The sequence below is a fragment of the Caretta caretta genome, chromosome 6 (assembly GCF_965140235.1).
Source record: "Caretta caretta isolate rCarCar2 chromosome 6, rCarCar1.hap1, whole genome shotgun sequence".
NCBI classification, from domain to species: domain Eukaryota; kingdom Metazoa; phylum Chordata; order Testudines; family Cheloniidae; genus Caretta; species Caretta caretta.
The window spans coordinates 130,879,601-130,951,689 of NC_134211.1; positions in this window are offsets into that span (position 1 = coordinate 130,879,601).

Genomic DNA, 72,089 nt, shown 5'->3' on the forward strand with positions numbered 1-72,089 from the left:
CAATCCATTTGCAGCACATAAGGTTTCCAAGCATGCAGGAGATTTATTAGTTGGCTCCTAATTTGTGTTCTCCCCAGCTCTGCTCCTTTGGCTGGGGTGTGGGACCTGTTCGATAAGGGAGAAAGTCTCCTGTGGTGCAGAAGCCATTCTTCCCAAAGAAGCCCTCAGACTACTCCGGCATGAAGCTCGACCAGGGATGGATCAGTGAGGGGGGCACAGTAGTTGTTTGCCAACTGCCTGGCATAGGAAGGTGGGTGGAGGGTTACACATAACCCAGGCTCATTGGCCCTGGGGAGTATTTCTGCCTCCCCAAGCCCTCTGCATAGCACCAGTTCAGATCCCAATTACTGATGCAGGTGGTATGGGAGGGAACCTGACTTCACTTAACACATCGGCGACTCCTGGAACATGCCTAACCCCACAGATCCTTGTTTTAACAAGGGCAGAAGCCAAGGTGACCAATCGTGCTCAGGATATACCATGTGTACACTGCTAGACTGCTGTCCTTTACAATAAAAGGGACAGAAAAGAGAACACAGATGAGATGTGTATATGTTACATAATATATTTTTGCTGGGATGGGAGGAGGGATTAGTGTGAGGAAGATCATAACTACCTTCTGTCTGTTTGGCTGATATGTGGGATGCTGATGTTGGGGATACATCAAAATTATCTCACTCTTCCAGTTTCAGTGTTAAATAGACAAACAATCATTGGTAGTTATTAAGAAAAGGGAGAGAGGTTCTGGAATGGGACCCAGGAATTCTGGTCTCAATTTCTGGCTCGGCCACGGACTCCCTCTGTGATCTTAAGCAAATGGTTTCACCTCTCTGTGCCTTTGTTCCCCATCTGTAAAATAAGGACAGCAGTGCTATGAAATAGGGGTGTTGATTCTGCTTCCCTCTCTAATGGGGATATTGTGAGCCTGAATTAATAAATAATGGTTTGGAGACCAATCTCTGCATAAGGACAAACAAACCAGCTGCCCTGTTACCCAGCATTGCTTAGTGAGGTGAGCTTCTCCTTTTCCCTTTAGGTTGTGCAACCCTTCTTCAAGCTGGATACTATCGGGTCAGAGTGCCATCGACGTGAATAGAAAAGGAGGACTTGTGGCACCTTAGAGACTAACCAATTTATTTCAGCATAAGCTTTCGTGAGCTACAGCTCACTTCATCGGATGCATACTGTGGAAAGTGTAGAAGATCTTTTTATATACACACAAAGCATGAACAAATACTTCCTCCCACCTCACTCTCCTGCTGGTAATAGCTTATCTAAAGTGACCACTCTCCTTACAATGTGTATGATAATCAAGTTGGGCCATTTCCAGCACAAATCCAGGGTTTAACAAGAACGTCGGGGGGGGGGGGGGGGGGGTAGGAAAAAACAAGGGGAAATAGGTTATCTTGCATAATGACTTAGCCACTCCCAGTCTCTATTCAAGCCTAAATTAAATGTATCCAATTTGCAAATGAATTCCAATTCAACTTTTGTTGAGTGGCTAAGTCATTATGCAAGGTAACCTATTTCCCCTTGTTTTTTCCTATCCCCTCGCCCCCAGACGTTCTTGTTAAACCCTGGATTTGTGCTGGAAATGGCCCACCTTGATTATCATACACATTGTAAGGAGAGTGATCACTTTAGATAAGCTATTACCAGCAGGAATGTGGGGTGGGAGGAGGTATTTTTTCATGCTTTGTGTGTATATAAAAAGATCTTCTACACTTTCCACAGTATGCATCCGATGAAGTGAGCTGTAGCTCACGAAAGCTTATGCTCAAATAAATTGGTTAGTCTCTAAGGTGCTACAAGTCCTCCTTTTCTTTTTGCGAATACAGACTAACACAGCTGTTACTCTGAAACCTATTGAGGTGAATAGGAATACTTGCCTGGGTGATATTCCCGCAATTCAACTCCTGCTGATCTGGACACACAGGTGAATGACAGACACAGAGACAGAGGTAAGCAACTGGCCACAACTTTATTAGCTTAACGCTGGGGAGGAATGCCATGTGCCCACCCCCCTCAGACACCAGCCATTTAACTGGGCCCAGTGTGGGGTCACAGGCCTTCCACCATATAACCAATACCTCCGGCTAGACCCTCCTCAGACTGACCCCAGCTCACTTCTGACTCCTTTCACCCTGTCCTGACAGGCACCCAGGGGGCCTCAGTCTGCCAAGGTCCAAGTCTCCCCTTCCCCTTATGGCAAAGTCCCCCCCAGCCATATCCCAGGCCCCACTCCCCTCTGGGAGCTGGCCCTGGAAGCCTCTATGCGCACGGGACACCAGCCACAAGTGGTGATGAACTCAACGTTCCCTTGTTATTCTTAACGGTCGCGTTCCTATTCGTACCCCTCCGGACCGGAGCTGGGCCTCCACCATACTGCCAGGAAGGTGAAAACTCTCCAGTCCCCGCCAGTTTATCCCAGCAGAAAAAATCCCTTCCTGATCCCCAAACAGGCACTGGGTCAGCTGCCCTGAATCCTGCAAACACAGCTCGGTATTCCCCAGCCACGGGGCGGGTGCGGGGGCAGCAACATGGCAAGATGGCCCCCAGACACCTGGGGAGGCTTTACACTGAGAGGGGGACCAATCAGTTCCCCTCATTCCCCTGGCTGGCCAGTTGGAAGCAAAGATGACCCTCCTCCAGGCACACTCCCTCGTGCACTTCGAGGCACAAGGAGGGATTGGCTATGGCGTGTCTGGCCTGTGTCTGAGACCCGTGCTCAGTTCCCACCGTGCTCTCATCGTTACTGTTTCACTAGCTAGACTCTGAGGACGCGTGTCCCAGTCAGATGGGCAAAGCTGTGAGTGAATCCCGCGTGCAATTCCATTCAGAAATATAAGTAGCTGGAGATTCCTTTTCCACACTTTTCAAAGGTTTCAGAGTAGAGCCGTGTTAGTCTGTATCGCAAAAAGAAAAGAAGGACTTGTGGCACCTTAGAGACTAACAAATTCATTTAAGTGTAAGCTTTCGTGAGCTACTGCTCACTTCAGCTTATGCTGAAATAAATTGGTTGGTCTCTAAGGTGCCACAAGTCCTCCTTTTCTTTTCGATTTTCAAAGAGATTTCTCTCCCATTAATGTCCCCAGAAATCATAATACTTGGCAAAATACAGACGTTGTCTGAGGTTGACAATTAATATCTAAATTTCTAATGATTTTTGGTAGTAGCCCAAGTTTGAAGAAACTGAAATTTCCTATCAAAGTTTTACTGAAGATGTCTGCTTCACCCAGGACCATTGTTTTACTATTGTCCAATCTCTGTTAGCATTTCCAAATAATAAATTGGAAATGCAACTCCTCTGACTCCTTGTGAGCTTTATAGGATGTTCCAGTCTAGATTTTAATAAGGCCATATTACAGAGGCTGCCTTGAATGGCATTGCTAATGTTCTTATTAATTTTTATAGAGGTTCTTTGACTTAGACCTGTTACATATTTCATCAACCTTGGACGTCGTTGCATGGGCAGTATAGTTTCACTGGAATGTTTAAGGACAGAGGTTGGCCTGTCCTCAGGTGACTGTACTCACTGTTCTCTTTAGGATCACACTCTCCCATCTCGAAAGTTCAGTTTTTGTTTTGCTTTGTGTTTTGGCACATAGAGCAAGGTCGATTTTTCTTCGGTTGGCTAAAATGACATTTGGTATCCCTTAGATTTCTGGTCTGGTGCTTTTAGCTGTATAAGCCTATTAGTTGCTATCATTAGGAGTATTATTCCATTTGAATAATAAGTGTATTGGTGGTAGATGAGGTTTTGGTGTGGCAGTCTTTTTCATCTAATTACCTAATTGAAGATTTGGTCTTAGAAGTCAAGAAATGCAAAGGTTAAGCTTTACAAAATAAATACCCATCAATATTGACATTATGGGCCCGATCCAAAGCTTACTGGACTAAGTGTGAGTCTTTCCTTTGCCTTCATTGTGGTTTGGATCGGGGGGGAAATAGAAAATACTACATATGAGCAATGCAGCTAAGTTAATGTTGTTTTTGGAGCTTTGTCTTTTATTTTATTTTATTTATTTAGGTTTCTGACCACAACAATATATTAGTCAGTACAGCAACACTGTCCTCTATGCACTTCGTTGTTGTTGTTCAAAGTGACAATCTGATCCTGGCATGCTTCAGAAACTCAGCCGTCTAATATTGCTGGTTGGGCTGTTAAAAAAGAGGGAGAATATCTGTAATATTTTGGGCATTAAAAAGAAAATTTGGAAGTTTGACTGTCAATTATTATATGAGAATCAAAGAGGGGAAGAAAACAACCTTGATAAAATGAGAGCCCTAGATGTGACATTTCCACTCCACAGGCTTTTCGCTCTGTGCGGAAAATAAAAATACATTTAGATTTATAGAGAAGGGAACTCGAGAGCAAATTAGAACAAGAGCTAGAAAAGGCAAAAGAGCAAAGGTCAGCAATGTTGTGAAAAATGGAAGATCAAGCTGTACGCAGAAAAGGCAGATGGATTCCATTATATAAATTCCCAATCAGAGTCACTGGGAGGAACAAAATATCTTCTGGGATAACTAGGTGCAGGTTTGTTTTTTGGCAACAGAAAGGGTTTCTTTTTTTAGCTTGTTAGAGAAAAAGCTGAAATATCCCAGTAACTGGAGAATGCAGTGGAGGTAATTGTATGTTAAAGACGTGAAAAGATGATGTGACCAGTAAATGAAAAGAAGAATGCAAATAGCAAAATGGGCAGCCAAGCGAGGAGATAATGGTACCCTTTAAATAAGGGAGAGTAAGAAAAGTTCAAACAAGTAGTAAAAGGGTTCGTTTTAGACTATCCTCGTCCTCCAATTGCTTGAAGGAGACAAGATGGTCCAGTGAGGGGTAGCAGCATCATAGAAATTCTTTGGGAGATCTGGGTTTTATTCCTAGATCTGCTTATGGCTTGCTCTGTGACCTTGGGTAAATTGTTTAACCTCTTTGTGGCTCTTTCCCCCATCTGCAAAATGGAGTTAATTACCAACCTTTTTAAAGCACTTTGAGAGCTATAACTGTATTTTATTAGCCAGTGATAGGGATTATCAAACTCATGAATTTGTTAAATTCGGATTCTCTGTGTGTCATATAACCTGTATCCTGGGAGAAAGTGAACTGAGTCAGGAAACTATAAAATCAAGGCTCACCTCTGACGACGGTTAATATTTCCATGCACTTCACGACCCTTATTCCTGAGCGAGGCCTTGTCTCCCAACCCTAAAAGGCAGTCAATGATTAGCCTGCCCCATTTTACAAATTCATTAATAGAGACTGCACAAGATCATTTTGTGCAGAGCTGGGAATAGAACCCACTTTTAATGTGGCAAACACAAGTTTCGCCACACAGCCTTTCTTACTGACTGACTACTTTGTGTGCGTTGGTTGGCCTAGCAGTGATTGTGGCCCCACACTCCCATGCTACAGCCAGGAATAATACCCAAGGTTCCCGGTAGCCAGAATTCTCCTGCTGTCTAGCTAGCAGAATTACAAAAATCTCTCTCAAAGAATGTGTCAAATCCCGCTCTCAGGGCTGGTCCGTGTAGAGGACATCAGTTACTTTGGTAGTGTTCTGAGCTGATCTGTATGTCCAGGGATCCATCCCTGCTGAAGACCCATGTGGTGGGGAGAGTGTGTGGCTGCATGTGATGAAATTTCCTTTTCAGTATTTTTAATTATTTTAGTTAATTCACACAGTGAGATTTATGTTTTAAAACCATGAATTGTAAATTAAGGTATGACATGCAACAAAACACAGCTATGCTACATCTTGATTGGCCATGTGTGACAGTAGTAAACTTGAAGGTTGAGGTCTGGTTAAGAGAAGTAGGGAAAACATTTATGTGGAGCAGTTGGCAAATCCTACTTCCCGTTGTCGATAGGCACCTCTCAGCACTTTTTACAAAAGTACTCAAAATAATAGTGTGGTGACAGTTACAGAAGGAATAAATGAAATGCAAAGAACTAAGGGCTGGATGCACAAAGGGACTTAGGCTTGCTATATTCAGCATTGCTACACTCAACTTTTATGTGCCTGCTGGAATCCCCAGGCCCGAGTTAGGCACCAGGCTCCCTATACAACCCAATGGGAAGACTTGGACATCTAAGATTGGATTCACACACACCAGTGGTCTGAGTGGGGAGCTGCCACTGGGCTAGAGAGAGAGTGAGAATGACCTGGTGGTCTGGGCGCTCAGTTGGGACACTGGGGTTCCAGTCCCTGCTCCAATGAATACTTAAATATCTTGTACAAAGTGGAATAGCTTCAACAGGAGCGACTTGAGAGATACCCATCCCACAGCCCCCTAGAGCTCAGTGCTAAGGCAGGGGGAGACCCAAGTTTATGGTCCTGCACCAAACCAAGCAGTGTTGGGGTTTGAACATGGGTCTCCCCATCACAGGTGAATGCACTAGACAGTAGGCTATTGGTGAGACATGGCCACCCCCCTCACTTTCCACTGCTCGGCTGTCTTCAGTGTGGCTAGGCATGCTCTGAGACCTCCTACCAGCTCAGAACCTGCAGGCAAGAGAGATAGAGAACCCGTACTTTGAGAATCCTGCTGATGCTTAGGTGTGAACTAGGGGCTGAGCAGTTTGGTGGCGTTGGGATTTAATTACCTGCAGAGATTTAGGTACTGAGTGGACTTCAGGTCCTTGCAGGGTGAGGAGGAGGCTGAGTGTGGGGAGGGGCATTTGGGATCTCAGTGGCACCTAAATGTTGGCCTCAGCCAATGTTGGCCTGTCACGTTAGACACCTAAATCCCTTTGTGAATCTAGCCCTAAGGACACTAAGAAATTGGGAACTGTGACAGCCCACAATCTTAATTTTCCCACTGGACATTTGCATTATGCTATCTCACTAATTCAGTAATTGGAGGCTTGCTCAGATAGCACAAAACACTTATTTTCTGTAGCATTAGATGTAAGTGTGTATCTGAGAACTGCACATGAATGGAGGCTGCATTGCACGGCCCCAGGGAAGAAGTAGGACCTTGACAAAGGGGCGGTCAGACATCAGAATGGAGTAGAAAAGGGCAATAAGGATGTTGACCTACCTAGCAGACTTAAAAGTACAGTTGTGAAGGAGCAAAGGGGTTGCTGGGAGAGGTTTAGTTTGGGGATTAACCTCAGTGAATGAATCCTGCAGGTTTCCATGTGACTAATGAGAACAAACCTGGTCTGGATTTGTGGACCCTGTACACTTGAGAGGCCAATGACTTCACCACAAACAAGCGAAGCCTGGGGGAGCTGCATGTTAATGCTCTGGGTAACTGGGAATACTTAAATCTGACATTGAGGGTCTTGTGTCACCTCTGTGCTGGCGTAACTCCCCTCAGTTCCAGATTCACGCTCAGAACTGGGTCCTACCACACCATAGTGTGGTGCATACCATGGCATTGAGCATGGCTCATGCTCAAATAAATTGGTTAGTCTCTAAGGTGCCACAAGTTCTCCTTTTCTTTTTGCCAATACAGACTAACACGGCTGTTACTCTGAAACAGGGCATTGACTACACCCCGGAGAGCTGCCCAGCATGTACTGGGCTCATTTTAAATGCAATGCTGCATTCTGTGGTAAATTGCCTGATTACCTGTGTCATGGGTTGTCAGAGTGAGGAGGAGCCTTGCATTATATGGTCAGAGTTACGGCTGGGAATTTGACCTTAATTTTCTCCCTTTCTGACTCCTTTGTGCTTCACTGGTCTAATTTAACAATTCATTGAATGTAAATTATTTTTTGCATTTAGTAAGTAGATTGTGTGCAGAACACAAGAAAGCTCCTCTGAACACTCTGTGGAGTCACGCATACTTTGTGTGAACTGTCAACATGCAGCTTCTTGGTCAAAATTATGACTACAGTAAACCAGTTGTTTATCCTTGCAGAACTGTGTAGAAGGAACTTATTATCTCTGTAGCAGACAGTGCGTGGAATAGGGTATAGAACACTTAAACAATTTCACCTCTATGTTAGACATCTGAGGGATGTGGAGGGTCTAGTGTTGTGGGGGAATCATAATTGTATATCTGAGATGATCGACTGGGAATTACAGCTGGTGTGAAGGATGTGCTGAGGGCCAAAGTCAGACTCCCAAGTAGAAAGATCAATCTAACAGAGGCTCATTCACTGTACCCAGAACTCTTTCTTCACATCACCACAGATAAACAAACAAAGATGTTCAAAGTATCTCCCTCTCAGCCCTGCCTGGTGATGAGATCTTAGAACATATGTATTATTACCTTTTGATTAGTGTATTATACAAAGTGTAATCAATATTGAATGCCATATCTCAGTGCACCCAGGATTGCTCAGAAATCTGCTTTTATAACCCGGGCTAGACCAGTCATGAATACTTACGCAAAACTCCAGCAAGACCAGTCAGAGACTTATCTGAGAGAGATGCTGGATTTGGCTTTATCACTGAAGAGACACTCTTCCTGGCCATGGTTTGTTGCATATGCTGTATGCTTCCATGGCATTTTGTTGCTCTGATTGCAAAAACTATCCCAAAATACCATGACTTCAAATTCCCCATGCCCCTCATATAGTTGCTATAATTTCTTTTAATTTAATTAACATCTTAAAGAATGAATAACTTAATAGAGCTCTCTGAAAGCAACACTCTGGAATATGACTGATCTCTCTTTGCAAAGATGCATACACACTGAAATCAGAAGGCTGAACGTATTAGAGAGTTGGTGTTTCTCAATTAAGCAGTTCGGGGGGAGGGGGGGGGGAACTAAGCTGCCTTCTGAATGAGATGTGGAGAGACCAGTGCTTCTGCAGTGGCTTCTCTGATCTTACTAACATTTGCATGCTCGTTATTGCATGTTTGATGTTCTTCTCAGGATTTACTGTTCCAGTTTCATTTACAGGGGAAAGTTTTCAGTGAGGTGGGCAATAAAGCCCAGAACCACAAAAGGATTTAGGCACAATTACAATCCGCAAAACTCTGTAGGCACCTAAACTCACTCGGCACCAAAAATTTTGCTGTAAAGTTCCCACGCTCCTTCGTCTGTCTCTGTTCTTATGCACAGGGTGCCTCACACTGGGTATAGAAATACCTGGCTCATGCCAAAGCCCCAGGGTGACCATCATGCTGGGATGAGAGAGGTGTTTTTGAGTGAGAATGACCCCATAGAGAGGTGATTAGGGGACTCCTCATGCAAGGATACCTTGGTGTCATCTGCCTGACTCCAGGAGAGGGGTTCTTGGCCATGGATCACAAGTAGATCTAGATGCCTCCTGAGAGAGGCAGGACTTAGGACAAGCTTCTGTCCTTGGCTACCATACATGGCTCCTCAGCTACTGTGCTAGCTTTTGTGGATCCCATTCTTAGGAGCCTACCTCTCCTCATGAATTGTATAGGGAGCCTAGCTGCTTAACTCAGGATTTGGCGATCCAGCAATTTTCAAGGCATTTAAAAGTTAGGTGTTGCAACACATCAAGTCCTTTTAAGGATCCAAGCTAAGTTCTACGCACCATTTTTATTATTATTAATTATTATTACTTTCAAGGGTTAGTACGTGCAAGGCATTCAGATCACCAGTTGGGATCTGAAAAGCGAATCTGTAATATTAAAGCAAGCTATTGTTTAAAAGTCATAGTGCCTTACAAAATAACAATGGATGGCCTAGTCCAGCTATTATGGTCCATATTCATGTAAATATAAAGAGCACTTCCAGCTCCTCTGGAGGAGGTTCATGAAATGTTGGCTCTGCAGCATTGGATTAGTTCGCAAGCTGAGGGGAGAAGAGGCAGACACTCCTGATTTAGCTACTTACCATCCTTAGCTCTTCTAAGCCTTAGTAAAGTGGAAGTGGGTGGTGGAGATGGCTGAAGGAAACTGGTTTGGACTTAAGAGAAGGACAAGATGACACAGAAGTTGTTTTGTCTCTGAAGGCCTTTTTTATTTTGATCAAACCTACTGTCTTGCAATGTATGAAAACACACACATAACTGTTTTCAGAGTAGCAGCCATGTTAATCTGTATTTGCAAAAAGAAAAGGAGTACTTGTGGCACCTTAGAGACTAACCAATTTATTTGAGCATAAGCTTTTGTGAGCTTCAGCTCACTTCATCGGATGCATCCGATGAAGTGAGCTGTAGCTTACGAAAGCTTGTGCTCAAATAAATTGGTTAGTCTCTAAGGTGCCACAAGTACTCCTTTTCTTTTTACACACATAACTGTTTGGCATGCCTTTAACAGGCAAGGTGGGCTTGATCCCATGTCCAGTAATGGTATGGGAGCGTTTTCATTTATGTCAATGGGCTTTACATCACAAATTGTATATATTTCTTAGGGTAGTGAAAGCACTCAGTTTTGCTTTATGTCAAATATACCCGATATATGAGTCTGTTGCTAGCAAATGCAAGTCCTTGGTTAGTCTCTTTTGCATATGTATGTTCCATAACAGTTGCACTTCATTTGGGTGAAGGTTTCACAACTAAAAGCTACTTTCTGGAGGAAAAATACTCAAAAATATTCTATACAAATTGTATTAAGAGTTAACTGTTTTTAGATGGACTTCAAACATATCAGATCTCACTGGCAAAATTGCTCTGTGAGTAGGTTGCCCGTATAAACATGTACCTACCACTTTAATGTTGGAAACAATGCTTTGAGTGCTTTAGTTTTGTGTGTCCAAACCATTACCATAGTAATCCCAGAGAATTCTTTGACAGGAAGACTATCTGCAAGGTTCCATGTAGCTGACAGTACAACCGGTTCCAGGGAGTTTATCAGAAGTTGGATGTGCTGGTGCCTCTTTCTATCTGCCCAGCGATAGATACCAAAGAATGCTCCATAACTGTCAGGTCCCATTGCTGTCTCTCCCCATCATATCCTGAATAGGTAGGTTGGACGGCGTGATTGGTGGGAAAGCTAAGTTGACTTGGTGGATTGTGCAGTTGTCTTGAAGGCTCTGGCAAGAGTCATGCTACGCTGAACTCATTCAGGAGTGGTTTCCATGGCTATGAGTTCGGCATCTGGGAAGCTGACAGTTCTTGGCTGTTGGCTGTGTCTTAGGTAGGAGGCCACGATCCACAAGAGAGGTGTCCTTTTAGGAGCAGTCACACAGAGGGATGCCTGTCTGAATCAATGGAAAGGGATATTAATCTCTGTTTTGGAACAGATATGATTTAAATTTACGAGGAAACTTTATCTCCCCTCCCCCACAAATCCTAGGCACAGCTAAATTTTAAAGAGGCCTAGGACATATTGCATCCATCTTCTTATGGTCTATTTTATCTATCTTCCAAAAATCATTTCCTATGATGATTCCTATGTCTGGCAGTCATATTATGCTGCAGTGTCTGGGCATTGAAGAACAAAGGGGGTGGGAGAGGTAGCTCTGTATGTTTCAGGTGATGTGCTGGTGTTTTGGGTTAGCAGTGAACATTATACACTGACACAGTGGTTTTAATTTTTATACATTTGAGTGAAACGTAGTCTGGCTCTGAGTAGAGAGCAAAAACTGCCTGTGTTGGTACACGGTGGAACTTTTAGAAACAATGACAGGACCAGCTGTTTTGTAAGTGGGACAACACTCCATGGTATCATAATCTAAATCTGAACAGGTTCTGCTTCATCATTTTTGCTTGAGATGAAAGCATTGGGCCAAGGCAGCCTAAATTAAAAATAAAGACTTCAAAACACTGAATCTGTGAATACCTAAGTGAAAGCACATCTGAAAAACAAGCTGAGCAGCTGATCCATCAGCTCCAAGGACATAGGGAGAGATAAGTTAACATAGCCTTTTAACAATGAGTTGATATTTATATATCATGTTTTTGTTAAAATCTCAGTTTGCTTAAGACCTTGGAGACAGGAATAAATTACGGTAATATTTTCAGTCTCCTGTAGACTCAATATAATCTGTCTTACATGGCTAGGAGTAGAAGGCTAACATTTTAAAACTGCAAAGCTATTTTTCTCTCCCTGCCCCATTCTGACTATACAATCTGCTTCTTCACTAGTTCATCCTTTATAATCACCCTCCTTGGTTTATATTCCTAATAGCAACATTGTTCGTATAGTATTTTGAATTTAAAAGTCTCCTTCCAGTGCAAAGTGTATAAGAACTTGAACTTCATGGTTTTTTTGAGAACTCTGAGGTTTCAGTGCTCCTATGTTCTTTTTTTTTTTTTTTAGGACCTTTCCCACTTTCTCAATCACTGTGAATAACTCCAACCTTACTGTCGTCACGGACATTCAAGCCCTTTATCTGGGCATCAACCCCAATTTGACCATTTCTTTAGATCCATGTATCTGGGCCAGGTTCAGTTCTTGCCTCTTACACCTACATAATCTGTCTAAGATTTGGCCTTTGCTGTCTGACCATGCTGCCAAGACTCTTGTTCAGGTCTCATCTCAAGATTCACTACCATAATTTCCTCCTCTCAGGTCTTGATGTCAGCCATATTGCCCCACTCAGGTCCATTCTAACCACTACTGATCGAATCATCTTCCTGGCTCATTGCTCTGACCACATCACTCCCCTCTTCAGCCCTCCATTGTCTCCCCTCCTCCATCACCCTGGCACAAGAACCTTGTCTTGATGCCTGCAAACCACTCCAGCTAGTACTGGTGAGGCTAGCACCAAATAATAATAATTAGTATTGTTGTTATTGTATTTATAGTGCCGTTCATATACTAGAGCTCCCTCAAACTATCTGATAAAAATAATTCTATACAAAATAATTGGACTGTTCCTGTGACAGCCAAGGTGTCACCAGAAGGGTTCCCCCTCACTTCCCCAAGGCTATCAATAACCATCTCTAGGAGTACTAATGGCACCTTAGAGACTAACAAATTTATTTGAGCATAAGCTTTCATGAGCTACAGCTCACTTCATTGGATGCATACAGTGGAAAATACAGTAGGAAGATATACATATATACACAGAGAACATGAAAAAATGGGTGTTGCCATACACACTATAATGAGAGTGATCAATTAAGGCGAGCTATTATCAGAAGGAGAAAAAAACCTTTTGTAGTGATAATCAGGATGGCCCATTTCCAACAGTTGACAAGAAGGTGAGAGTAACAGTAGCGGGGGAAAATAAGCACAGGGAAATTGTTTTTACTTTGTGTAATGACCCATCCACTCCCAGTCTTTATTCAAGCCTAATTTAATGGTGTCCAGTTTGCAAATTAATTCCAATTCAGCAGTCTTTTGTTGGAGTCTGTTTTTGAAGGTTTTTTGTTGTAATATTGCGACTTTTAGGTCTGTAATCAAGTGACCAGGGAGATTGAAGTGTTCTCCGACTGGTTTTGCATGTTATAATTCTTGATGTCTGATTTGTGTCCCTTTATTCTTTTATGTAGAGATTGTTCAGTTTGGCCAATGTACATGGCAGAGGGGCATTGCTGGCACATGATGGCATGTATCACATTGGTAGATGTGCAGGTGAACGAGCCTCTGATAGTGTGACTGATGTGATTAGGCCCTGTGATGGTGTCCCCTGAATAGATATGTGACACAGTTGGCAACGGGCTTTGTTGCAAGGATAGGTTCCTGGGATATTGCTTTTGTTGTGTGGTGTGTGGTTGCTGGAGAGTATTTGCTTCAGGTTGGGGAGCTGTCTGTAAGCAAGGACTGGCCTGTCTCCCAAGATATGTGAGAGTGAGGGATCATCCTTCAAGATAGTTTGTAGATCCTTGATGATGCACTGGAGAGGTTTTAGTTGCGGTTTGAAGGTGATGGCCAGTGGCGTTCTGTTACTTTCTTTGTTGGGCCTGTCCTGTAGTAGGTAAGTTCTGGGTACTCTTCTGGCTCTGTCAGTCAGTTTCTTCACTTCAGCAGGTGGGTATTGTAGTTGTAAGAACGCTTAATAGAGATCTTGTAGTTGTTTGTCTCTGTCTGAGGGGTTGGGGCAAATGCAGTTGTATCGCAGAGCTTGGCTGTAGACAATGGTATCGTGTGGTGTGGTCTGGATGAAAGCTGGAGGCATGTAGGTAGGCATAGCGGTCCGTAGGTTTCCGGTATAGGGTGGTGTTTATGTGACCATCGCTTATTAGCACTGTAGTGTCCAGGAAGTGGATCTCTTGTGTGGACTGGTCCAGGCTGAGGTTGATGGTGATCCATCAGTGATCTTCCAGAACATCATCCTGGCCACTATGGATGTAGAAGCCCTCTACACCAACATTCCACACAAAGATGGACTACAAGCCGTCAGGAACAGTATCCCCGATAATGCCACAGAAAAGCTGGTGGCTGAACTTTGTGACTTTGTCCTCACCCACAACTTTTTCACATTTGGGGACAATGTATACCTTCAAGTCAGCAGCACTGCTATGGGTACCCACAGGGCCCCACAGTATGCCTACATTTTTATGGCTGACTTAGACCAACGCTCCCTCAGCTCTCGTCCCCTAATGCCCCTACTCTACTTGCCCTACATTGATGACATCTTTATCATCTGGACCCATGGAAAAGAAGCCCTTGAGGAATTCCACCATGATTTCAATAATTTCCATCCCACCATCAACCTCAGCCTGGACTAGTCCACACAAGAGATCCACTTCCTTGACATTACAGTGCTAATAAGAGACCTATGTAAAGCATTCGTCATTGACATTACCGTCCCTCTGCTTCAGGAACAGTTCATCTGGCAAGGCAATTATAACTGCCATTCGCAAGTTGAAATGAAGTTTTGCTGTATTATTACTTTCTAATGCAGTTTTCTCCAGGGCATTTATTGTTGATTATGATGCTCTCAAATGGCATTTGGACTTGAAGGTAGAGCGACAAGAAGGCACTGACAGATGACTTCACAAAGTTTTTAATAAAGCATTGCTTTTGGCAGCTGGAAGCTGAGCAGCTGAAAGAATGGCATTTGGCAGCTGAGCTGGAACGCTTGGCAATAGCAGGGGCTTTTAAAGCTCACTCATCTGATTTGCTGGGTAGATGGTTTATCGCTTTCACAGACTACCAGGCCCCATAATGGGGAGTAACTTGTGCTTGGGAGAGAAGCTACAAAAATGGCAGCGTTAACTTGTTGACTTCTAATTCAACATCTGTCAGAGAGAGACTGCGACAAGTGGAGCTGTCAGTGGAACGAGAACTCTCAGGGCATGTCTTCACTACCCGCCGGATCGGCGGGCAGCGATCGATCCAGCGGGGATCGATTTATCGCGTCTAGTCTAGATGTGATAAATCGACAGCGCCACGAGAGGTGCAGGAGGAGTCAACGGGGGAGCAGCAGCAGTCGACTCACCTCGGTGACGACACCACGGTAAGTCGATCTAAGTACGTCAACTTCAGCTACGTTATTCATGTGGCTGAAGTTGTGTAATTTAGATCGATCCCACCCCCCCGCCCAGTGTAGACCAGGGCTCAGTTCCAAGCCTCATGGTGTGTAGGTCAGGAAGTTCGAGCAGAGGGAAAACTTCAAATCATTTGTCTCCTCAGACGTCACCGAAGCCCAAGTAATACAAATACTTAGTCAATGGCTGACTGGAGCAGACGTCCAGATCGTTTGCTAGTTATGGAAAGTTATTAATAAGTTAATGAAAATGATGCCATGGAAAATGACCTAAGAAGCAATCAGCAATGTAACAGGCATTTGCTGAGTGCTTAAAAAGAGTCACAGCTGGGAAAGCATTATTTGTATTAGAGTAGCAGCTAGAGGTGAAGATCAGGGCCTCTTTCTGTCAGCGGCTGTCTTCCCTGCTATGAAGACCTTGCAGTCAAAGCAAACAAAGCTCAGAACAGCGAGAGTATGGTTTATTCTCATTTACAGATAGGGAAATGAGGCAGACAGGGATCAAGTGATTGGCCCAGAGATGTTTGTGGCAAAGATAGGAAGTGGACAGAGATTGCCTGAGACCCCAGGCTAATGCCTTCCCGGCTCTGTGTAGGACTCGTTCGTCTATGGGAAAGGCTTTTGAAATTTGAGGCATAAAGCTTTGGCAAGTCACTTATTTTAAACCCTCTCCCTTCCTACCATCAAGCTGGGCACAACCTTTCCTCTTCTGTAGTTGGTTATTCTCCAAAACCACATTATTCTGATTGATTTAGCAGAAAGAGGGCTCAGGCAGCCATTTAAACTGTTCCATATCAATTGTTTGTGGGAGGAAAGTGTCCACTGGTATCAATGTGTGGAAATCAGGGCACAAAGGGATGGAGTTAAAGTTCATTGGAGTCACAAAGAGCAGTCATGCTATACAAGCAGAATTTTTTTAAAAAGGGCTGTTAACCTAGTTAATGGCAGAGTGTATGAGTAAATAGGTCTCCTGGTCCTTTCTTATAATAATATATTCCTAAAGATCCAAAAGATTGGGCTCTCAAAACACCATACATTGAAATTATAATTGAATCAGACAAAATATTCCCAGCTTTTCATATTATGAAGCAGTGTTTTACTTTCCAAATACTGATCCCTATGTTGCCAACTACTTAACTTGTGGTCCAAAAATGCAGTACTTTTGTCAGTCAGTGTTTCAGACCACTTCATGTACTTATAATGAGAGTTTTCAAGAAGGTGAATAAATCAGTATATCCAGTTATGTACTAAGTAGATTTTTTGTTTATTGCTGTGCGTCAGGAGTCAGACTCCAGCTGGAGAAAGAATTGTTCCCTCTGTATGGCAAATGAGTGGCTTTTGCAGACTAGTGCAGGCAAAAATATATAGACCCTAACAACAACTTATCTGGAGAACAGGATGGTAGAAATGGATGAAACTCAAGATGGTGATGGAACACAGAGTAACTCAGGGACAAGATTAGCAGAACTTTGTGGCCTAACTGTCCTACTCTGATTAGGAGAGGCATATTTTGAAGTGGCTATGTTCAAAGTACTTTAAGTTGGAAAAGAGATAAGCAAAATAAGTAAACATACTCTCATTATCAGAGGGGTAGCCATGTTAGTCTGGATCTGTAAAAGCGGCAAAGAGTCCTGTGGCACCTTAAAGACTAACAGACATATTGGAGCATAAGCTTTTGTGTGTGAATACCCACTTCATTGGAGGCAACCCACGAAATACCCACTTCGTCATATTCACCCACGAAAGCTCATGCTTCAATACGTTTGTTAGTCTATAAGGTGCCACGGGACTCTTTGCGGCTTATACTTTCATGAGTCACTGAGAATGCAGTTCTGAGTCAATGTCAAAAGGCCATTATCAGCAATGAATTGTAATAACTTGAACATGGACTTGTTAACAAAAGGAGACAATTGCAGAAATACACATACAGAGCTAGCCTCTCTCTCCAAATACACCTGGATTCATCCACCCATAAGTAATTTGTGACATGGCCCATGCGCCAGTTCCTGCACTCAGGTGCGTGAACAGGAGAGTGGTGAGGAGCAGTGAGGGAGGTTTTCACCTGCGTACACTGGAATGCAGTGTCCAGTTCTGGTATCTACATTTCAGGAAGGATGTTGAAATACCGGAGAGGATGCAGAGAACAGGCATACAAATTATTTGAAGGCTGGAGAAAATTTCCGCACAGTGAGGGACTTAAAGAGCTCAATCTGCTTAGCTTATCAAAAAGGAAGATTGATAGGTGACTTCATAACAGTAAATAAATTCCTTCCTAGTGGAAAATACTGGGTATGAAAGGGCTCTTCAATCCAGTGGAGACAGGCAGAACAAGAACCTGTTGCTGGATGTTAAACCCAGACAAATTCAAATGAGAAATTAGGCACACATTTTTAACAGTGAGGGTGATTAGCCATTGGAACAAACTTCCCAGGAAAGCAGGGGATTCACCATCTCTTGTCTTCAGATCAAGACTGGAAGATGATGAATGGTCCCTTCTGGTCTTCCTCCTTTGCATTCATACAGTACCTAGTACATTCTCGGTACTACCAGAGACAACTAGGTGGGGATATATATAACATCCAAGCAGTCCTGAAAAATGGCATCTTTCAGCTCAGTTGGAGAAGCTACCTGTAAGTCTTTTGCTGAAGCCTAGGTACCTCTGGGAAATGAGGAGGATAGTGCCATATTGGCCTCCGTGGGTGGGCACAGGGGCATCAGTATCCTAATACTAGTAGTGGGCTATTCTTAAACTGTTTGTTTGCCGATTTGGTGCAGACTAGCCCCAACAATGCACATACTTGGATATATACATTCAAACACAGAGCAAACCTCTCGGGCCTCTCACTAACTTAGGGATCATAAACACTGAGCAATGATTTAACTTCATAAGAAGAAAATACCTGCACTTGCTCTGATGGACACGCACTCTGTAAGAGAAGGAAAGAGAGTTCCTTTCCTCAACACTGAGACCTGAATACTATTTGTAAGGCAGATGCTGTCATGTTGATTGTTGCCAAATTAATACCTTTCTCAACAGATCCAACCAAGGCACTGAAACCAATATGTGTGGGCATAGTTACTGTGACTGCATGCAGAATCTGGGTTAATGTTCACAGAAATTACTGCTTGGTAGAATTGGGCAAAAACTGAATTTACCTTTTTAGTGAAAAAAACAAGTTTTGATGCTTTTTTTTTTTGAGGTGTTTTTCTTTCGCTTCCCTCCTTCCTGTGCCTGACTAATCTAATTGCCTTCTATGATGAGATAAATGGCTCTGTGGATGAGGGGAAAGCAGTAGACGTGCTATTCCTTGACTTTAGCAAAGCTTTTGACACGGTCTCCCACAGTATATTCTTGCCAGCAAGTTAAAGAAGTATGGGCTGGATGAATGGACTGTAAGGTGGAGAGAAAGCTGGCTAGATCGTCGGGCTCAATGGGTAGTGATCAATGGCTCCATGTCTAGTTGGTATCCAGTATCAAGCTGAGTGCCCCAAGAGTCGGTCCTGGGGCTGGTTTTGTTCAATATCTTAATTAACGATCTAGAGGATGGCATGGGTTAAATCTCAGCAAGTTTGCAGATGACACTAAACTGGGAGGAGTGGTAAATACACTGGAGGGTAGGGATAGGATACAGAGAAACCTAGACAAATTAGAGGATTGGGCCAAAAGAAATCTGATGAGGTTCAACAAGGACAAGTGCAGAGTCCTGCACTTAGGACGGAAGAATCCCATGTACCGCTACAGACTAGGGACCGAATGGCTAAGCAGCAGTTCTGCAGAAAAGGACCTAGGGGTTACAGTGGATGAGAAGTTGGATATAAGTCAACAGTGTGCCCTTGTTGCCAAGAAGGCTAGTGGCATTTTGGGCTGTATAAGTAGGGGCATTGCCAGCAGATTGAGGGACATGATCGTTCTCCTCTATTCGACATTGGTGAGGCCTCATCTGGAGTCCTGTGTCCAGTTTTGGGCCCCACACTACAAGAAGGATGTTGAAAAATTGGAAAGCGTCCAGCGGAGGGCAACAAAAATGATTAGGGGACTGGAACATATGACTTATGAGGAGAGGCTGAGGGAACTGGGATTATTTATCTGCAGAATAGAAGAATGAGGGGGGATTTGATAGCTGCTTTCAACTACCTGAAAGGGGGTTCCAAAGAGGATGGATCTAAACTATTCTCAGTGGTAACAGATGACAGAATGAGGATAATGGTCTCAAGTTGCAGTGGGGGCGGTTTACGTTAGATATTAGAAAAAAACTTTTTCACTAGGAAGGTGGTGAAGCACTGGAATGGGTTATCTCGGGAGGTGGTGGAATCTCCTTCCTTTGAGGTTTTTAAGGTCAGGCTTGACAAAGCCCTGGCTGGGATGATTTGGTTGGGGATTGGTCCTGCTTTGAGCAGGGGGTTGGACTAGATGACCTCCTGAGGTCCCTTCCAACCCTTATGATTCTGTGATTCCCATGGGGAGGGGGAACTAAAAAGGTAGGAGTCGGGGAAAAATCAAAAACCTTAGACACAATTTTTCACACTTGTTTTTATTTCTAAAATAAAGATTTGGCCAAACAAAAATATGGCAAACACAAGTTTGTCACAATTTTTCATTTCTAGTCAAAGCCTTTTTTGACCAGCTCAACTACTAGTGCACCTAACTCACCATTTTGTATACACATTTGTCTGGTTTGCACATGTTGTTTGGCCATGGCAAATGTTGCTGCACCATGGTTCTTCAAACCCATCTCATTCCACTTTCATGCAGTGTGCCCTGCCTCGCCTGCCGAGTACACATGACTTCACCCCTCCCACTAGCAAAATGTAGTGTTGGGCACATTCTCCTAGCACTGGTGTTGGCAACAAGGCAGTGGCGGGGAGGCAGCAGAGAGAAAAAAACAGCAATCTACTGAGGCAGAAAACAATGGGGTCTGCCCTGCTGGTTTCTTGAACCAGGATGTCCTACACAGCCAGTGAAGATGTGAACAAATGATATTTTTATAAGCTATCCAAACCATTAAAAGGGGTGAGATTTGAGAGGGGTGATTAATCATGGTTCTAATCTTATCATAGAATCATAAAATAATAGAAGAGTAGGGTTGGAAGGGACCTCAGGAGGTCATCTAGTCCAACCCCCTGCTCAAAGTAGGAACAACACCAACTAAATCATCCCAGCCAGGGCTTTGTCAAGCCTGACCTTAAAAACTTCTTAGGAAGGAGATTCCACCACCTCCCTAGGTAACGCATTCCAGTGCTTCACCACCCTCCTAGTTGTTAGGACATAGGTATACAGGCTTGTCTGTAAAGGCCTATACTCAAAGAATTTAGGGGTATTCTTATCATTTGGCTAGTCATAGAGGTATAAAAGAAAGATCAAGGTCACTGTCTGCCGGGGTAAGAACCTTCTCTCACTGTGACAGTCTGAGGCCCTGTTCTTAGGCTAAGGCCTTTGGCTAAGCAACAGAGGCAGCCATAAGATGGGAAGTGACTGGTCACCTCCTCACATTCCAAACTAGTCACACTGAAATCAGGTGCTATTGGGCTGCTGGAATACAATCCTGTCCTGATAATGCCTATCGCCTCCAGAGAAAGGGAAGTGCCTAGAAAATATAAAAGGAAACTTAGTTTGATAGCATCCTGTCTGGCAAGAACTCACTCATCAATAGCTGGGATGTGTTGTTTTGTCATTATAGTTTCCACTTTGCTAGTGTTTGTCTGTATAATCTCTGTCTGGTTCTGCGATTGATCCTGTCTGCTGTATAATTAATTTTGCTGGGTGTAAACTAATTAAGGTGGTGGGATATAATTGGTTACATAATCATGTTACAATATGTTAGAATTGGTTAGTTAAATTTCAGGAAAATGATTGGTTAAGGTGTAGCTAAGCAGAACTCAAGTTTTACTATACAGTCCACAGTCAATCAGGAAGTGTGTGTGTGGGGGGGGGGTGGGAACAGGGAATGGGGGTGGGAAATTGGAATCAAGTTTTGCTGAAGGGGGAAATGGGAACAGGGAATGGGGGTGGGGAAATTGGAATCATGTTTGGCTAAGGGCAGGAATGGGAACAGGGCCACAGGTGTAAGGCTCTGTGGTGTCAGAGCTGGGAAGGAGGATACTAAGGAAGGAAACTGGAATCATGCTTGCTGGAAGTTCACCCCAATAAACATCAAATTGTTTGCACCTTTGGACTTTGGGTATTGTTGCTCTCTGTTCATGTGAGAAGGACCAGGGAAGTAAGTGGGTGAAGGAATAAGCCCCCTAACACTAGTGAAAAAGTTTTTCCTGTATCCAACCTAAACCTCCCCCACTGCAACTTGAGACAATTACTCCTCATTCTGTCATCTGCTACCACTGAGAACAGTCTAGATCTATCCTCTTTGGAACCCCCATTCAGGTAGCTGAAAGCAACTCTCAAATCCCCCCTCATTCTTCTCTTCTGCAGACTAAACAATCCCAGTTCCCTCAGCCTCTCCTCATAAGTCATGTGTTCCAGACCCCTAATCATTTTTGTTGCCCTCCGCTGGACTCTTTCCAATTTTTCCACATCCTTCTTGTAGTGTGGAGCCCAAAACTGGACACAGTACTCCAGATGAGGCCTCACCAGTGTCGAATAGAGGGGAACAATCACGTCCCTCGATCTGCTGGCAATGCCCCTACTTATACATCCCAAAATGCCATTGGCCTTCTTGGCAACAAGGGCACACTGTTGACTCATATCCAGCTTCTCGTCCACTGTCACCCCTAGGTCCTTTTCTGCAGAACTGCTGCCGAGCCATTCGGTCCCTAGTCTGTAGCGGTGCATTGGGTTCTTCCGTCCTAAGTGCAGGACTCTGCACTTGTCCTTGTTGAACCTCATCAGATTTCTTTTGGCCCAATCCTCTAATTTGTCTAGGTCCCTCTGTATCCTATCCCTACCCTCCAGCGTATTTACCACTCCTCCCAGTTTAGTGTCATCTGCAAACTTGCTGAGGGTGCAATCCACACCATCCTCTAGATCATTAATGAAGATATTGAACAAAACCGGTCCCAGGACTGACCCTTGGGGCACTCCACTTGATATCGGCTGTCAACTAGACATGGAGCCACTGATCACTACCTGTTGAGCCTGACAATCTAGCCAACTTTCTTTCCACCTTATAGTACATTCATCTAGCCCATACTTCTTTAACTGGCTGGCAAGAATATACTGTGGGAGACCATGTCAAAAGCTTTGCTAAAGTCAAGGAATAACATGGCCACTGCTTTCCCCTCATCCACAGAGCCAGTTATCTCATCATAGAAGGCAATTAGATTAGTCAGGCATGACTTGCCCTTGGTGAATCCATGCTGACTGTTCCTGATCACTTTCCTCTCCTCTAAGTGCTTCAGAATTGATTCCTTGAGGACCAGCTCCATGATTTTTCCAGGGACTGAGGTGAGGCTGACTGGCCTGTAGTTCCCAGGATCCTCCTTCTTCCCTTTTTTAAAGATGGGCACTACATTAGCTTTTTTTCCAGTCATCCGGGACCTCCCCCGATCGCCATGAGTTTTCAAAGATAATGGCCAATGGCTCTGCAATCACAGCCGCAAACTCCTTTAGCACTCTTGGATGCAACGCATACGGCCCCATGGACTTGTGCTCGTTCAGCTTTTCTAAATTGTCCCAAACCACTTCTTTCTCCAGAGGGCTGGTCACCTCCTCCCCATGCTGTGCTGCCAGACCCATCTGGAATAACCAGACCCATCTGGCTATTTTAGCACTATCCAGCTAGCCCTTCACTACAGTTACTAGCTACAATTTCTGAAGTAGATGTCTTTTTTGTTTGTTTTGTTTTTAAGAAAAAGAAATAAGAAGCTGTACCTGTCTGAGAGTTCATTGCACTGTTACAGGCAAAATATGAGGTCACTGGGAAGGTGTGTAAACCAAGATCATTTTCTGCTTTTTATGTATTAAATTAGAGCAAAGCTTCCTGAGGTGAAGAGAATCTCTATCTATTACCACATTCTTGGCTGTAAAATGTGTAGGTTACATTTCATTATCAGTCAAGAAATTAAAAGCTCAAGGTCATAAATAACAAAGTATCTAGTGTGACCCTCTGCAGAATTGGCTTATTAAGTCAGTTAAGTGTATTTGTAATTTTCTGTCATTTTTGATGACCTTCATATATGAAGGTCATCATAATAATGTATATCAACAGAGCACATTTCTTCAAGGGGCTGAGCCTTGGCATCATAAGGGAATAAAATATTTAGAGGCATTTCACATCGCTAATGATTCTGCAAGCTCTGAAAATGTCACTGCAAGTCTGACCCTAGGCCCTCATGGGTGTGGTGGTTTCTGAGGGAGAGTGGAGCTGAGGGACAGCTGCACAGGGCTGGAGCTGGGTCTAAGGCTGCAGTGTGGGAGGAGTGCACATCTTGCATGGCATGGAGCACAGGTGATAGGTGGAGGAAGCTGGGCAGAGTGCCCCCCATCTGAAGAAGTGGGGTTTTTACCCACAAAAGCTTATGCTCAAATAAATCTGTTAGTCTTTAAGGTGCCACCGAACTCCTTGTTGTTTTTGTGGATACAGACTAACATGGCTCCCCCTGATACTTATCATTATCTTAGCATCATTTCCAAAAGAGAGTTGTTATCTCCTCTGTCCTCCAGAGGACACGCAGAGTCACAGGGAGGGCACTGACCCCTCATCTCACCAGTGTACACTGGGGTCAGATTCTCTTCCGCTGAAGCTGTTCCACTGTGTATAAACCCTTGTGCATTGGAGCGGGTGAGTGCCCTGATCCCTGGGCTACAGAGTCAGTCTTGCTCTCTGGCTCAGTGAATGCTGGAAGTATTTAAACATGGTGGAACAGCTTCAACAGAAGCGACTGAGAGCCCCTGACTCCAGAACACCCTATACTCCATGCTTAGGGCACTCACTGGGATCCATGAGGACTGCTCTGAATTAGCCCATATGGGATTGGAACCCTGGTCTCCCACCGTCAGGGCGCGTGTGCTAACTACGGCATGACTGGGTATAAAGGGACCACCACAGCTGCCTGTGTGGGCCCTGATCTGCTAGGCATGCTCTTAGCTCGCTTCTGTGCACCCCCACCAGCTCGGGTCCCCCAGGTGAGATAGGCAGGGGAAAGCCTAGTCTGTGAATCGCATCGGGGCTTCGGTGTGAGTTAGGCACTGAGTGGCTTGGCAGTATCCGAATTTAGATGCTGCATTCCCCGCAGCAGAAATGTAAGGGGCTAGTGGACTTTACCAGGGTAAGTTAGGTGCCTAGAAACTTTACCAGGTGTATACGAGGCCCTGCAGCAGCTGAGTTGGGGTTTTGTGAATGCCAGCAATGCCTCAGTGTTGGACTTAGTTGCCTAGAGTGGCAGTTAGGTACCTAAGTCCCTTTTGTAAATCTAGTTCCTTAGTGACCCGATTTTCAGAGCTGCTGAGAGCTCTTGAAGCCTCCAGCGATTTAGGGGGAGCTGGTGAGTGCTAAAAAGTCAGTTAACTGATCTAGAAGCCTAATTAGATACCTGGGTTAAGGGTTAAAATGAATATATAGAGGTCTGGGATGCCGTGAGTTCAAGATGATGCTATTGTTTATATTTTGCAATTGATTACTTTGCTTACTTCCATTGCGTTTTAAAAGTTTTGAGTAAGTGAATCTGAGCTATTCCGTGTGGACAAATGACATTCAGAGTTAGAGACAAGGCAGATAAGGTAATAGCTTTTACTAGACCAGCTTCTGTTGGTGAAAGAGACAGGCTTTCGAGCCATGCAGAGCTCTTCTTCAGGTCTGGCTTGAAAGCTTGTCTCTCTCACCAACAGAAGTTGGTCCAATAAAGGATATGACCTCCCCCACCCTGTCTGTGATATCCTGGGACTGACATGGCTACAGCTATGCTGCATATTCACACTTGTCAGCTTTGGTTTGTTTTTTTCCTCCTGCCTGGAACTCTGTGGGTCGATGCACATTCAGCTTTGTGACCAGTAGCTACCTAAGAAGTAAGATGTTTGTACTGCAACGAAAGCCTCCACATTCCTTTTTGGTGCTAAATATTTTTTGTTTCTTTACATATTTTATCTTTTTAGTGCCTGTGGTACACTAGCACATGGTTTGGAGGGCGACATTGCTTAAATGCTATAAATAATTTAACAACAAGTAGGTGACTTTCCAATGTTCGTACCTTGGCAGTGGTACAATCCGTTTGAGCCACATTATAACGAAGGAGTGCTTTAGAGCAGAATGGGGAATGCCTGGGATGATCTGAAGACTCTTTCATACTTTGCAACTGCAATTCACCTGTTTGCTGCAGGCTTAGTGAGTGATACGTATTGTATGAAGGATGATGTAAGGCTTAATGAATTATATCCATATGTTTGTGATAACCTTCTTGCCAGGGCCTCGTTCAGTCGCCTTAACAGTGGCAGAATTGGGCCCTTCAATATTATGATGATTTATTCAGGGATTGTAAATGTTACCTCTAAAATTTGCATAAAGTGTCTATGGCCCAGTGAAAAATCAATGTGTTTGTACAGTCCTGGTCCATAACTAGTGCTCCTCGGCTCTACAATAATACAAAAAATAAACACTAATAATAATGGGACTTCTTGGAAAAGTTGCTTTTGAAGATTTTACCTCATGTCTCCTTTTATACTTAAGAAAACACATGTACCATCAAATGTCCTTTATAAACTATTCAAGTAGAGAATTTGCATGTCTTGCACTGCAGGCTAATGTTCTACAAATCCCATTTTTATGACAATTAGCCTTATATTTCTTAACTGATTTTGAACATTTTAATTTTCAAATAGGTTCACCGCAAGGTTATTTCTGAAAGAATTTGTAACAATTGGGAAAGTTCAAAGTCCTTGTTGGTTTGCATATCTTTGCCTTTATGAGCTGGTGGCATTAAGTCAGTACCCATGGCTGTAATAGATAAAGCATGCACCTCCAGATGTAACTCAGAGCCTGCCACTTGGTGGTGCTGTGATCCTGCTGTTTGTTAGCTCTGTCTGCTCCAAAGTTCAATAAACTTTTTTGTTTCAGAGTAACAGCCGTGTTAGTCTGTCTTTGCAAAAAGAAAAGGAGTACTTGTGGCACCTTAGAGACTAACCAATTTATTTGAGCATGAGCTTTCGTGAGCTAAAGCTCACTTCATCGGATGCATACCGTGGAAACTGCAGTAGACATTATATACACACAGAGACCATGAAACAATACCCCCTCCCACCCCACTGTCCTGCTGGTAATAGCTTATCTAAAGTGAGCATCAAGTTGGGCCATTTCCAGCACAAATCCAGGTTTTCTCACCCTCCCCCCCCCACACACACAAACTCACTCTCAGGCTGGTAATAGCCCATCCAAAGTGACCACTCTCTTCACAATGTGTATGATAATCAAGGTGGGTCATTTCCAGCACAAATCCAGGTTTTCTCACCCCCCCACCCCCATACACACACAAACTCACTCTCCTGCTGATAATAGCTTATCTAAAGTGATCATTAAGTTGGGCCATTTCCAGCACAAATCTAGGTTTGGCCCACCTTGATTATCATACACAGTGTGAAGAGAGTGGTCACTTTGGATGGGCTATTACCAGCCTGAGAGTGAGTTTGTGTGTGTGTGGGGGGGAGGGTGAGAAAACCTGGATTTGTGCTGGAAATGGCCCAACTTGATGATCACTTTAGATAAGCTATTACCAGCAGGACAGTGGGGCGGGAGGAGGTATTGTTTCATGGTCTCTGTGTGTATATAATGTCTACTGCAGTTTCCACGGTATGCATCCGATGAAGTGAGCTGTAGCTCACGAAAGCTCATGCTCAAATAAATTGGTTAGTCTCTAAGGTGCCACAAGTAAACTTTTTTGTGTGTGTCGTTGTGTAGGTTTTGACAATCAAATCAGTTTGGGAATAAGAAGATAAAGTGAATCTGAATAGATTCTTTATATCTTTTTTCAGCTTTATCTGTGAGTAAATACACATTATTTTTGTAAATATCAAAGTGCTTCACGGTTTGATGAACTCTACCAAAAATATCTTATTGAAAGCCAGTATGGGAATCAGAGTAGCAGCCGTGTTAGTCGGAATCTGCAAAAAGAAAAGGAGGACTTGTGGCACCTTAGAGACTAACAAATGTATTTGAGCATAAGCTTTCATGAGCTACAGCTCACTTCATCGGATGCATTCAGTGGAAAATACAGTGGGGAGATTTATATGCACAGAGAACATGAAACAATGGGTGTTACCATACACACCGTAAGGAGAGTGATCAGGTAAGATGAGCTATTACCAGCAGGAGAGTGGGGAGAAAAAAACCTTTTGTAGTGATAATCAAGGTGGGCCATTTCCAGCAGTTGACAAGAATGTCTGAGGAACAGTGGGTGGCGGAGGGGGGGAATAAACAAGGGGAAATAGTTTTACTTTGTGTAATGACCCATCCACTCTCAGTCTCTATTGAAGCCTAAGTTAATTGTGTCCAGTTTGCAAATTAATTCCAATTCAGCAGTCTCTCCTTGGAGTCTGTTTTTGAAGCTTTTTTGTTGAAGAATTGCAACTTTTAGGTCTGTAATCGAGTGACCAGAGAGATTGAAGTGTTCTCCAACTGGTTTTTGAACGTTATAATACTTGACGTCTGATTTGTGTCCATTTATTCTTTTACGTAGAGACTGTCCAGTTTGAACAATGTACATGGCAGAGGGGCATTGCTGGCACATGATGGCATATATCACATTGGTAGATGTGCAGGTGAACGAGCCTCTGATAGTGTGGCTGATGTGACTAGGCCCTATGATGGTGTCCCCTGAATAGATATGTGACATAGTTGGCAACGGGCTTTGTTGCAAGGATAGGTTCCTGGGATATTGCTTTTGTTGTGTGGTGTGTGGTTGCTGGTGAGTATTTGCTTCAGGTTGGGGAGCTGTCTGTAAGCAAGGACTGGCCTGTCTTCCAAGATCTGTAAGAGTGAGGGATCATCCTTCAGGATAGGTTGTAGATCCTTGATGATGCACTGGAGAGGTTTTAGTTGGGGTTTGAAGGTGATGGCTAGTGGCCTTCTGTTATTTTCTTTGTTGGGCCTGTCCTGTAGTAGGTGACTTCTGGGTATGCTTCTGGCTCTGTCAATCTGTTTCTTCACTTCAGCAGGTGGGAACTGTAGTGGTAAGAACGCTTGATAAAGATCTTGTAGGTGTTTGTCTCTGTCTGAGGGGTTGGAGCAAATGTGGTTGTATCGTAGAGCTTGGCTGTAGACAATGGATTATGTGGTGTGGTCTGGATGAAAGCTGGAGTCATGTAGGTAGGCATAATGGTCAGTAGGTTTACGGTGTTGGGTGGTGTTTATGTGACCGTCTCTTATTAGCACTGTAGTGTCCAGGAAGTGGATCTCTTGTGTGGACTGGTCCAGGCTGAGGTTGATGGTGGGGATGGAAATTGTTGAAATCATGGTGGAATTCCTCAAGGGCTTCTTTTCCATGGGTCCAGATGATAAAGATGTCATCAATGTAGCGCAAGTAGAGTAGGGGCATTAGGGGACGAGAGCTGAGGAAGCGTTGTTCTAAGTCAGCCATATAAATGTTGGCATACTGTGGGGCCATGCGGGTAACCATAGCAGTGCTGCTGATTTGAACGTATACATTGTCCCCAAATGTGAAATAGTTATGGGTGAGGACAAAGTTACAAAGTTCAGCCACCAGGTTTGCCATTACATTATCGGGGATACTGTTCCTGACGGCTAGACAAGTCGTCATTCCCATTGAGTACATGACGGAGTCCAGAGGTCTCAGCTGAGGTGAAGTCCCATTGCGGGAGGCGCTGTGCAGACTTTAGTAAGAAAGAGTCCCCGCCCCAGAGAGCTGACCGTGTAAACATTCCAGACTGGAAAAGAGTGGGTGGGGAACTGGCAGCACAGCGAGGTGGCCTGTTATGCCCAAGCTCTTGTGCAGCAGGCTGGTGGAACAGCTAGGAAAAGAACTCCGGTCTTCTGACTCGACTGGTGCCCTAGATATCACTGCCTCTCTGTGCACGAGGGTTTTGTGAGAGCAGAGCTGAACAGATGAGCTCATCTTTATAAAGTGGAAGAGCGTGATGTGGGGCCAAGAGGTGACAGTAAAGGTATTATCAGGATTCAGCTCCATGAGCAATGTTGTTCGGAGCAGGATTGGGATCCCAAGTCAAGTCCAACGGCAAAACTTCCATTGACGTTGATGGCCCAAGCTGTTAATAAAGAAGTTGTGGGAATTTAACCACATGTTTATGGCTGTGTCTGGCCCCATGAATTACAGGTTAGTGGTGCATGTCTTGTTGATAGACTGGGACCTTGGATACAGCTGGATGGAAAGAGACCTTGAGATAAACTTTATAGAATTGGTCTTTTTCATTTTGAATTACCTATTCTGTAGAGGCCAAAAACATTCCACATTCTCTTATGCACTTTAATGAGTAACAGCCCACCTCTTGCAATAGCCTGCGACTGCAGCTAGTACCTAGAGTTTCAGAACAAGGTCTGAAACCATTCATACAATGGGCAATTTTGCAAAAACAAGACACTGGGGGTAACTTCTTCCTGTCCTCCAGCCAGTCAGTGATTCCTTTGTGACCTGAAGCAGGATGCTTGCTGCTCCATATGAATGTGCAAACTCCTGTAACTGCAGATGGTATCCTTATTACTCATGTAAATGGCTATTACTGCTTTGAATCCTCCTAAAAATATTTTCTCAGTAATATCTTATGCCAATTAATCCAGCAAACTCATAATATAGTTGTCAAGGTTCCTCCCCCACTCTGAACTCTAGGGTACATGTGGGGACCTGCATGAAAAACCTCCTAAGCTTATCTTTACCAGCTTAGGTCAAAACTTCCCCAAGGTACAAAATATTACACCCGTTATCCTTGGAATGGCCGCTACCACCACCAAACTAATACTGGTTACTGGGGAAGAGCTGTTTGGACGCGTCTTTCCCCCCAAAATACTTCCCAAAACCTTGCACCCCACTTCCTGGACAAGGTTTGGTAAAAAGCCTCACCAATTTGCCTAGGTGACTACAGACCCAGACCCTTGGATCTTAAGAACAATGAACAATCCTCCCAACACTTGCACCCCCCTTTCCTGGGAAATGTTGGATAAAAAGCCTCACCAATTTGCATAGGTGACCACAGACTCAAACCCTTGGATCTGAGAACAATGAAAAAGCATTCAGGTTTTTACAAGAAGACTTTTAATAAAAAATATAAGTAAATAGAAATAAAGAAATCCCCCCTGTAAAATCAGGATGGTAGATATCTTACAGGGTAATTAGATTCAAAAACATAGAGAACCCCTCTAGGCAAAACCTTAAGTTACAAAAAAGATACACAGACAGAAATAGTTATTCTATTCAGCACAATTCTTTTCTCAGCCATTTAAAGAAATCATAATCTAACACGTACCTAGCTAGATTACTTACTAAAAGTTCTAAGACTCCATTCCTGTTCTGTCCCTGGCAAGAAGCAGCATACAGACAGACACAGACCCTTTGTTTCTCTCCCTCCTCCCAGCTTTTGAAAGTATCTTGTCTCCTCATTGGTCATTTTGGTCAGGTGCCAGCGAGGTTACCTTTAGCTTCTTAACCCTTTACAGGTGAGAGGAGCTTTCCCCTGGCTAGGAGGGATTTCAAAGGGGTTTACCTTTCCCTTTATATTTATGACAATAGTGTATTAAAAATGTATTCTCTTTGGATTTGTTGACTTATAATTTAATTAGATGTTCCAGGGTGGTGGTGGTTGGTTTTGCCAGAGAGGGCAAGTAGGGAATGCTCCATGCTATTTGTTATTTACATCCCTCTTTTGTGTCTCCTGGCTAAACTGAGCACTCTCCCCTTCTCTGGAATTCCCTTAAGGCCTCCTAGTTCCTTTGTTACCTCTTCCAAGTGGAGTGATCAAAAATGAGTGTAATGGCCATGCTGATTGTATGCCACCAGTTTATATCATGGTATTTAGCCTAACACCATTCTCTGTCCCTTTCTGAATAGTCTGCACACCCTATTTGAGTTTCTGACCACAGGTCAGCACGGGGCAGATGCCTTCACTGAGTGTGTCTCAGTGATTCCTGGGCCTCTTGCCTGACATTTCAGTCTATGTGCTGCTGCTAAATAGAACTTATTGTCATTGTGGCACAAATGCTGCTCCTATCCTGTGCTTCAAGCAGGGCCCGGCATGACGTGGACCAGTGGCGGACCGCCAGACCGTTTGTTTATATTTGCACGTCCGCTAGCAGCTCCCAGTGGCCGCGGTTCTGCAACATAATATGCAACTAAATGTGTGCAGCTTCCTGTAGAATTTTCCATCAGGCTGCACTTGAGCTGAACAAGTTGTAGAGTTTTTGAATGTTTTGAAAGAAACTCTTCACCTCCATGCTAGATCTGCTGTGTGCACTGCATGGTGAATAGATTGCCTGGGGATTTTTCTGCCCTACCCTTTTATTTCTTTTTCCAATCCTCAAACATCAAAAAGCATTCTTAAATTTCTAAAACATTATCTTGATTTTGATGAGCATAATACAAAATAAAAGTAATTTGCTCCATAGGAAAAGTATCAGGGGTTCTGTCAGCAACAATACCATAGTAGGCTGCCTTTCGTACTCCTTGGGTACCGGCCGTCAGGACTAATTTTCCACACTCTTCTAGGAACTCATTGTGAGGCCTCCAAGAAAGATAATGCGCTCGCATGCAAGTCTGCTGATCCTGATGCATTTGTACTTCATTTAGGTCTAAGACTCTGTTGTGCCAACTAAGCAATTCTAAAATTCCTAGGAAAAGGTCATTCCCATGGTCCCCTGCTTCACGACTGGGTCCACAAAATGAAAGATTCCATTCAGCTAAAAACAATGTGATAGCTAAGATGGATTTCAAAATTTTGCACCACTTTACTGTTTCTGCCTCAATGTGTTTTTGAAGAGCATCATCAATTCCAGTATGATTCTTCAAACTTTTTTCCAAATTTTTCCAGTCAGAGTAGACTGAGAAATGGCTTTTTACCTGATAACACAGCTTCTTCCAGTTTTATTTGAGTCCAGCATCAGGGCGGCCAAGCATGGATACTTTGGACTCGTGTTCACTACATCATCAAAAAGACAACAAGAAAAACAGAACAGTCCTTGAGCAGATTGACTCTATCCACTTCAGTCTCTGGATGCCTCTCCTCCATTGGGCCAGGTCTTGAAAAGTATGTTGACTGGAAAAGCATAGGCACAGGAATCTCATGGAAAATGGCTAGATGCTTAGAAACCCCATTCAATACAATCAAATTTCTATCTGCACTTGTGAGCTGTGTTTCAGAGGAGCAGCTGTGTTAGTCTGTATTCACAAAAAGAAAAGGAGGACTTGTGGCACCTTAGAGACTAACACATTTATTTGAGCATAAGCTACAGCTCACTTCATCGGATGCATTCAGTGGCATGCACTGTCTTCACGGTGCCGGGTCACGGCTAGGCAGATGTTGATCACTAGTTTCACTCTACAATTTCTTATCCAGCGTGAATCCAGGACCAATATCAGTGTTCTCATTATTTCAAACAAGAATGTCTTCCTAATGAGATCCTCCTGAATCTCCTGGAGTGTAACAAGCGTCTTTTGGTGTCTTCTTCACTTCCCAGTCAGGGTCCTGTAAGTTCTATTCCTTTTCGCTTCCTTTTCAAGTTGTATTTCCTTTGGCTTTCATTTAGCTAACCCTGACACATAGCAATGCGTCCAGGCATTTCTTTACTTGCCTAGGGTCTGGATCAAAAAGTAGAACAGTTTTGTTACTTCATCTGTCTTTTCATCTCGGATATTATTCAACGCAGAACACACATGAAATAGAATTTATATTTCTGATAGTTAAAATGGAATGCAGAGGAAGCGTGTTCCGTGCTAGTCATTAAAGGACGAGGACTTTAAAAAGCTCCGTAACCTCAGAGGGAAATGCTGTCCATTATCAAAAGGTATATATTTAGAACAGAAGATGATAGCTATTTATGAGCCATTCAAGGTTATGTTTAATAAGTGGGATGTAGAGCATTTAATACAAGGAAGTCCTGATCTCACAGCAGCCACAACACAAATCAATCATAACACTTGATATCCCACTGGGTGTGGAGCTCCACTTTAGAAGACAGGACAAAGGCGAGAGGAAGCGGTTTGCTGATCTACAATTTCCGCCACGACCCATTCCCCAAATGGCAGATTCCAGTTTTTCTCAAAGCAGACGAGGCAAGTCTGTACGGGCATTAAAGCCAGCTATAGCTCTCCACGAGAGACTCTGACTGAACACTGTAGATGCCATTATGGGGGCTATTCCAATGACCTCATGTTTTTCCGAGAGAGGAAGTGTTCTGTGTGGAAGATTTTCCTCAGGCTGTGCACCAAGTCTGACGTACAATGCCCTCCCTGGCTGTATTGCTTAAACACAGTTCAAAATACTTCCACAAAGACTCTCCCCTTCAACAAGTTGAAGATTTGATATTGGGAAGTGACTACATGTCAGGCAGCACAAAGCTACAGCTGTCAGAAGAGAGACAGGCGGAGACATATTTTCAGCGCAGTATTCCAAGGATCTTCCTGTCAGACAGGTCATAATGAGGTTTATGGAGAGTCCCACGGAGGAGTTAAATGACAGGAGAAAGCTTTTAGCAAACTGGAGGTAAGAACACGGCGCAAAATTTGACCTAGTCTTCTGAGGAATACTTAGCTGCCATTGACCCTGAGTCCTCTTTTCACCAAGTTCATGAACAGAACCCTAATTATTCTGGTGATTTACTGTCCAGGAGACTGATTATGCCACATTCTCAGTAGACATTTTCTAATGGCCAACTGCTCCCCTCCATCCGTGCCCCATATCCAACCCTGCTCCCCTCTCTCTCCCCCCATCCCTGCCATGGGTGTCCCTGGAGGGAGTTTCCCACACAACACAGAGTAGCGAGGTGTGCAGGGACTGGGCACCCCTGCCCCAGCATCAGCATGGGCTCCTCCAGCCCAGTGCTCCCCCTGCTCTGCATCTCCCTCCCAGGTCGGACAAGAGCACCTGGACTTGTCTCCCCTGCCCTACCTAAATACCTACTTCTCCCTGCTGGCTCGAGGCTTCCTGCCGGTCCCCTGCGTCCAGAGGAACTTCCCCAGGTTCCAGCAGGAGGGCCTGACAGGACCCGGCTGCCAGCTGGGCTCCCTCTGAATAGAAGCCGCTCCTGTGCTACACCAGTGCACTCCTTACTCCTCTGTGCTGACTTGAGTCTTCCCGTGGTGCTGAGAGGAGGTGCTCTGGGTTCTGGCAGATGGAGTAGGTTTAGGGTGCTGGCTGCTAGCAGGAGCGCTCCCTGCCTGCTACCTCTCTCCTTACTGGCTCAAGGCTTCCAACCAGTCCTCGGCGCTGAGAGGAGTAGCTGCTGGTTCCCACAGGCCTAGCAGGACCCAGGTGCTTCTCCCAGGCATATGAGATTCATGGTAGTTACCGCATTGCTGCACATGTGTGCAGCTTAAAGGGAACCCATGTCACAGTGTTGATCGCAATGCCTCTGAATCAAATTTAGCCCAGACTCTCTCTGTCATTTTGGGGTCCCTCTCAAAGTGGGAGTCGGGTAAATTGGCCCTTTTGCAGAACCTCTGGGAGGTTGTGCAGATCAGGGGGGAGGAAGAATTTAAACTGAAAAATGTTCATGATAATTAGGAACTGTGTAAGTGTATTTTACTAGATCCCCCAAACCAATCATGGAGAGAATACTATACTGGTTACCAACCTGGCTTAAAGGGGAAGTGAAAGCAGCTATGAAAAATCAGATTACATAAAATAATTGGAAGAAAGGGGAAGGTGATAATACTGAATTCAAAGTACAAACTAAGAAGTATAGAAAACTGATAAGGGAAGCAAAAGCACAGCAGGAGACATCTATGGCCAGCAGAGATAAGGACAATAAAGGGTTTTTCAAGTATGTTAGGAACCAAAAGAATCCTAATAATGATACTGATCCATTACTGGATGAAAACAGTAGAATTAGAAATAATTGTGCAAAAAATGCAAAAGTGTTCAATAAATATTTGTGTTTTGTATTTGAGGAACAAGTCAATTAATGTAGTCATCAGATGATGATGATGAAATTCTTTCCATTCCAATAGTATCTAAAGAGAATGTTCAACAGTAGCTACTAAAGATGGACATTTTAAAATCAATAGGTCTGGATAATTTGCATCCAGGAGTTTATAAACAGCCGGCCAAAGATCTATCTGGACTATCAATGCTGATTAGTCAATATTTTTGGCACACTGGTTGGACTGGAAGAAAGCTAATGTTGTGTCGATACTTAAAAAGAGTAAATGGGTGACCTGGAAAATGTATACGTCTGTCAGCCTAATGTGAAACAGTGGAAGAGCTGATACAGACTCGATTTCACAGAGAATTAAAGGAAAGTAATATAATTAATGCCAATCAACATAGATTTATGGAAAATAGATCTTGTCCAACTAATTTGATATCATCTGCTTGTGACTGGCTGTTTACAATAATATTACTGCATAACTGGGAATCTTTCTCGGTTTTGTTTTTTTTAATTGCTAGGATTCCTTTACAAAGTGTAATGTGGCCAGACATCGCTGTTGTTCCTTCTGAGCTGACCCAAGTCCTGATTCTTTTAGGCTGCTGTTTCCAAAGTTCCTCCTTTTGGAACTCCATGTCCATCTTCCTCTGGTGGCAGCGATTTTAGAGTGACTGTCTGCTCTTTGCCTTGTGTTCACATTCAAAGGGCTCCTTAGATCTATTCCGTCTCAACGGCCAAAATCTGCTGATACAGATGTTTGCATTGCCCTCTGGAAGCTGTCTCTTCAATTTGGGGCACTATTGTTAGGTCAGCAAACCCATTCACGTTTGTGGCTCTTGGGGTAATTGCTGTAAGTGAAATACTCCAATGGGTGTTAATGTGCTCTGGGAGGATATTCTGACCTGTGCCTTTTTATTCTTCATTTGCTTTTGCTTGCCAACATAATTTTTGAAATGAAGGAACTCTCTACTTCTGTCTTTGACAGGAGATCATTTTTTTCCTGCAAATTCTGACCTCTGGTCTTCTGCTTTAGCTGTAACAAAAAAATCAAAGTACGCCTAGGGGTGCTGCAGTGCTGGAAGAGCGCTGTGGCCTTGTGGTGCTAAAAGAGATGCCTTGATAGGCTTTGCAAGTTCTATGGCATGTTCTTCAATTAATGTTGCCAGGGGCTGACAATGCTTTGCTTCTCCCACAAGGTCCACAACATGGCCCGTGATCATGTGGGCACCAGAAGCTTTGGTCGCACAATCAGATAGTGATGGACATAAACTGAATTTACAATCAGACCATCTTAAGCACCTTGCCAGCAATCGATCCAGGTGGCAATGGATTTGCAAGGCCCTTTGGGATTTGCAAAGATAATGATGACATTGTGCAGAGGAGTCTGTAGCCAGTGAGGAGGGTGGATCTACCCTTTGTGTTCAATACCCATCCGTAAAACAGCAATAATATGAAAAAGGACAAGAAGGTCAGGCACCAGAGCCAGGGCTGAAAAGGAGAGGGAAAAAAAAAGAAAATCCACATTTGAAAAGAAGCAAAACATAATGGAATACATTAACAATGCAATAAAACATTTAAAAATATAAAGCAAACATAGCCAAACAAATCCTCTCCTGCTTTACTCAAACAAAGAAATTCTAACAGTATACATTTTTCTCTTTTGTTTTTCGGAATTAGAAGCACACTGAGTTCAGCTGTAAAAAAGTCATCATGCAATCAAAACCCCTTAATTTAAAACTCTTTGCATATGCATACCTGTGATGCAGGAAATGTACGGAACCCTACAACTCTGGACAGACGGTTCTACTATATGGCACCTGGTTTAGTCTCCTTAATGCTTCTTGTTTGGGAAGTTTCTTTGTCCCAGTCTTACAGCAGAATCTGCTAGTGCTAAAGCTTGTGCTGAAGACCCGGGTCTGGGACTCAGGAGATGAAGGCTCAGTTCCCCGCTCAGCCCAGACTTCCTGAGTGACCTTTGGGAGGTCATTAAGGCTAGATTCACAAAGGAACTTAGGCACTGAAGAGCCCAGGTGCCTAGCCACTCAGTGGAATCAGGTGTCCAGGCTCCCTAAACTAAACATGGGGAGAGAGAAGTGCCTAGCAATGGGATTCACAAAAGCCAGCAAGCGAAACGGGGAGCTGCCTAAGCTAGCGGAGAGGCTAGGGGTGGTTCATTAGTGCCTTCCTCTCAGGAAGGTCAGCACCTCGCCTTGTTTGGGATTCACAGCCAGGAACCTTCTCCTTGAGTCAGGTGCCTATGTTGTTTCTTGCGAGAAAGGTGGGAGTGCACACGCCAAGCCACACAAAACAGCGAGCTGCAGGAGGACAGGGTCCTCAGCTCTCCCATTACAGCATTTAGCCCTCTGGCTAAGGGTGCTCAGCCAGGCTCTAGGAGACCCCAGTTCAAGTCCCTCTCTACCTGGTGTGGAGGAGAGATTTGAACATAGGTGTCCCACCTTACAGGAGAGTGTCCTAACTGTGGGCCTATGGGATATTTATGTGGGAGGGGCTGCTCTTCAGCTCTCCTTTGTAGCTGTTCCACTGGGTATGAAAGAATTAATTGCTAGGCATCGGCCAGAGCCAGGGAAAACGACTCTGCAGTGCAGCGGTTTGGGCATTCACCTGCGAGGCAGCATGTCCTTGGTCAAATGCCAGACCGGAATCAGAGGGACGGGAGAATTGAATTGGCATCTCCCCCATGAGTACCCTAACCACTGAGAAAATAGTCCTGAGGGAGGGTGTTAGTCTCACCCCTCGGCCATTTTTGTGAGGAGTGGGGCATGCTTTGAAAAAGCCCCACAGCCAGAAGAGGCAGGACAACATCTGTCTTGAGAATCATGCTGGGACTTAGGTGCCAAGCTGCAGAGCCGGCTCAGCACTGAGGCAGTTTTGTGCATCCCCAACCGCTGAAACTTAGGGACTAGAAGAAACAGGGGTCTTCGGACTTTAGGCAGCATTTGAGCAGAGGTTTTGTGAATGCCCATGGTGCCTAAATGTTAGACTTAGGTGCACGCAAGTCCCTTTGTGAATCTAGCTCTTCATCTTTGTGTGTTTTAGAGCTTCCAGTCCATGATAAAGCGGTAACAACACTTTTCTTCCTCTCACGGGTGTTGTCCCACTCTAGAACCCAGCCTGCTCTAGGATAACGCTGGAGACCCATGCTGGGTTCCAAAAGTAGAAGCTGCACTGGGATGAGCTTTATCAAGTGGACACGTCTAGTGTGTGTATATATATATATATATATATATATATGCTGAAAGTCACCAATTTTGCCAAAGCCTCTTCAAGAAAATCTCCGAGGTGACACACGCACAGAATCCTTCAAAGACCAGCACATGAGTTTAACTTCATGGACTTGGAATAGCTTCACTGACTGTGATGGGACTACCCACAGTATGTGAAGTGAACTGTATGAATGTGTTTCTAAAAGACCAGATTCATAGGTCTTAATCCTACAGGTATCTATTATGAAGCTTAAAGATGATTGGTTTGAGTAATCATCAGTAAACACCATACTCAGTAATAAGTGTTTTCAGTGTCACAGAGCCACCTTTGACAATATATGGTTGACATAAGATTTGATATTTCTTGCCAAAACAACACGTATAAGTACACGCTTGTATAGACATTAGACCAAAACATTTTTGATTGGGGACATTATGCAAATATTGCCATTTGTCAATAAGTTTGCCTCTGCTCCAAAGACAACTAGAAAGTCATGATGGATAGACTTTTATAAATTATTCCTTCAGCATTCACTGGTTTGACTTAAAGTTTCAGTTCATTTAATGACCTAAGCAAATATTATTTTCAATTACATTTTCCAAGGTCAAAGTATTGGCAAAGCAACATCAGATGTCTGATCAACAAGTTCAAGAAATAACTTCCCGTGTTGTTAACCTGGCAGTGCTGGTTTGTGGCTGCCTCCGCCAGAAACTGAGAGAAAGCAGAATAGAGCTTATAACCATTTCTGACATTGGGCTGCTTATTTTTTATGTCACTAATTCCCTCTTCATCAAGATGGCTACTGCCTGCAGGAGGGTTAGAAATGGTAATTTTGACTCAAAAATATTCTCAATTGAGCTCAAAGACACCCCGGGGCATGATTTTATGGGGACATTAATCCATGCCTCAGATGTGCCGTGTTTCTGCTTTAGTCCCTTGGGGCACTTATTAATAGTCCAATGAAACATGCCCTGAAGTGTCTAATTGCAATTAAAATATGGCCCTTTATTTTTAATTTATTTTTTTCTAATTATTCTCCTTAAAAACAATTTCCTGAAGAGCTCTTACCCTAGAAAAACGTCTGAGCACTTGCTAGAAGTGCTTCCTCAAGCCTGTATTAGGACTTGGCATCTCTGTGGGTTTGTACTTCGCTTGCAGGGTAAGCCATCACAGCTGCAAAAAAAGTCATTATGATCTATAGGCCTGTCACAAGGTGGCTTAATCCCAGCTGTGGCTAATTAGCTGCATTCCAGGTAGTTGGGGGTGAGGCAAGGGATCAGGTGAAAACCATCAGGTAACTTGGTCCTTTAGATTGAAGGCCAACAAGCAGCTCAGTTGAAAGAGATGGACAAAGTTGTGGGGGAAGTAGATAGGTGGTTATGGAAGGCTGTGAGGCAGGAGACGAGGCCTGTCTTATTTAATTTATCCTGGGCTGTTAGGGTTTTGAGAAATAGACCCATCCCTATAGAAGGGACTGAAATTTTGCTTCCGTGGGGAGTTGTATTTGATCCCTTGGCTGGTAAGTTGGCCTACCAGTTTATAAGGCCCCTGTTCAGATAGCATATAAGCACATGCTTATGAGCCCTCTAAATTGGTGGGACTTGAGAATGTGATTAGGTGCTGTCCTGAATCAGAGACCAAGCATGACTGACTCTCCCATGTTTCAGAGCATCCAGACCTGTTCAGAGGTATGGGTTGTTAATATGCAATTATAGTAGACCCCAGAATGTGACTTAACATCACTTATTTTGTAGATTTTATGGCGTAAAGGCTGACACTTTATACATAGGCCCTGGGTGCTCACTGTTCTCTCATGCTTCAGGCATGTTTCATGGGTCTTCCAACAATGTGACTGCACTTGGAGTGTCTGTTACAACCTAAACAGAGAACTTTCACCCTTAACAGATTGTTTTCCTTTTAAATCAGATGTCCAGCCATACTGAAACGCATGGGAAACTAGTAGAACACATGACAGCGAGAACTCATCCAAATTGTTTATGTAGAAAGTTTTCTCAGTGGGAAACTGGATTTTTTTTTCTACCCCCCTGCTTGGGGAGCACTGGAGAAAAATAGGGTTCATTAATCTCTGTCTACCTTAGCTCCTGTGGTACCTCCTGGGAGTTGTAGTCTGGCTGGGGAACCTGGTCCATAGAGGAGAATGATAGTATGAGGTGCCCAAACTACATCTCCCATGATGCTTGTGGTCTCCCTTCTGGTTGAACTGCTGCAGTGCATTATGGCAGTCCCAAGACCCTGGGAGACAGCCCCACCCAAAGGAGAAAGCGGAAGGAAGCACTGAACTATAGTTCCCCCGAGGCACCACAAGAGCCCAGGTGGATTGAGGTCAGTGTGGCACAACAAAGTGTTTTGATCTGGAAAGATCTAAAAGTTTTTAATTTCAATAATTCAGAATTTTGATATTTCAACTTTTGGCCTGAACAATGATGGAAACAAATGTTTAACTAGTGGAACTTCTCACATAATGGAAATTCTGATTTGTTTCAACCAGCTTTACTAAATATATTTATCCTATCACAGCAGTACATCTGCAGCACTAAATTAGCTTGGCTAGTCTAGCCTTCTAAAAGTAATGTGTGTGCGAGTGAGAGAGAGTCAGTTCTTCTTTGTGTGACTGCTCATGTGCATTCCAATAGTTGTGAGCATGCGCCATGCGCACAATCGTCAGAAGGTTTTTCCCCTAGCAGTCCCCATCGGGTTGGCTGTCGAGATCCCTGGAGTGGCGCCTTCATGGCGGTGTATATAGGTCCCTGCCAACCCACCGCCTGCTCCGTTCCTACTTGCCACTAGTTACGGTTGTTGGAGCAGCTCAGTCTCTTGCATTCACAAGTGCCTACCTAGTGGTTCCCTTTTCTTCATTGTAAATAGTTTAATTGAGTTGTAGTAATAGTAGTTTATAGTTAGTTAAGCTTACTTTGGGGGGCTCTACCCCCCTAGTTTTCCTCAGGTACTGGGGTGTGCCTCGGTCACAGGGGTTTAAGGCATGCGAGATTATTGTTTTAAAGTCTGTGCAACATGATCTAGCTAAGGTTTCTATTGTGTCATCAGAAGTGCCATCATTTGAGATGGACAAGGTCAAAGATTAGCAATGAGATCAGCAATAGCTCTTACGCTTTCTACAACAAGAAGTTCTGAGCTCTAATTATATACTCTTAACAGGGGTGTCTCTCATCTCCAATCAATACCTGCTGAGTTTAGGGGTTTTGGAAGTCCAGGAACCAGAGAGAACTGAGGTAAGCAGTTTCTGTGATAAAATCAATACTGCAAAACCTTTTTTGTCATTAGGATACATACTCAATCATAAGTCACAAAAGACCGATTCTGTCTCCTGATCTAGCCTGTTTTGTGACAGGTGGTTCTGCTCATGCAGCTGCTTTTCATGAATATATATTTCTCCTTTGGATTGTAAAATGTATTGATCATTCTCTCTAGACAGCTTCTTCCTATACCAATAGGGTGATATGTGCCTCCTAGGTTATGCTAATGGAATGGTGTCATGTGAGACAAGCCAGATGATATGTTACCTTTAAACTGTTTTAACAATTCTACAGTTTCTCAATTAAAACAAGTGAAGAGTCTGGAAATATACATATTGCCAGATAAGAAAAGGAGGACTTGTGGCACCTTAGAGACTAACAAATTTATTTGAGCATAAGCTTTCGTGAGTTACAGCTCACTTCATCGGATGCATTCAGTGGAAAATACAGTGGGGAGATTTATATACATAGAGAACATGAAACAATGGGTGTTACCATACACACTGTAAGGAGATTGATCACTTAAGGTGAGCTATTGCCAGCAGGAGAGCTGGGGGTTGGGGGGGAACCTTTTGTAGTGGCAATTCTTCAACAAAAAAACTTCAAAAACAGACTCCAAGGAAAGACTGCTGAATTGGAATTAATTTGCAAACTGGATACAATTAATTTAGGCTTGAATATAGACTGGGAATGGATGGGTTATTACATAGAGTAAAACTATTTCCCCATGTTTATTCCTCCCTGCACCCTCCACTGTTCCTCAGAGGTTCTTGTCAACTGCTGGAAATGGCCCACTTTGATTATCACTATAAAAGGTCCCCCCCCCGCCCCGCTCTCCTGCTGGTAATAGCTCACCTTAAGTGATCACTCTTCTTACAGTGTGTATGGTAACACCCATTGTTTCATGTTCTCTGTGGATATAAATCTCCCCACTGTATTTTCCACTGAATGCATCCGATGAAGTGATCTGTAGCTCCCGAAAGCTTATGCTCAAATAATTTGATAGTCTCTAAGGTACCACAAGTCCTCCTTTTCTTTCTGTGAATACAGACTAACACGGCCGCTACTCTGAAACTTGTCATTGACAGATAAGAGAGTTTATTTTAAATTTGAATTTTTTCATACTTCAGACATTGTTTTGAATTTGGGAAGATCTTAAATTTCATTGATTTTTCTTTTTAAATGACTATCTATGTATATCATATAGGGGCAAATTTGCAAATATATCTTGGGTTTCTAAATGTGATGGTCATTGGTGTTATACTGAATATGTGGTTCCCTGAAACAATTGATGAAGTTTTATAACAGACTGAAATTTCTTCTGGCAAGAAGGCAGTTAAAATTCACAGCTTTTCACATAGTGGAATTTTCTTAGATGCCTGTATAGGGAAAGCATGTTTCATGACTTCCTTTTCATTGTCACAGAGTTGGTTTTAGAATGGCTGTTGCTCTTGAAGGTTTCTGTTGTTTTGTCTTTAGTTTCTTATTGATGCTTTTGCTTATTTATTAAATGGTCTGAAAGTCTTCATAAACTGAATGGCATATTCTGCCTGAGTTTGATCTCCATTTAACTGATATCCAGTGTATAAAATATAATACAAATTCCTGCCTAATTACTACTGACATGTTGATCTACATTCTAGGGATGTATTTACACATGATCAAGGATTTTCACGGTGGAAGTATGGAAGCTCTTAGATTTAAACTTGCTATGCATGCAAATGCTATTTTTTCTGTTTATTTAAAAACCAGAGAGCTCAGTTCCTGCCACTGTTACTGCTATTGACTGGTTTGGCTCTTTTTAAAGAGTGAAAATCAATTATAAGTCAAAAGGAATGCATATTTCTGCTTCCTCTGCAGATGAGATTTCCTTTCAGAAAGTAAGTGACTTATTTAGGAGTGTCTTTCCCCTCCAAAGTTGCATAATCTTTATTCTGATGATATTGATCCCCTTTTAATAAGGCTAAACATGATTCAGAGCAAAGATAAGTGCCACAGCATTTATTCTTTACGGCTGCATTGACTCAGAGTTGCTATCCTCCCGAGTCGTTTATAGATATTTCTTTTTCTTACTGCCACTGTTGATTCCTATGAAGAGCTATATTTGAAATATAGGGAGCTTATGGAATTTATGAAAGTTTTAAAAAATACTGCTTAAAAAGGCAGCTACAAAAAGCAAGATTAAGTAAACTTCAGATTTTACAAAGCCATTTCTGCTGTGCTGTATGCTGGCTTGCAGTCTTCTCATATCTCTTAGCTGTAGCAAAATAGAATAACTTCATAATCTGTCACTCGGGGTTTTAGGTCCTATTGGTAAAATTGCTAGGGCAAGAGTAACCCGTCCTTATGTTCTCCCCCTTGGGTCGGATGTTTGCAGATGCCCAGTTTTGATTAATAAGAAAAAAAATGGTTTCCCGTTGGCAAAAAACAGAATTTTGCCTCGGAGACATTTCAAATGAAACATTTTTACTGAAAAACTTTACATTTGAAAAATGTTCTGTGGAAAGTTTTGAACAGATTCTAAGCAACATGTTTCGTCGTCCATACCCATAACAAAACTAAAGCATGCATGAGTGGTCACAGTGAGACTCTGCTGTGGAGGTGGCATGTTGATGTGAATGAACTTTTTCAAAATGTGGGGCCCACTCATCGGTCTGAAGCAATGGGAATGTTCTGAAAGTGCGAGCTGCCATCTGTGCTACAGACAGAAAACAACCCAGTCGGATGCTGAAAATGGCCAGCTGCAGAAGGTACTCTGTGGTCTTGATTCGTGTCTCACGTTTTCCAAGTTGGCATTCAGCAGAAAGATGGCTTTTCTTTTTCTTGACTAAATACAGCTGCATCCGAGAGAGCTTCATTGTCCCTGGTGTCTGCAGCTACTCAGGGTTGATGTTCCAGAACCTATAGAGCCTGTGAGAGTCGGATCCATTTTAATGACTGTGACCATTTAGGTTTTCATTTGCAATTTCTCATTTTTATTATTTTTAGTCCATGGCTGTACATTAGTGCAGACTGGTAGCCTGCCTCAATACATCAGGGAAATTAAACTGCACTGAAAGATAGGACACATAAAAATAAAATGTGTGAAAAATTACAATGAAATGGTCATGTTGGTACAGGAGTTTGTGACGTAGTGAAATTAAATATCTTTCCAATGTACCAATTGTGTGTAGGCAATACAAATATTAACGGGGTGCTGTGTTGGACCTGTCCTTAGTGAAGCTTAGCCTTTAGTTTGAATATCACATCAACAAATTACTACCAACTTTATGCACCCAACTTCTCAAGCATTAAGTTTCCAAGGGTGTTAAAAACCCCTTCACTGTCATTCTCATTGACAATACGTGGGTGTATGAGAAGTTTGTCTGACTCCTGAAGTTGCTATTTAGGTAGCTGAATTGCCTAATAGACGAGACATCGGTGTTAGAGAGCATGTGTCTGCCCAGGTCACTGCTTGCTGGCCACTGTCGGGCTGCAGCAAAGCACTGTAACCGTTTTCTGGTCAATGTGCTGGTCAGTGTGTCTGGCTCATCCTGGCTGGTCCTGGATTTATGAAAATAAAGCTCACCAGAGAAGCAGTTAAAACCTGAAGGAAAGGGTAGTGGCTTAGGGATTGTGATGTTGTGATCACAATCTATTTCCTTTTTCTCTTACTAGTAGTTGATATGAACTTTGACGGGAAGTTTCCAAAGTGACTAGTGACTTTGGGTACCTAACTTGAGACATGTTAGAAGGGGCTGTTTTTTATTCAGAGGGCAAGAAGCCACTTTTTGTTGTGTCAGGTTGAGCGTTCTGAAATTGAGGCACACAGAATCACTAGTCGCTTTGGAAAATCTTCTCCAAAGCAGTTTAAAGTGCAGCATGGGTTATCGTATTTCCCCTTGCAGCTGTTCTTTTGGAACTCAATACACTAATTTCACTATTTTCCCCTAGATCTCAATTGCTTCGGGTCATAAACCCTAATGAATCTATGATCAGAATGCTATCAAGCCAAAGGATATTATTCTGGTTCTTGGTGCATCCTCTCTGATTTGGGAAGGTCTGAAGCATTCCTCTGCAAGTGTGATGGGTCCCGGGCGCTGTGATGTGCTAACGCTTGCAGGGTTTGTTCAGAATTCTCAGCTCTGGTTAGTACGTGGTAGTTACTGTTCAAAGCACCATTCATAACATCAAATACAGTAATTCTGGCTCCAGAATTTGCTCATTGTCATTTTGATTAGTCATCAGTACGTATCTTATATTGCGATTGTGACACACAGCTGGGCCATGTTTTAGCTCAATAATACTTTGTGGCTTGGTCTACACCACCAACTTAAGTCGGTGTAAATACGTCACTCAAATCCACCCCTTGAGTGACACAGTTATGCTGACCCAGCTGCCAGTGTAGACAGAGCTCTGTTGATGGGAGGGCTTCTCCTGTTGACATAGCTACGGCCTCTTCAGGAGATGGGGTACCTGCGCCATCGGGAGAAGCTCTCCTGTTGGCATGGGTCGCATTTCCACTAAACGCTACAGCAGCGCAGCTGTGTTGGTGGCACTGTACGTGTAGACAAGCCCTGTGCGTTATGGTCTAAATGCTAACGACACATATTTATGAAATAAAACTTAAAATCTGTCAGTAACCATTTTGTCCTATAGTTACAGGAAAAAAAGCTACCATTTAGTTAAATGTTCAACACAAACTTCGCCCGTCCTATCCTCATGCCAAGTCTTCCTGTGTGACATCTGTTTGCAGTCTTGCTCCCATGGATGAGACTACACAACCACACGAGCACACACATGGTGCTGTGGCAGGCATCGTTGTCGGATCTGACAGGCTGCCACGTCAACACAAACTGTTAAAGCAAATACTAGGCCGCTTAGGCCAGCAAGCATGGAGCGAAGACTTCTCATGCCATGCTTGAGAAGGAAGGATGATCTTGTGGTTGGTCGCAGCGCTGCACTAGGTAACATGGGATCTGAGTTCACGTCCCTGCTCTGCCACTGAGCTTTGTGTGGGACTGGGCAAGTCACTGAACATTTGTGTGCTTCGGTTTCTCCATTTGTAAAACGGGGATGATATTTCCTTTCTCTCCCCCTTTCTTTTGTCTGCTTAGAATGTAAGTTCCTTGGGGCAGAGACTGCTGCATACTCTAGGGATATATGGTGCCTAGTGCAACGCGGCACCGATCTTGTTGGAAACTGAAGGCTCTACTGTTATACAAATAATAAGCAGTAACCTGGGCCTTTGTGCTTAATTACTGTACCACTCTCAGATCTCCAGTGGCTAGCCACTGTGCCGTGGAAGAAGGTCTGAATCTCTTGGCTTCTGTGTTATGCAGCTAGATTTCAGTGGTTTTACGTGGTGGCTTTTTGTTTTTCAAATGGTGGGAGAACACGGAAGGAGGCTGCGCTGGGTTGTATGATTTCACTGGCAATGTTACAGCTTTTGCTAAAATCTAGACAGCTTGTTCTCACTGGAAATGTCTGAGACGCAGTTTGAGCTCCAGTAAAAGATCCCTCAAAGCCCATTGGATTAAAAGGCACAATTCAATAATCTGTGACCCATTATCTTCGGATCACTGACACAATCAACCAGAACAGCTCTTTGGTATTTAAAAGTAAAAGAGTAAAAGCCCCTAGAAATTCTCATCTTATGCCCTGTGGTCTTGCCAGATTCCCTCTTGTTCTTTCAGATGCTGGGGCAGGGAAGAAGCACTTAGAATAGTTCCATTTAGTTGCCAATCCACATGTGTTGTGTCAGTCAGACCACTGCTGGCCCTTCTCAAACATGTTGAGCGGCACCATTACATCGGACTGTTTACGCTGGCGTCCGTTATCCTCTCTGGAAAGTGGAGACAGCTGCTTCTCCGCAGGCTAGCGCATCTTTGGGGAGCGTCAATGCTGAAATGACTGAAATTAGTTATTCGGGGGTTATAGGTCTTAATATCTCTATAATATATCATAGGTCCAATCAGGGTAATATTGCTAATATGTGTAAGGATCCTGATCCCAATCTCTCAGTCGACAAGTGGTTGCTGTAGGTTTTCTAAAACTTTGTGTTTTATAATAAACCAAAATCAATGCTGGCCCATAAAAGGACAGCAAGCTTTGAACTAGAGGAACCGAGATGTTTTAAAACTTAAAAACAAACCCCAACCAAACTACTGGAGCTGGTCAAAAACTTCAAAATTTAACATTTTGTTCCACTGAAAAGGGACAAAATTTCATGAAAATTCATAGAAGCAAACCTCTTCGCTCTCTTGACAGTGACAACTAACACCGAAAACCAATGAACCAAGTTAAGTGAAATTGGTTTTAAAAAACAACCCTCACTGAAACTGTATATTTCAGCATCATAACGACTTTTTTTTTTTTTTTTGGTGGGGGAGCTATGGGGATGTCTTCTCTGCAGTGTTAGCCAAATGATCAACACCTGGGTTAGCCTGAACCCGGTGTGAGCATCCTCACTGCAAAGATGTACTGCATTGCTGGGTCCTCACTGTTGTGCACTTGTCTGGGGGGGCATATCCCATGACTCTTTGTGCGGAGATGATCTAGGATTCTCTCCCAGTTGTGGGAGAACCTCGCTGTCCTTTGTGGGGAATTGTGGGAAGGCACTGGAGGACTACCAGCACTCAAGTGATTTAGCCTGCATCTTCACTGCAAATTGGGCAGGTTCCAGCCCAGGTTAAAGCAGAGCCTGGGTTCTAACCCAAACACGCAGCCGGATGAAGCTCGCTTGGGTTTAAAGCACCTGTAGAAAAGGTGCATTTGTGTGGACGACTGGGGGAAGTGAAAACCTGGGACACAGCCTGGCTTAACTCTGCAGTGAAGACATATGCTGCGTTATAAACCTAGGAAAACTGGTGCTTGTCAACAAAATATTAGCAAACCATTTGTTCCAGAAATGCCAACGGGTGCTACTGTAATCTCCAATCTCCCCAGTCATGCAATGCTAAAAGTCCGTATGGAAACAGCCATGAAGCGACCTAGTAACACAAATGAACTAATCTCCCAGCTGAAACAGAATAGCTGTGTAATACGAAGGAGATGTAACTCAGCATGTTGTTAGAGATTAAGAAAGAGAATGAAAAGCTGTTATGAATAAAACAAGCCAGAGATGCCTGTTTTCCTTTGCAGTTAAAATACACTGGGTGAAAACTACAACTGGAAATTGCGTCTCTTAGCAAATGTGTGAATTTGATGAGGTAGCCAGAGAGAGACACGAGGTGAGCAGGGACAATGGATGGATGAATGAGGAAAGAGAATGGGCATACCTCAAAGTACTTGTGCCCTATGACTGTGCATGTAAAAAATGTTACTAGAAACCTGTCAAGTCAGCAGAGAGCAAAGTCCATATTGGATAAGCTCTGCCCATATCTGGGCTGGCCTTAGGATTTCTTGCCAGTCCCACTTCTCCCCTCACCCACTTCTCTTCCCAGTACATCCTCCCTCCCAACCTCCCCTGCCCTACCTTCCCTTACCTCTTCTCCAGTCATCCCCCCAGGATCTCTCCCCCAACCCCCTACATTCATGGAGGTGAGGCCTCTGCTTTCATTAGTACATGGGCTAGCCCCATAAATCAAGAATGTCCCTCTCCTCTAAGGCCAGTGGCTGGGGAGCCACTGGTGACGCTGATGGGCTGGGTGAGCATGTACGGACCTTGCGAAGCAGCCCCAGCTAGATCAGACACAAGTGCTGCCCCTCTGCAATCTGTGAAGCCCCTCAGTCAGTAACCCCTGGAGCCAGCTGCCCTCTCCCCACATGCAGGGTCTGAGAGTGGCAAACCCACAGCCGGGTTGGCTGGGCTTTTGCCAGGAGCAGGGGGCCAGCACCGTCACTGCTGCTCACCTTCTGTGCTTTTAGAGAATGCCTGAAAAGGACAGCGGGCCCGATAAAGGGGTTTGCGGATGGGGTTGCTAGAAGCCAGTGTGCGCGCATTCTGGTGAGTTCCGTGATGCTACTCAAGCACTCTGTGGGCATTAGCGACACACTTGTCACAATGCCCCTGGGAAACAGGACGGTCCTGATTTCTACCCCAACGTCGGATTGGTGTTTCAGGTCAGATTAAGTAAATCAAGAAAATTAAAACGTGTATGTTAACGTTCTAAACGTGAAGTGGAAGCACCCACTGCGGAAGGCTGGTATTTTTATACAGGGGTGTGTTAAAATGAAGCACCTACCAGCAAACCTCTGTGTTTAGCTGACTAACTTCAAACACCCAAGTGCGTCAGGACACACCAGCCAAAATGCTCCAAGGAGGACACAGAAGGAGTTGGTGTCAGTACTGGGATTAGTCTGTTGTGCTCAGGCCCTGGTTTAGTCCACTAGATCATTGACCTCCTTGTCGAGGTCATTTCAGCTGCTCAGCAGAGGAGCTGGCCCTGCAGCATGCTGACAGCTGGTCCTTACTACCAGGGCAGCCTCGGTGCAAATGCCTCTGTATTCTTGAGCTAGGCCCTGAAAATCAGCTGAACCACGCTGTGGATTTTCCAGACCCCCAGGTCAATCCGAGTGGCTGAGATGGGGAATGTGAGAGGCCTGTGCAAAGTCAGTGCTTCGTGTCCAAGCCTGCTATCCACCTGTAGCATCAAGGGAAAGAGCTGAGATCCTCTCTCTGGTGTGCCTCTCGGCTGTAGTGCGGGCTGCGGCATGCAGTGAGACCATCCAAAGCATTGGGAGCCCATCCAATTGGGGAAGGCTGTTCTAGCATCTGGATAGCCACAGACAGCCAATAGAGCATGGCAAAATGCTGCAACATAAATATTATTTCCACTTATGTGGCACAGCAAGATTTGTCTCTCTGGCTTTCAGACTAAAACCCCTCCTTACCCAATGGGAAAAAGACATTGCTCTGTCTCCTATGCATGTCTCTGCTCTAATGCTTCACAGTCGTGTTAAACTAAATCAGTTGGCTTTTTCCAGGTCCAAAGGAAGAGCTTCAGTTTAGAAAGGAATTCTTAATCTGTTTTGAGCCTAACAATCTGTCCTCCCTGTGTGCTTTTTGAAAGACAGGTTTCTCTCTCTAGCAGCCTTCTGCCCTGATCTTCCTCTACGTCCATCCTGTGCATTTTACTGTTAGTCAAATGTCTGCTCTCTCTCGCCGCTCCCTCCTTGAACAGTGATCGTCAGCACATGCTTCAGAAGGCATGTACGCTCATAAGGAAACACCCGGTGAGATATACACGGTGTAGCACCCGCTTAGCACAGCTCTAGTGGCTTTGTCAAAAGGCACCTCCCTCTTGCCATAATGGGAGAGCTGCAGCTGGTACACTAGGGAGAGCTGGGATAATAATTGGAATGAATTATTCAATTATTCACTTTTTTCACAGTTTGCTCAGCTTGTGGAGCTGGGGAGATGGTTTGTGAATATATTAATCAAACTTCCTGACACTGTTAAAATAAAATATTTGCCCTCTTCTTCCCTGTTCGCTCAGGTCTTTCTGCAGAGGGTGAGTTCTCCAGCAGGTCTGCTCTGTGCTACGGCACCAGAGGCCAATTCTGCTCCCTTACCACTGTGCAAATGTGAAATAACTCCACTTAATTCATTGGAGTTAGTCGGGTTTGACACAATGGGAATCCAACCCCTCAGGCTGGCATTTGGCAAAGCAGATCATTGCTCACTCTGCCCATTTGGAAGCGTACTGCAAGTAGCAGCCCAATGTTTGTGTGTGTGCAGAGTTTAGAGAACTGAAGCATTGTCCTCTCTTTGGGGAATATTTTGAGGGTACACTCGTCGGTAATGATGTGTGGAGAAATCAATGGGCTTATACACAATGTAGTGATCACCATTTAAAACAGTTTTTAGTCACCACTAGGACAGAATGGCATTCAAGATATTCACAGATTCCAAGGCTGGAAGGGACCATTGTGATCAGAAGGGACCAATGTAACATCTTGTATAAGGCAGGGCATAGATCTTCCCCGCAATAACTCCTAGAGCAGATCTTTCAGAAAAAAAACATCCAATCTTGATTTAAAATTTGCCAGTAATGGGGAATACAGCATGACCCTTACTAAACTCTTCCAATGGTTAATTACTCTCATCAGTACATGTTTGCACATTATTTCCAGTTGAATTTGTCTAGCTTCAACTTCAACAATTTGTTCCCAATGCAGATAGTCAGACTGTCATCAATTCACCCCTTAACCTTCTTTTTATTAAGCTAAATGTAGCTCCTTGACTCTCCCACTCTAAGGCAGGTTTTCTAATCTTTTCATCATTCCTGTGGGTCTTCTCTGAACTTTCTCCAGTTTATCAACATCGTTCTTGAATTGTGGGCACCAGAACAGGACACAGTATTTCAGCTGCAGTCACCCCAGTGCCAAATTCAGAGGTAAAATCACCTCTCTGCTCCTACTCGAGATTCCCCTGTTTATGCATCCCAGGGTCACATTCGCTATTTTCGCCAAAGTGTCGCACTGGGAGGTCATGTTCAGATGCTTATCCACCAGGACCCAAAAATCTTTTTCAGAGTCACAGCTTCCAGGATAGAGTCCCCCATTCTGTAAGAATGGCCTATGTTCTTTGTTCCCTGATGTATGTGTTTACATTTAGCGTTATGAAAACTCATACTGTTTGCTTGCTCCCATCTTACCTGTGAGATGGGTACTCCATGGCTTAATCAGGCAGGAGGCTGATGAGCTAATTAGAACACTCAGCCCATCAGCTGTGAACAGTTAAAAGCGAGGAAGCAAGTGCACGTGGCAGGGAATAGAGGATCTCAGGATGAGGTGATCTCTCCCTCTCCCTTCCCAGAGAGTGGGCTAAGTAGGGAGTTTATGTCCACTTGTATGTTGCTGCAGAAGCCTGTGCTGTGCTGGAGGGGACTAAGAAATAGCACACTGGTGCTTGCAAATCTGGAAAGCATTCAGCTGGTTTGCAGTGGTCCGAAAGGTGAAGATGATCTCCCTGGTACAATGTCCCTCTGCTATTTATTTGTAAATGCTATTAGCCAAGATTGTTTGTACAGAGATCACGATACAGATGCATGTGTACTTTATTCCATAGCGGCAAAGTTATGGAATACAGTGATATCAGTACACTCCACTCCCCCCGACCCAGCTTACTTTAATTTCCTCTTATTTTCTAGCTCACATCAGTTTTACAGGTTTCAGAGTAGCAGCTGTGTTAGTCTGTATCTTCAAAAAAAGAAAAGGAGGACTTGTGGCCCCTTGGAGACTAACAAATTTATTTGAGCATAAGCTTTCATGAGCTACAGCTCACTTCATCGGCTGCATGCAGTGGAAAATACAGTGGGGAGATTTCTATACACAGAGAACATGAAACAATGAGTGTTACCATACACACTAACAAGAGTGATCGGGTAAGGTGAGCTATTATCCTCAGGAGAGAAAAAAAACTCTTTTGTAGTGATAAACAAGGTGGGCCATTTCCAGCAGTTGACAAGAAACTGAGGAACAGTAGGGGGAAAAATAAACATGGAGAAATACTTTTACTTTGTGTAATGACACATCCATTACACAAAGTAAAACTATTTCCCCATGTTTATTTCCCTCCCCCGCCACTGTTCCTCAGAGGTTCTTGTCAACTGCTGGAAATGGCCCACCTTGTTTATCACTACAAAAGGGTTTTTTTTCTCTCCTGCGGGTAATAGCTCACCTTACCCGATCACTCTCCTTACAGTGTGTATGGTTACACCCATTGTTTCATATTCTCTGTGTATATAAATCTCCCCACTGTATTTTCCACCTCATGCAGCCGATGACGTGAGCTGCAGCTCCCGAAAGCTTATGCTCTAATAAATGTGTTAGTCTCTAAGGTGCCACAAGTCCTCCTCATCAGTTTTACAAGAGTCGAAGTCAACAATCAGGTATCCTTCTGTGTCGATCAGATCTATAAACATTGGAACACGGTCAACAAAAATGACAACCACACTCAGAGAACACCCGTCTCAAGTTCCACCTCAGCATTCAAACTCGGGACCTTCTGTTCCCAAGTCACTGGCACCTACCCCCAGTGTTACCCAGAAGGCTAAAGACACCTGCTCCAGAGGAATGTCCATGCAGAAGCCTGTATCTCACATTTCAGTAGGGAGCAATGTGACACCTACCTACAGGTCACAGCTTCGCTTCTGCCATGAAGAATCTGCTTTGCTTACCCACTTGATTTAAAAATCCCTTTCTGGCAGCTGCTTGAGGCCATTTTTATACTTCTCTGTTTATTTATTGTGTCTTGGAGAACTTATCAGATTAATATGTTTTATCGCTGCATGGTGAGCCTGATAAGGTTTATTCGTATAAAGTGCCTTTTCTCATCATACTTAGCCATATAAATTTGTTGGAATATTAAAATCTACATTCTACAGCAATAACAGTGCTATCCGTCATCTATTTAACAGGAGCACGGGCTTCCATTGTAAGTCAGACTTATTAAGGACATCATTCAAAGCTTAGAAATTACCAGCGTCAATTTGGGGTGGGGAAAGAGGGAAAGAAGAATCTCAGTTGGACCATGAAATTTGTAGCTGCTTAGCAATGAAAATTAATGGTGAACATCTTTATGCAGTATCCCTTTTTCTCAATGGGGCAGTCTGTGAATGCATTCATACAACCATCAACATGATATTTCACCTCTGTGTTCAGGATTCAGGGAGATACATGACCCCCAATCCCAGCTGTGATCAGTATTATTACAATGCCTGCCCGATGCATGAACAATCAGCCAGTTCCTCTGTCGGTTGTTGTTGCTGAACCATTTCTCAGCCCTGAGGGCTCACGAGCCTAGGAGAACATGCTTGGCAAACATGTAAGAATCACTCCAAAATTAACATAGATTTGTGTGTGTGTGTATTGTTGGACCATTATGATAAAATCAATATTGCCTGTACTGTTAATACAGATGAGATTTATAGATGTCTTTAAAACATCTGAGAGAGACAAGGTGGATGTGGTAATATCTCTTATTGGACCAGCTTCTGTTGGTGAGACAGACAAGCTTTCGAGCCATGCAGAGCTCATCTTCAGGTCTGGGAAAGGTACTCCCCATGTCCCAGCTAAATGCAAGGTGGAACCAATTGTTTAGCATAAGTAGTTAGCACAGGTTTTAAGGGACCATTCAAGGTGACGTGGCCCATTACACCTCGACAGTAAAAGGACAAAAGGAAGAGGTTAGTGGGTTACAAATTGTTGTAATAAGCTATAAATTCACATCTCTGATGTGTGGAAGGCTGTTTCAACTGGCCTCTGGAGGATTCTCCCTGTGTAACAGACTGCGTGATTCAGAGATGCTGTAGCCACTTTTGCCCCCTTCCCCTTCCCTTTCCTGAGCTGTGCTGGCTGCAGCCCAGGGTCTGAGGTGAAGATGTAGAATCAGATTTAAGGGACGGATAGGAAGAGTTTGCTGGAACTGAATTACTTTGACGGTCCTACTGGGTTTGTGTAGCACTATAGCCAAATCACGGTTAACCCCTGGAAGACTTCTGCTGTTCAGATGCCTATTAGCATGCAGCTATTGTTTCAAGAAGAAAGTCGCGGATATAGAAATTAAATCCTGTTACGGTGAGTTCCTGGTCTGTGCATCAGAGAATTAACTCAACAAAAGGGTTCTGACAGCCCAGAAGTGAGTCATGCCGCACTCCTCGCTTCCTTTCCCCCTAATTTGAATGCTTCATCTTCCATTGGCTTGTGCAGGTTCAAAACATAGCAAATAAAAAACAAAAGCAGAATAGATGATGTTGGGAACTCACTGACTTGTTACAAGATTTTCGTAGAGCCCAGTGATACTGGTGCTCAGACACATGGAGTTAAAAGCACAATGGTCTCTCTCACTGTTTATGCGCTTGAGTCTTGAAGCTTAGATATCTCTGGACCATGGTAGTGTGTGTGTTACATTTACAGCATCTGTTGCATTTGCAGTAAATGAGAGAGAGAGGAGATATTTTGCATTCGTGCCTATAAAATAAATACATAATAACAATATATTAACAACAATAGCAATAATTATTGTTAATTAATTTGTTTGTTCGTCTCTAAGGTGCCACAAGTATTCCTTTTCTTTTTGAGCCTATTGAAGTCACTGGGAGTTTTCCAATGGATTTTCACCCATTGTCTGTAATTAGATGTTAAGTTCTTTGGGCAGAGACCTTCTTTCTCTGTACTGGAAGACACTTACATGGGCAATGGAATCAACCATACAAGTTGGAAGAGTTCAGTGACTTGAAAGAATGCACATATCACATAGAGAAGGCAGATAGGTTCCTCTATTCTAGTTTCAGTAGAGGAGGTCAAATCAGAGGAAATGTTCATGGGCAGGCATACAGGTTGGCTCTGCAAAGTAGCTGGGTCGCTCCCTTTAGCATGCACCTCTTGCCATGTGAATGAGAGAAAACAGTTTGCCATATCCAAGTTACTGAGAATCCCTACTTGAAAAGTTTCATACCTGACACAAGCCACCCAAATCCATAGCTAGGGTCAATCCTGCAGACCCTTGAGCATGTGCATAATTTGAGGAGCTATGATGAGGAGTATCATTGATATCAGTTGGACTATCCACATGAAGAAGTTACACATGTGCTTAAGAGTTTTGAGTATCAGGGTCTTGGGCTCCTACAGTAAGTAGCTTGACTTTCCGAAGTAGCGGGAGTGAGACAATCAGGCAGCCAAAGGCTTCGGGTGCTCTGATAGGACTTCCTGTGGGGCCTGACTTTCCAGAATTGTTGAGATGCTTCTCTGCCCATCTCCTTTGGTGGTGACAAGGGAGTGTCCATTGAGTCCTAGCCCAGCGTTTGAGACCCACACCCTTGGATCCTTACACACATGCACCTCCGCCCTTCAGGCATGCTGCTCTCTGGAGTGGCACTGAACTCAACTTGTTGGGCTGAGTCTGGGGAAACTTTTTCACTAGATCAGGGGCCTGGCGTGGGTCTCAAGCTTCCAGGATTGTTTCCTGGGACCGTAATCTTCCCAGTCCCTGAGTTATTGGAGGCAACCTCACAGCAGTCAGGAGTCAAGGATCTCATGCACTGTATAGTCTTGTCCCTGAATCTCAACTGGCGGAGCAGTTTGTTGAGACTGATCTGAAAGGAGATTCTCTGTGTAGGGCTTGAGGAGTGATTCATGAAATACCAGGTGGATGTGGAGGGACTGGAGAAGTTGCAACTTAAATGTGTTTTCCCACCAGAAGCAAGACACAAACTGTGGCCCTCAGGGATAATTTGGTCTGGGAGCCCATCGAGGAGGAGGAGGAGGGTCACCAGCAGCTGAGCTGTTGCCTCAGCCAAAAGCAGGCCATCTCAGGGAATGGAATGAATCATCTTTGTTTGTCTATGACTGTGAGGACTAAGATGTGGCCCTTGAAGCTTGGGAGCTCTGCAATGAAGTCCAGAGTGATTGAGATCCAGGGTCTGGCTAGTCTTTAGGGGTATTCGGGCACCCAGGGTCTTCGCATGAGGTGTCTTAGTAGAAGCACGTACGGTACAGGATCTGCACAGTCCCAGACTCCAGCATGCATAGCAGCCCACCAGAACAGAAGGCAATAGTATGAAAAGTCTTGAAGTCACCAAATGGCCTGTGAGTGGAGCGTCATGGCATAAGCACAGTATTTCCAACTGGGCTTGCCCCTGTGGAATGCAGATGCACCCACTGACATATGTGACTCTGTCCTGCATGGACTGTTCCATCTCAGCCATTCCTTTTTCAGGTGGAGTCCCCCGGTGGAGGTATCTTCCTGAATGGCTGTCTGAAGGAGGACCATAACTTCTAGGCAGGTTCCAGTGTAGATGAAGTTCTGAGGCTTCAGGACATGGGGTGGTTCCAGACTGAGGTCCTTGTTCCCTTGGTGATAATCCCTTTTATATGACAAGGCATCTGCCTTCCCATTTCTGGTCCTCAGATGGTATGAGCTACTGAAGCCATACTGGAAGAAGAAAAGTGCCCACCTGAACTTGTCTTGGGTTTAGGACCGGTGCCCTCAGAAGGTATTCAAGATTTTTATGGTCAGTGAAGATGTGTACTGGGTTTCGGGTCCCCTCCAAATAGTGTTATCACACTTCAAAAGCAGATTTAATAGCAAGTAGCCTCTTTGTCCAGTATTTTGTAATTTCTTTCAGAAGTTTGTACTTGTGTGAATAATGCATGCAAGGCTGTAACAGATTGGGACCCAAACTGTGGGACAGAGCAGGACCAAGAGACAGGCATCTACCTCCACCACAAATGGCTGACTGGGTCCGTGTGCGCCAAAATGGGGGTTGTCATGAAGGTGATCTTGCACAGCAAGCCTTTAATGAGGTCTTCGGTGACCACGCAAACATCATGGACCTGGTCTGGAGTTGGTTACCTTGTTTTTGTGGTTTTAGTGCCAATGGGGGGACCACTGGGTAGCAACAAGCCCACCCCCTCCATTTGGGCATCCACGCCAGTTGTTAGGAACCAGGACATAGGTGGTCCGGTCTAGTGGCCAGAACATGAGTCAGGTCTAATGGGTGGAGCGTGCGTCCAGGTCAGGAAACGTAAATGGGTGTCACAACCAGGAGAATTACCAAATACCAGAACTGGGTTAGACCCAGAGTCAGAACCTGGAATCAAAAACTGAGGACCAGAGCAGGAGTCACATACCAAGTGTTGATTCAATGGCTGGAAGTTGAAGCTAGAGAAATTAAGATGTAAATGATCCGATGGTTGATCCAGAGTTGGAGCTAGGGATCAGAGCTCCTTAATCTACTCTATGCCTTAATTACAGCTCATTTTCCATCTGTAAAGTGGAAAGCGCAGTACCCTCTTCCTCCCCATCCTTGATCTGTCTTACCTGTTTAGATCCTAAAAACTAGGATCTAAACAGGTAAGTGGTCCCATCTGGCCTTGGAATCCATTTAACCAGTTTCTTAGTGCTTGAGATTAGAGTGGGGCTGGAAAATGTTTTCATATCCTAGGGAAAATAGATTTTTGAAAAATGTCCCCATCCCAAATCGGGATGAGAAATCAATCTTCAAAATTCTCATCATTCAATTATCCTACTTGTCAAGGAGGAACAGGCAGGGTAGGGAGGAGAGGAAGATATAGACAAGATTTAAAATATTAGCAGAATCTTCTAAGTCTGTATCGGAGTGGGTGTGTCCCTTTCCCCCATCCTTAATTATGAGAGATGAGGCTAGAGCAGTGGTTCTCAACCCCTGACATCCTCACAGCCATACAGGTAGTGTATGCATTGTGTGGGTGCAGCCCACGCAACACACACAGCTTCATATGTGACCCTCAATAGTAAATGAGAACTACTAACCTAGAGGCAGGTGCAGAAATGATGGAGTCTTAAGGGTTCAGGGTTCTTAATTCCCCCACTCCATAACATGCTGATGCCACTCTGAGGACCAGAGACAATTCTTGCCTTTTCTCTAGGACAAAGAGGGATGAGAGCTGTCTCACTTTTCATACCAAGGTGGTGCATTAACCAAAGCTATGACAATCTGCCTGAGCTCCTCACATAGAGACTATCTCCCACAAATATCCTTTGCTCAATAGATCACTTCAGTAGCCAGGGATCTTCACAGCTGTTCACTGACCCAGCCTCTCTTGGAGGATTGACTATGATTTGTGTTATGGCAGGACTGGGGGACCCCAGACATTGTGCAAGGTGCTGTGCAGGTGCATGACGACAAGACATCCCCCGTCATTTCTGTCCCAAGCGGTTCATCAGTCTTAGGGTTGCCAGCCTTGGAAGGAAGCATAGGGAAGTAAGAACCTCTCTCCTCTTCTCCAGTGGTTACATGGAAAAGGACTACCCCATCCTGCTTGGTCATTTCATCCCAGGGTGTCAACACAAGAGTGCTCATTGTTTTCTGGCTGCTGCTTTCTGGGGATAGAAAACTCGCTTTATAAGGACTGTTGTAGATGAATGCCAGAAAACAGTTGGTCCCAAGTCACAGACGGAAGAGCCAGAAGGGCATGTCCTTTTTCCAGGTTGTGAGTTGGGGAGGGTCAGTTGGTCATTCTCTTCTCACTCTGCATACTATATGGAGATGGCAGCCCAGTCATCTCCTGGGAATGCATCAAGCCATTCTGTGGGGACCACTCCGGTCAGTTAAATAGCAGGATTGATCTGCTCCACCAGGAGGACTGTATCTACTGTTGGCCTCTGGGAGTATCATGGGTGTGAGGGGCCTTGCGGTGGTCAATTGAAGAAGAATAAAATTAAGATCTTATATGGGCTTTCTGAGGGTCCACATGTATGGCAGAGAGGTTTAATTTCACATTTGGGGAGCCATGAGCCTTTTATAACTGCCCAGCTGTCTGCTTGCCTGCAATCAGTTGCACACATACAAAATGGGAAATGAGTGCCTAGGAAGGAGTACTGCGGAATGGGATCTGGGGGTCATAGTGGACCACAAGCTAAATATGAGTCAACAGTGTAACATTGTTGCAAAAAAAGCGAACATCACTCTGGGATGTATTAGCAGGAGTGTTGTAAGCAAGACATGAGAAGTAATTATTCTGCTCTACTCTGCGCTGATTACACCTCAACACCTATTGTGTCCAGTTCTGGGCGCCACATTTCAGGAAGGATATGGGTAAACTGGAGAGAGTCCAGAGAAGAGCAACAAAAATGATTAAAGGTCTAGAAAACATGACCTAGGAGGGAAGACTGGGGGGGGGGGAAGGGTTTGTTTAGTCTGGAAAAGAGAAGAATGAGAGGGCACATGATAACAGTTTTCAATTATGTAAAAGGTTGTTATGAGGAGGAGGGAGAAAATTGTTCTCCTTAACCTCTGAGGACAGGACAAGAAGCAATGGGCTTAAATTGCAGCAAGGGAGGTTTAGGTTGGACATTACGAAAAAACTTCCTAACTGTCAGGGTGGTGAAGCACTGGAATAAATTGTCTAGGAGGGTTGTGGAATCTCCATCATTGGGGATTTTTAAGAGCAGGTTGGACAAACACCTGTCAGGGACGGCCTAGATAACTAGTCCTGCTACGAGTGCAGGGGACTGGATGAGATGACCTCTTGGTCTCTTCCAGTTCTATGATTCTCTGATTTGCCCTAGCATGTCCCACTTTCTCTTTTTGCTGGGAGAGTGCTCATTCTGTGCTATCTTGCAATTCTGCTTAAAGGGCTTTTCATCTCCACCTTTCATCTCTCAAGTTCATGTCCAACAAAATTAGTGATTCATGCTTTTTGGTCTCTAGTGAACAAGGTTTAAAAGTTTGCCTGCTGTGAGAACAAAGGAGGAGATTTCCTTTTCCTCTTAGTTTCTTGGGTTTGTGGAAGATCAGAATGATTCTTATACCGAAGCGTTTTGCTGTTGCTGCTCTCTCTATTTCATGTCTCTGGCTCAACCATCCTGAGCCAACTGCAGTTCTGTGTGGCCCCACTAATGCTTCTCATGTAATATGTATGATGGATAACCTGTACAGCAAACGGAGTGCTGCTTTTGCACACAGACCCCAGCAGCTGTGGCTTCCCTTTTGTTTTCCTTGTTAGCTTGCTTCTGGCAAAGCCAGAATTGGGCAGTGTGAGCAGATGTTTCTGTGATGTTCTAGCTTTGTATTTGAAAGCACAGTGTGTTCTTTTATGTGGAATCAACATGCTTTGGAACATTTCCCAACTTCCTGGGCATTAGGGAACCCTCTGTCTCAGAGGCTTAGCCCCCCAAGTGTTCTCAACAGGACACATTTCTCTAGAGAAAACAATACATCTTGGACAGTGAAGCAGGGCCTTATGTCATCCAGTGTGAGGCTCTGTTGCTGCCTCAGTTTCCCCTTCTTCCCCTCTTAATCAGTTGTCCCAGGGTGGGTTTTTGTTCCTTTTTTGGAGTCTGGTTCATTAACAGAAAGATGAAAACATAAACGTTCCCCCTCCTAGCTAGCTGGCACTCAGGTTCTTTGCCCTGTCCCTACTGAGGCTTTCCTCCAGAAAGCTGGCTGCTGCTCCCTGCAGGCATGCACTCCTTGGCTTGGGAGCTGGGGAGAGCATCTCTGTGTAGAGCAGCGCACATATCCCTTCTACCCCTGTGAGTCTCTCCCTGAGCTCCGGTCACCATTAGAGTTCACAGCAGACCTGGTTCTGAGTGGTAGGCTCTCATCAAGTGACTCCTGGACTCATTCCCTTCACCTGGAGAGCCGGACTAGGCTAGGCACATGTGACGTTACCTGGGCTTATCTGAACCCAAGCTATGGCAAGTAATCTCTGTTTTCCAGGCAGCGTCAGGAAATAAACTAGTATGGGACACAGCACCTCTGTCTGATAAATGATTGGTACACACAAGGGTGCTTGTGCCCCCAAATCCTTGTTTTTATTAAGTACAAAGCACACACCAAACTAAAGCACCCCAGAATATAGTTACCCAAAGTCTGAGGTGATGTTGAGTGATTCAGTAGCAGAGTTCCAGTGGCTAGCCTTCCTCCGATCTGCTGGGGAGTTTCATGTCAGTGGCTGGTTGCTTGCAAAAAATCCAAAGTTCTCCAAAGTGCACTCTCTAACGAAACTTTTTATACATTTTCTCCGGACAAACCACATAACCCATAACAGCCTCTGATAGGCTAACAATTTCCCTAGCAACAGCCAATAATAATTTATTATTCTCATCAGCAAAACAGCTTCAGCAGGAAAGTTAAAAACACAGGCACCCAGACCAAGGTCAGTTTTGCATATTCCCCCCGCCCGGTCTCATGAATCCGCCCTTTCACTTTCGATAGGTCAGTAAAACTGCAGTTGCAGCTGCTTTCGTTCTGTCTGCTGGAGCCAAGGCCAGGCTTTCTGACTCAGTCTTTGCTGCAGGCTCTTTGAACCAACGTCGTAGTTTTTTAAGCAATACCTGCTTTTATTACATTGTTTCTTTCTGGGTTTCTGTCAGAGATTTTATGCTGCATTTTACGCTTCTCCCATTGGGACAGGTGTTGGGGAAATGTAGCAGGAGAGGCAAACATAGAATAAACTGTGTGTGTGGCTGGGCGGAGGAGGATACAGTAATCCATAGAGACCTTCCCTGTGAAGACGTACCTGATTTTTCGGGGGGATGGAGGGGGGAGCGAGAATTATTCTTGTGCTGTGGCTTTTCACTTATAAATTTTATTCTAAATAATCTAGATAATCTAGATTTGGTAAGACTGAGGAGCTACAGGTAACTCCTGTTAGTTAAAAGCTTCTAAATTGGTTTTCAGCCTGTAGTTCCTAATTGGGCCAGCATTTTTCAATTTGTATTATTTATTTTGGACTTTCTTGTATGAAAATCAAACCTCCGTAAATCAAAACGGCAAGTGTATGTCTGTACAACAGGAAACCATTTCTAGTAGTTTGGTTGGAAGCTTCAGAGACTGCTGAAAGCAGTGTAACTGTGGTTTAGGATGAAAATTGAGTGAACAATTAGAAGAGACTTGACCAAACCTGTGTATACCTGGAAGTGCCTGTGATATGTAAGTGATGAAAATTATGGGTTACACTTTCTGCTCCATGAATCAGGAGCAGTAATAGGCTTTATGTTTGAACTTAATGTGTAAAACAAATTCCTCTTTCAATTGCCAGCCATGCGGAACATCTTCTAAAAGCAGAACATAAAAGGAACTGAGTTCCACAAAAAGGTTGTCTAGCTTATTCAGATTACAGATTTAAGAAGTAGATAGTGTTTGGTACATGTTTTTTAGCACTGTAGTTTCACTGTGTTTTGGTGCCAGATAGAACTATTTTATTAGGAAGTTTCATGTCACAGAAGTTGTAAGCATCTGGATCGTTTCTGCCTAGCAGAGGAAAAATTGGGTCCATAAGGTCAGCTTAGAATAGTTTTATTTTTATCATTAACCACAAGTGTAAACTATCATCAGTTGTCCTGCTGTGGGGTTTTGCTCCTTTTTTTGGAGTCTGGTTCATTAACATAAAGATGAATACACAAACAAAGCCGGATTTTCAGACAGTCAATATTTATCTAAATGAAGAGTTGTTTCCGCAACTAAATAGCAATGGTAAGTCCAGGCACAGGCCTGGCTTCAGGGGGTCATTTTTTTTTGTACTTGAAATAGATTGTTTATAATTTTTCACCTGTTAATTTTAGCATGTATGTGATGCAATGCATGCCTGCCGTGGGTTGTGGACAAAGGTAGTGGGATGCCAATCACTTGCATGTACGAAGTCTTTCCATGTGCAGAGAAGCCACCGTCCAAATCAGGCTCAACATAGCTAACGAGTTTCTAGGAAGGATGATCCAGCATACTAGGATGTGGAAACTAGTCAGCACTTGGGTCGTTTGCATGATTACAATTTTCAGCTCACTCCTTCTGGTTCAGTTTGGATGTCAGTAGAGCCTGAGCACCAGCAGTCCTGTGTGAATGTTTCAGCAGGAGACGCTTACAATGCTGAGTAAGAAACTAACAAAAGGTGCGCCTCTCTGCTTATCTAGGGCAAAGAAAGAGGATGGGGGAAGGATAGAGTACAATTTTTGTGTAAAAATCTGCAATTTCTGGACTGAGTTTGGTGCTCCCACCTCAAACTCGTCTAGGCATTCAGGTAGTAGGCTATTATGAGTGTTATTTACCATTGTCTAAGTGTATAGAACTGGGACCTGACTCCCCAAAGAATTTGAGCAGGTACATAGATCCCTTTGGAATCTGTGCCACTAAAGTTCTTTGCTTTATAGGAATGGACTTAATAGGAAAATACTGAGCATATGATTGAGAGTGAGATTTTAAAAATAACCTAAATGAGATTGCACCGATAGTGCTTTGCTGAATTGGGCTCACTGTACTTCTTGGTCAACAAGCATTGAATATCTTCTGGGTACTTGAGCTGCTGCTGAATCATTAGTAAGTTCAACAGCATGTGGCATAGTGACTCTGTTGGTCTCCATTTGACAGTTTTGTGTCCTCGTCCAGATGTGTGAAATGAATGTGCATAATTTTCAAGCATATTTCTTAGGACAGACACCTGAAATCTCTTCCAGTGCTTTACAAGCATGTGAGTACACAAGGATATCCACTCCTTATGGTTATAACCAACACTCAGAATTCAGCGCATCTCTTTAAGAGTTCTGACAGTTCTGTCCTTTAACTATTATGGGGAAAAAAAGAGCTTTCTAAGCTCTTAATGTGCATTTGGTATGGTATCTTAAAAAGAACCACTTAGAAATACTTAAACAGTGGCTTCTTAGAGAAGCTATAAATAATAGATTAGTATTACAGAAATATGTCTGTCAATGTTACTTTATTTACCAAAGAGGTATTTTCTTACTAGGAATTCTTTCTTAACTCTTCAGTCTACAAGAGTTATCCATGCCCTAGACCAGTGGTCTCCAAAGTGGGGTGCACAAGACCATCCGTGGGAGTGCGCGGCAGGAGGAGTGCTCCTGGACCTTTGATTCTTCGGCGGCATGCCAGCGGCTGCTCGGCTCAGCCCACTCTGTCTTCGGTGGCATGCTCTTCTTCTTTTTTTTTTTTTTTGCTTCCCCAGAGCTGGCCCTGGGGGTGCGTGATTTAAAAAGTTTGGAGATAGTTTTCCTTAGTAATCATGCAATAATTAATAGAGCAATATAACTACTACAGAATGTGCAGTAAATTAGCATCTTTGTGGTTTTTTTCCAAGGCCTCTGGTTTTACCTTTACAAACTGTTACACCCATAGGATTCTTTTCTCTCAGAGCAACATCCAGATTTAAAAGTGCCCTGTCTTCTCAATGTCTTATACTTTTAAGACAGTCCTGAAATTATTACAGAATGCCAACAAGTGCCACCTAAACTAAGAAAATCCAACATAAAAGATAACTGGGGTCTTTTAGTCTTATGTCTCTGCTAAAGCAATGTGAATGCTCTGTAAGGACACTAGTGTTTTGACCAGGATTGTGTGCCTAGTGAGAGCTGGATGTGGTGGGTGTATAGTCTGATGGTGGAGCGGGAGGAATTCAGACTGCTATTTCTGTGCTTGTTGTTCTCAGCCCAGGACAGAAACCATTGTATTATCCTGACTAAAACCACTGGATAGCAGCAAGCTCTCAGCTTTCTTTCTGCCACTTCAGAGGGACCCATTCTGGAGAGTCCTGTGTTTGTGTCATCACTGGTGGCAGCCAGCCTAGGGCTAGCGCATTTTGCTTCGTAGCATTTCTAGGAAGGTGTTACCGCAGAGCTGGAGATATCAGGCAAGTGGCCGGGTGGCACCATTATGAGTGGGAATGCATGTGAGGAAAACAGTCACAGATATAAGGGTCACAGATACCTACAGAATTTCTGTGCTCTCTTGTGGGGAAACAGGAAGAGTTGGTTTGTCTAGGGCTTTATACTGAGCCTCTCCCCATGGTATCAGGGCATGCAGCGTTGTGTTGCCACAGAGCTGGACCTCAGGATCCTTAAAACAGGAATTCTGTGGCCCTCCTTGATTAAAAGTATCAGACCAAGAAAGTCTCTTCTCAGATCAGAACCCTGCCCCTTCTCCAAGCACAGACAGTTCTGTAGGTGGATCTGGCTCTTCATTTTGTGAGCCAAACTGTCTTTAAGAGTGGCTTCCTAGTGGGGGTACCTGTGGCTTGTTCTCTTCTTCTCCTGCTCTGCCCCCCTTGCCCATGAATAGCTTGAGGAGCAACAGGACCCAGATCAAGTGCTGCCACGCCATCATGACTCCGGTCTAGTCCAGCAACCCCCCATCACAGTAATCTCCCCTACGCAAACCTTCCTCTGGGCTGAGACCGCTGGCCCCAAGGACTGCTTTTGGGAGGGGTTACTGCATAGGGCATGGAAACATCTTGTGATGGCTCTGATGCTGATTGGGTAAAGCACAAAACCAAACAACTGAAACCTGCCTCTTACTGGTCTGATCAATGGAAAACTGAATCTCCCTTATTGGTTGATGCTGCACTGCAGTCTCTGTTAGCTTATCAGTCAGTGGGCTGTGTTTCAAAGTCCTGCACAGAGAGATTGAAAGAACCTTTTGAATACAGGCAACCTGATAGGGTCTGAATCAATAATTGTCATTTGTGTGTTCAAAGCCAGCTGATGTAGCTAGGCAAGATCACCAAAGAAAACATTCTTTCTGAATGCTATTATGGCCACCACTAATAGTCAAAGGCGTAATTTACTGTACTTTTGTGAAAGCGCTGATGGAGTAGATATCAGTTCTTCTTTTGCTTCTTGTTGCCTTTTTACTGAATCCTTTGCCTGATCTAGTTCTTGGAGTTGTTCTACCCCATAGGGCTGCATTGTTCATGTTGTTGCACTCGGAAGCTGATACGGCTTTCAGGCTAATGGAGTGCTCCGCAACTTCCAGAAGTGGAGAGAGGCAAACGAAAAGCCTGCTGACAGTCTGACTTCGTGAACAGGCTCGTTTCCTCTGGCTAGCTGAAGCCACGCTCTGCTGTAAGACCAGCTCAGAATTTCACACCCAAAGCAGTGGTCAGCTCTTGTTTATGTAGGGGGGACTGTTGCCCCCTGCACTAACACTCGCTGGGGGTGTTTTGGTTGCTAGCCCCCAGTACCAAAAGGAAGGGGGAGGGTGGATGGGAAATCAGGACCCTGAGACTGACAGTCCCCAGGGGCAATGGGGAGAGGCCAATGCGCCAGGTCAGCCTGATTGACAGGGCGGGCAGGCTAATGAGGGAGTCAGGAGGCCGGGGGGGGGGGTCCCCCACCCTCCGTTTGAGCTGGAATTGCCTGGGTCAGACAGAGTGGGGCTGAGCTAAGGGGAGAGCAGGGGCCCAAGCCGAGCTGGGGAGCAGAGCTGGGCCGGCCAGAGAAACAGCCCAGGGAGCTGGAGGCAGAGCAGCAGCAGCAGCCGAGCTGGGGCAGAATGGTGGAGGTGGAGACGGGGCTGGAGCTGGAATTGGAGCTGCAGCCGTCCGGAGCCGGGGGCGGGGAGCAGCTGGGGAGAGCGAGGGGGACCCTGGGCAGCGGGTCCAGCACAGGGAAACGCCCCCAGCCAAGAGGCCCTGCAGACCAGACTTGGAGGGGGATCGTAACCCCGACGTGGGGGCCGATGCTGGGAAGAAGGGTCCTGCCACCTAGAGCCTGAGAGCGTGTGGCCACCGCCGGAGCGAGTGTCCGACCCACAGCACAGCCCGGGCCGGGGCCTGGGACGTGTGAGGAACAGACTGTGAACTGCCCTGACATCCCAGAGACACTCGTTGTGATGTCCCTGTGCCACAGAGCCAGGTGATGGGTTTTCCTTTCACCTTTCCCAGTTTTTCCTTATTTTTTTATACTGATTTCTGTTTAATAAATTGTATTTGCTTTGAACTGTATGTAATGATCAGTGGGTCAGGGAAGCATCCAGTGCAGAGAGAGCATCCCGGAGTGGGGACACCCTAGTCCCTGCTCTAAGTGACCATGACAAGGTTGGGAGTCGAGTCCCGCAGGAATCCTGTGCCCAGCCTTGTCGGGGTTACGAGGACTCTGCCACACAGGAGAATGGAAGGGGAGCTCTCAAGGTCAAGCAGGCCTCTGGGTAAAGGGAGTGGGAGCGAGGACTCAGCCCACTTCACCGGGGTCGTGTGTAAGCCAGGAAAGTTCCCCACAATAGCGGGACCAGTTCCCCGCTTACATTTAGATTGCAGTGTTGCAAACAGATCTGAAGACAGTAAATGTTCCCTTCATTTTTGCTTTACCAAAATGTGAAATTTCTTTTCCCCGCTAAAATTCCCTTAACACATTCTCTCTCTGAATTCCAGACAGCAGCATATTATGGTTTGTGGCATTCTGTTGTAAAACTGATAGCTATAATACTTATTCTAAGACATCACAGCTCCCTGGGTGCAAAGAAAAGGAAAAGTTGGAGAAGCTGATGGTGCTGGCTTAAAACATCAGTTTCAGCCATGCCAAGAAAAGATATAGTTTGCTTGTGAATGTAGATATATAGTATATACAATTGTTTTAATTAGTTTAGAGATTATTAACCCATGAAATAATTCCCTTTTTGTTAAGTGATTGGTTTCACTTTCATTTATACATGGCATTGTTTGCTCTGATGAAATGTACATAGAATACAGCCGACTGGTTCTAAAACTTTAGATTCACTTCATTGCCTCACAAACTGAGCCCTTCATATTTCAAAGTGTGTTTCAGTGATGTCCACACTGCCTTTACAAAAAGCCTTTTATAACTTAAACATTAACTCTTTGTTCAACAAAGTTTTTTGTTTGGGAATTTCCTTGTGTGGTTTCTTTTTTTTTAAATGCCAACAATAAGTTTTATACCCTCTTGTCATACAAAGTCTGTGTTAATGGCACCCCATTCTGACACAGTTTAAGGGTTCCCCCATGGTGGGGCTCCCTCTTTTAGACTTTAGCCACTGCATAGGGATGGGTTATCTAGGGCCAATTCTACCTGCATAGGATATGGGGCAGTGCATAATGGGTTCCTTTTACTCACACTGAAAACTTCTAGCTTAGTTGACATTTTGTAGGTATAAAACTTCAAGTGCTAGAAATTTGCATTTAATAAACTGGCCACAGGATTCCAGCAGTGGTCACACCAGTGCCAAATGCAGAGGTAAAATAACCTCCCTATTCCTCCTCGAGATTCCCCTGTTTATGCATCCAAGCCATTCAGAAAGTCCTCTCAACTGTTCGTCGCCTCGGCTGAGCGTGTGAGGGTCCAGCCGATTTCCACTCAGCGGCTTTCCAATCAGATCACTTCATGCATCCGTTCCTGCTATGAGCTGGCGGTTGTCCCCCCGCCACCCATTGTGAAGGCACACTCGACTTGGGCGCAGGCCTCGTAGGCTGCCTTCATGGCCCACGTCCCCATCCAGGACATTTGTAGGGCTGCCATGTGGTCTTCGGTTCACACGTTCACCTTGCACTATGCGATCGTCCCCTAAACCAGGGATGACGCTGGGTTTGGCAGGGCTGTCCTCCGTCCTGGGAACTTGTGAACTCCTCCCACCAACAGACATAGCTTGGAATCACCTATTGTGGAATACACATGAGCAATCACTCGAAGAAGAAAAGACAGTTACCTTTTCCTTAACTGGTGTTCTTCGAGATGTGTTGCTCATGTCTATTCCACATCCCGCCCTCCTTCCCCTCTGTCAGAGTTGTCTGGCAAGAATGAACTGAGGGTGGGGGGAGCGTGCAGCCCCCCTTACACTGCGCCAGGCAGGCGGCACTGCAGGGTTCACAGGGGGTTCTCCCCCCATACGGGTACTGCTTGGGGAAAAACTTCCGGCACCGGTGCACATGGTGAGCACACACCCCTCTTGTGCAATAGACATGAGCAACACATCTCGAAGAATACCAGTTACGGAAAAGGTAACTGTCTTTTAGCAGTTTAAATCCATTTAATGTGTCACATTAATTTTATATCCTTCTAGGTTTTAATCAAAATGGCATGTGATACCATCTCAAATGTCTTCGAGCAGTATAAGTATTTATAGCAACACTATTACTTTTATCAACCACACATTTAATACAATCAAAAAATATTGTTAGTTTGACAGGATCTATTTTCCATAAACCCATGTGGATCATTAATTTTATTAACCTCCTTTAATTCTTTATCAATTCAGTCCCATATCAGCTGCTCCATTATCTTGCTCTGGATCGATGTCAGACTGACAGGCCTGTAATTACCCGAGTCATCCTGTTTACCCTTTTTAGATATTAGCCCAACATTAGCTTTCTTCCAGTCCTCTGGAACTTCCCAAGTGTTCCAAGACTTACTGAAAATCCACATTATTGGTGCAGTGAGCTCCTCAGCCAGCTCTTTTAGTGTTCTTGGATGCAAGTTACCTGGACCTGCTGATTTTAAAATGTCATAGCTTCTATAGCGGCTGTTTAACATCTTTCTGAGATACTAGTGGAGAGGAAAGAGTGTTGCAGTCCTTATCTCCCCCTCCATCCCTCCTCATTCTCCTATTTTCCTATGTGTCCTTGGCTCCCCGAGATCTTCCTCCCCACCTCTGTACATGAGATGTCACAGTAGGCCTTGCTGGAGCCCTAGGCATAACTAACCATGTGAATCAAAGGCTGTGAATCAGAGTAGGCCTGCCCTTGGCAAAATAACACAGTGGGTATTTGCTAACATCAAGTGAGCACGTCTGACCAGAGAGGATAGTACAAAACACAGTGGTCTCTCAAGTCACTCCAGAAACAAATTCCGAAGAGATGATGCAGGAACACACTGACCCCTCGTAAGATAAGAAGGGATGCCAAGTTAATGAATAAGGATGTTTTGTTCAAACTAGCGGATATGAGGATTAGGGTGGTAACTAACAGTGTCTGGAGTGTAATATATAGCTTATTTGTATCAATGTACAAACAGAGAAGTTTACAGGAGGGGCTACTTTAGGCGGATCTCAGTGACAGGATCCTGGTGTCCTGACTGAATGCATACTGTTGTCACAGGCGTGTGTGTGTGTTAGTGTAGGTGTAGCTCCTGTGGGGCACTAGTATTGTGCTTTGTCGGCCCAGGTGCTTTCGGCACCAAACGGAGTCTGTGGTCGGCCTTGTGAATGAAAAGGAGGACTTGTGGCACCTTAGGGACTAACACATTTATTTATTTGAGCATAAGCTTTCGTGAGCTGCAGCGGTCTTGTGAATAACGTTGAGAGCTGCTGAATTAACACGCTGCACGATCTGCTGCCGCTGTTACCCAGGGTTTCAAAACCCAAAGCGGAGGCAATTTAATGTTCTCTCCAGGCAGCGTCAGGAATAAATTAATGGGGGCACAGCTCCTCGGACTGATATGTGATTGGTATATGTGCTTTTACCTAAAACTCCTTTTTATTAGGTCTCAGACGTGTGCGTGCACACATCCACACACATGCTGAAGCCGTCGGTTCAGAGCATTTCAAACATTGATAGTTACCCCAAAAGTCTTAAATGGTTTTGAGGAATCAGCAGCCAGGCTTCTGGGGGCCCCCGCCTTCAATATAGCTTCTAGGAAACTTAGATGTCCGATCCTTGTCCAAAGAAAGCTTCCTCGGACTGCTCCAAAGTACACTTTCTAACTAGGTTTCAGAGGAACAGCCGTGTTAGTCTGTATTCGCAAAAAGAAAAGGAGGACTTGTGGCACCTTAGAGACTAACCAATTTATTTGAGCATGAGCTTTCGTGAGCCACAGGCTCACGAAAGCTCATGCTCAAATAAATTGGTTAGTCTCTAAGGTGCCACAAGTCCTCCTTTACTTTCTAACTAAACTCTTTATAAATTGTCTCCAATCAAAGCACATAACTCATAATAGCCCCTAACAGTGTAACGATTTGCCTAGCAACAGCCAATAACAATTCATTATTCTCCTTACCAGCGAAGCATTTCTAATCATAACAATAAAATGTACATGTCAGAGGTACCCCAAACCAAAATCGTCTGTCCAAACATTCCTTCTGTTTGCATGGAACCTTAACGCCCTGTCCCAGCCTCCCATTCCGATAGCAACACAGAATATCAGGGTTGGAAGGGACCTCAGGAGGTCATACACTGCAAACAGGCAGGTGCACTGCCTTGCCTT